This window comes from Cantharellus anzutake, assembly GCF_015039405.1.
Source record: "Cantharellus anzutake strain C23 chromosome Unknown EI90scaffold_77, whole genome shotgun sequence".
Lineage (NCBI taxonomy): Eukaryota > Fungi > Basidiomycota > Agaricomycetes > Cantharellales > Hydnaceae > Cantharellus > Cantharellus anzutake.
The window spans coordinates 112,418-180,083 of record NW_024067027.1 but is presented as its reverse complement, the minus strand read 5'-3'; the positions used below and the strand labels follow the sequence as shown (position 1 = coordinate 180,083).

Sequence of the window (67,666 nt, the reverse complement as noted above, 5' to 3'; positions counted from 1 at the left end):
AGGCACTGTTGCGTCATGTTCCTCAAACTGTGCATGGATGATCCCAGACATGCACCTACACACCACTCAGTGGCAACCTGGCAGCAGATCTCCACCAACTTTCGAAGATCTGCACAGGCTGCTAGGGCCTTCAATGACCTCTGAAGAGTTTCGAGGTTGCTTGAAAAGATATTTTTCCAAACTGGGTGCATCATTGGCATGCCTTCTTTCCAAAGGCTTGCCAACTTCCGCCCCTCCCACCTCCTGAGCTTCCCTCTCACTCTGAGAGGTCAACGATGGTCCATTCAACCGTCTTCCAACCGGTGTCACATTGGAATAAGGACATCTCAGCATCTGCTGAGTGCCTGCTGTCTGAAGTGCCCCACGCTTTGTATTTTTCTGGGCTGGTTAAATCCCCAGCCCATACCATCTCCTCTGGTTCTGAGAGGTCTAAGACAGTTTACTCAACTGTCTTCCATGCCAGAATGAGGGCAGCTCAGCTTCTGCTGAGTGCCAGCTCATTGATGTGCCCCACATGTCGATTTTCTCTGGAACTGCCAGATCTCCAGTCCCAGCCTGTTCCTCTCGTTCTGAGAGGTCAGAGACAGTTCCTGTGACCGCTCCCCCACCGGTTTCAAGTGGGGAACATCACTTACCAGTCCAAGCTGAGTGCCAGTTCATGGGGCACCCGTGTGCTTTGAGCTTTTTGGGGTCACAGCACCCAGTGGTTCCTACCACTGTGTTAGAACTAGGCGAGGGTGGATGATTCTGGAGGGGAATTGGAGACTTAGCAAGGAGGGACCTTGGCCTCAGTGACTCAAGCGGAGCGCTGTGCCATTGCTGTTTGTCCATTTGGTCCTTAATTTCACAGTAGGTGAGCAGGAAGTCTCTAGGGGGCATTTCAGGCCGATTTCGGACTGAACCAAAATGAGTATGTACAAGTGCCGATATATATAATGGAGGGGGCAAAAGCACAAGGAAACAAAGGGAAACCGAATCGGAACGAAGACGTCCGAACAGGAACAAAGGGTAGAAGAAGTGGAGCGGTACTGAAGGTCATAAGGCAGGACCTGTGATACATCCGAAAGGAGGTAGGGAGGGTGAGGCCCAGAGGGGCAGGAGGATGAGGAGAAGTGGGGATGATGACTAACTGGCTAGAATGGGAAGAAGCAGTAGTCCAAATAGGGATGAGGGGAAAACGCGAGAGATACATTACAAGTGGCGAAAGTGCCGAAGGCGATCCGCAAAGCTTGGGGGTTGTGGAGCTTACGGAGGTTACGGAGGCGGGGTTGAAAGTCCGAGGGATATTGGCAATGGTGTTTACGTAGTATGAGGTCACCAATGCAATGGACTAAGACTGAGGTGGAGTCAAAGTCCGAGGTAGGGGCTATGATGGAGGCTCGGAGCAAAGGTATGAGCGGTGTCCGAGTACAAAGTACGGGACAGTGGTGGAAGGTCGCAACTTGGTGGGAGGGTGGCGGAGGAGTACCAGAGGGAGGAGAGAGGGGAAAGGTAAGGGAGAAGGAGTGGTGGAAAGGAGAGTTGTCAGGTCCGAAGGTGAGTATCGGAGTGGACGGGGGAAGCGTAGGAGGGTGACGGGAGGGTGGAGGTGTTGTGAAGGAGGAGCGGAGTAGGAGGAGGAGGAGTAGTAGGAGGGTGGCAAGAGGGGCGGTGTTCAGTCCGAGGTGAGTATCGGAGCGGATGGAGATAGGGGAGGAGAGGGAAGGAGGAGCAGAGGTGGCATGGGGGGTAGAAGGAGGTGTGTTGCCAGGACCGGAGGTGAGTATCGGAACGGCAGCGGTAGGGTATGACTCCGGAGGTGAAGAGGGTGGAGGTCCGGAAGTCGGGTCAGGGTCGGGTATGCACGGATATGACAGAAAGCACAAGGGAACAAAGGGGATCCGAATCGGAACGAAGGTGTCTGAATGGGAACAAAGGGAAGACAGAAGCGGAGTGGTACCAAAGGTCATAAGGCAGAACCTGTGGTACATCCGAAAGGAGGTAAGGAGGGCGAGGCCCAGAGGGGCAGGAGGATGAGGGGAAGTGGGGATGATGACTAACTGGCTAGAATGGGAAGAAGCAGCAGTCCAAATAGGGATGAGGGGAAAACATGAGAGATACATTACAAGCGGCGAAAGTGCCGAAGATGATCCATGGAGCTCAGAGGTTGCGGAGGTTACAGAGGTTACGGAGGTGGGGTTGAAAGTCCGAGGAATATTGGCAATGGTGTTTGCATAGTATGAGGTCACCAATGCAATGGACTAAGGCCAAGGTGGAGTCAAAGTCCGAGGTAGGAGCTATGATGGAGGCTCGGAGCAAAGGTATGAGTGGTGTCCGAGTACGAAGTACGGGACAGCAGCGGAAGGTCGTAACTTGGTGGGGGGTCAATGGAAGAGGGCCAGAGGGAAGAGAGAGGAAGGAGGAAGGAGGAAAGGTGTGGAGGAGAGGAAAGGTGTCAGGTCCGAAGGTGAGTATCGGAGTGGACAGGAGAAGAGTAGGAGGGTGACGGAAGGGTGGAGGTGTTGTGGGGAGGAAGTTGGGGAATGGGAGGAAAGAGGGAAGAGTGGTGGAGAGGAGAGTTGTCAGGTCTGAAGGTGAGTATTGGAGCAGACGGGAGAAGAGTAGGAGGATGATGGAAGGGTGGAGGTGTTGTGAGGAGGGAACGGAGGAGTGGGAGGAGGAGTAGGAGGAGGGTGGCGAGAGGAGTGGTGTTCGGTCCGAGGTGGGTATCGGAGTGGATGGAGATAGGACAGGAGAGGGACGGAGGAGTGGGGGTGGCATGGGGGGTGAGAGGAGGTGTGGTGTCAGGACCAAAGGTGAATATCAGAATGGACAGCGGTAGGGTAGGACTCCAGAGGTGGTGGTTAAGGAGGTCCGGGAGTCAGGTCGGGATCGGATATGCATGGATATGACACACTGCTCCTGTGCAACTACCTCCATCTGTCATATCCCGGAATCCCGACCCCGCACACTCCCACCACATCACACCTTCCTAACAACTTCACCATCCCCTACACCATGCCTCCCCACTCTCCAAATCACCTTCCCTCCTGGCTGTCTCAGCTCCGGTCGGGTTGCGGCACACCGAACCTTGGCTACTCCCATCCCGGAACCTCGGTCCCGAGTCGGAACATTCGGAGACCCCGGATTTGTTCCGATATCCTGACGGACCTCCGACATCCCGTGACATGCCCTTAAACCATTCCCTCGCCCACTTCATTTATTGGAGTCACCCAACATCCTTCGGACACGCAACTCCGCTTTCGGAGCTAACCGTATCCTTCGGTGATCTCCTTCACGCTATCACTTATTAGTCATCTTCCATTCTTAGCACGACTACCTTCTTACTACCATTCAGTCGGCTAACCCCCCTTCCCCATTTGTCTTCCCCATTCATTTTCCGGCCTCCAACTCCGCCCTCCTTGGCCCGACACCTCGGTTCCCCGTTTTAGATATCGTTCGGAACCTTTCGGTACCTCTCGGTATCATTCGGTACCTTTCGGTGTTTTCCCCGTTTTGTCATTTCGGGCTTTGACTAAAGTCCTCCCCATCCACTTTTATAAATACACGTAGATTAGAACCTGTAGTTCCTCAGTTCTAATCTCGACTAAAATGCCACCCAAAGTCCCTCTGAGTGATTCCTGTCTCTGTTCTACAAGACACCTCAGACATAAGAAATACAAGGACTAACAGAGACGTAACGGAGGCACAGCGCTCCCTCCGAGTCGCTGAGGCCGCGTCCTTCTTAGAGCCTCTTGTACCATCCAGCAGAACCGGGCTCCCTGAGAAGCTTCGGTTCATCACCGGAGCCCTCGGACCCCCCTCTAGTTGAGCCCCCGCCTGCATTCGGACTCACGCATTCACCCCTTCTTCCATAACCAACGGGGTTTTTGACACCATCCATACACGTAGGAACGATACAGGAAACATGTCCTGTGTCATTTCCAGCTCAGATGGATGGCTGTCAGGGTCGCGTCCGCGGTCGAGGCGGTCCGGGCGTAGCGTCCGGTGCTGAGGACCTCACAGGGGGTGGATCGGGCGTGCGTACTGGCAGCCCCGATGTGGGATGGCGATCCCTGGCCACTTAGACTGAAGTGGGAATGTTGAGTTATTATTAAAAGGGGAACTATGCTACTTACCTGAAGTGGGAATGTTGAGAAGAAGGTTACTTCTTCGGTTCCCACCCCAGGTGTGTTTATATACATGCGGCTTGGGTCACATGAGGTCCGCCACATCACCCTGCATACAGCCGCAGTCACCCGGGTGTCCCCATGGGGGATCCCAAGGGTGTATGCTGCATGCGCGTGCACTAGGTTGCACCCTAGAGCCGTCCGGGGTCGTCCGGGGCTAGGCACGTCGTGTGTGCATCGCGGGTGGGTCAATAATACATGGATATAGGGGAAAGGTCGTCCGTGTGAAGTAGAAATAGAAATAGAAATAGAAATGGAAATAGAAGTGGAAGTGGGAGAGGGATAGAGGGGGAAGGGGTATGAAGGAGGGGTGCAGGGTGGGAGAAGGGGAACCGGGTGAGGCAGGCCCAGGTGGAGGCGGGTGAGGTGGGTGTGCCTTGACAATGGCTCATCAGCCTTTTCTGGTTGTAGGCCCTCAGTGTCAACTTGCACTGAGGCCCCAACTCGGTCTAAGGATGTAGGGGTTCTAACCCCTACTCTTTCTCACTCTGGGTGAAAAGAGATGGTGTCTATACCTGTCTCATCACTGGGTTTGGGCCAGATTGATAGCAGATCAGCTGCTGGCCATCAGCTCACTGAAGTGCTGCCTGGTTCACCCACTCCTGAGCCATCCCAGGCTCTTTGTTAGAACGGGCGGAAACGGACGACTCCGGAGTGGAATCGGAGACTTAGCGTGGAGGGACCTTGGCCTCAGCGACTCAAGCGGAGCACTGTGCCATTGCTGTTTGTCCATTTGGTCCTTAATTTCACAGTAGGTGAGCAGGAAGTCTCTTGGGGGCATTTCAGGTCGATTTCGGACTAAACCAAAACGAGTATGTACAAGCGCCGATATATATAATGGAAGGGGCAAAAGCACAAGGAAAACAAAGGGTAACCGAATCGGAGCGAAGACGTCCGAACGGGAACAAAGGGTAGAAGGAGCGGAGCGGTACCGAAGGTCATAGGGCAAGACCTGTGATACGTCCGAAAGGAGGTAGGGAGGGCGAGGCCCAGAGGGGCAGGAGGATGAGGGGAAGTGGGGATGATGACTAACTGGCTAGAATAGAAAGAAGCAGTAGTCCAAATAGGGATGAAGGGGAAACGTGAGGAATACATTACAGGCGGCGAGAGTGCCGAAGGCGGTCTGCGAAGCTCGGGGGTTGCGGAGCTTACGGAGGTTACGGAGGCGGGGTTGGAAGTCCAAGGAATATTGGCAATGGTGTTTACGTAGTATGAGGTCACCAATGCAATGGACTAAGGCCAAGGTGGAGTCAAAGTCCGAGGTAGGGACTATGACGGAGGCTCGGAGTAAGGTACGAGCGGTGTCCGAGTGCGAAGTACGGAACAGCGGTGGACGGTCGTAACTTGGCGGAAGGGTGGCGGAGGAGTAACGGAGGGAGGAGAGAGGGGACAGGTAAGGGGAGAAGGAGTGGCGGAAAGGAGAGTAGTCAGGTCCGAAGGTGAGTATTGGAGCGGACGGGGGAAGCGTAGGAGGATAACGGGAGGGTGGAGGTGTTGTGAAGGGGGAGCGGAGTAGTAGGAGGGTGGTGAGAGGTAAGGAGGAGGTGTGTTGCCAGGACCGAAGGTGAGTATCGGAATGGCAGCGGTAGGTTATGACTCCGGAGGTGAGGAAGGTGGAGGTCCGGAAGTCGGGTCGGGGTTGGGTATGCACGGATATGACACTCTTACCATCTCTCCCGGGTCTGGAACTGTCCCAGATCTGTCCGCCTACTCTGTTATGGAAATGGGAAATTCCCATTTTTAGCCTCTTATGGCCTCTGTACAGTATATTATCACGTGACATGTATATAATAACAACCTAACCAACTATTATCACCCAAAACACCCGATGTCTATGTTATTGTAAACCCCACTGTTACAACATCTGTTACATTAATTGTAACATCTTCTCAATGTCATGGCCCCCTCCTGCACCCGGACGCTATAGAAATGGGCCAATTAGGCCCCATTTTTATAACATACTCTCCCCCACCCTCTGGACTACTGTTTCCAGAGTTGGATGGGAAGAATGAGTCGCCTGAGGATGACTCTGCACTTGCCATTCCCACAAGCGCAGTACTTCTTCAGCCCAGTAGGGATACTGGGCTGCACCACCTGCAGTCAGCTGAGAAAGCCGATCGCCTCCTTTCGTTCCTGAAGACAGACAACCAGTCCAGAGAAAGGATCAAATGCTGATCCTCTCTCCCCCGGACTGAAGGAGCTGTGCAGACTGGAAACAGTCTGTGCTTCTTTCGCTGCCAATGGCAGCACACTCTCTCACTCTGAGAGGCTACCAAGGCCTCTCAGACACACACTCTCTGCCAGTTCAGTGCTGGCAGAGTGGCTCCTCAGCAAAAGCTGAGGAGCTTCAGCTATTTCTGATGCATCAAAAACATTCCAACGTGCCAGATCTTTGCACCCAATTATACTGGGTCTTACACTGTGTCAAGGCCGCAAAAGCAGTCTTGATACACTTCTAGTAACCGCTGGAAACGACAGTTTACAAATTCTTGTTGCAATGGGTCTTGTAACTGTCAGGGCACACCTGCCTGACCCGGCCCCACCCGGCCCCACTTCACCCGGTACCCCGCCACCCGGCCTTCCCCTACCTCCTCCCCCCTCTTCTTCCTTTCCTTCTTTCTCCATTCCACTCCCTCTTTACTTCTCTTTATTTTCTCTTTATTCTACACGGACGACCTTTCCTTGTATCAATGTACCATTGACCCACCCGCAGCGCGCTCACGACACGCCCAGCCCAGGTGCCTCGGGCGACCCCCGCTATCTCCAGCTTGCGCGTTCACAGCGGACGCCCTCGGGATCCCCCACGGGGACACCCGGGTGACTACAGCTGTACGCGAGGATGACGTGGCACCCGTCATGTGACCTAAGCCGCATGTATATAAACATACCTGAAGTGGGAACCGAAGAAGTAGCCTTCTTCTCATCCTTTCCCACTTCAGGTAAGCAACATAGTATTCCCTTTTAATAATAATAACATCCTTTCCCACTTCAGTCTAAGTGGCCAGGGACTGCCTCCTGAGCCGGGCCCGCCAGTACGCGCGCCCGCTCCACACCCCGCGAGACTTCCAGTGTTGGGCGTCTCACCCGGGCCCCCTCTACCCCGGACGCGTCCCTGACAGTAACCCAATCTGACATGTCCCAAGTGGAGACGTGAGACCAGATGGATAATATCCATCGCAGATTCAGGTGCAGCACTTGTTCAAGCACTGCAAACCTATCTTATTTATGTGCTGACTGGGCCAGGTGAGGCCCTAGATGTGTTATCATAACCAAGTCACGTTCTGACAGGAACATGACTGATAAGGCACCATTTTGGCAAACCCATCTGGGTTTTGGGCTGCAGTGCGCTAGCTAATCTCATTGACATGCTGACTGGGCCTGATGAGGCCCCAGCATGTCAACAGCCTGGTGTTACCCCACTCATGCTTGCGGAACCGTGAGCACTAGTGTTCTTGTACAGGGCAATGTTGAGGATTGCAAGTTGTAAAGCCGCGATCTTAGACCTCCCTGATAACTGTCAGGGAGGAGCAAGCTAGTGCTTGCCGGTACTGTGATTCCTGAGGGAAACCTCAGGTTAATTATCAAGGAATTATTCTGCTGCACGGCTACACCAAGCAGTCACCTTGGACAACCACTATGTGGGCCTTTATAGGGGGGACCTCAGGACGTTTGCATGGGGCCTAAAAGGCCTTTTTCACTATAAACATCCTAGGATATCCTGGCCATTCAGTTTCATTCATTTGTTGCAAACGTCCTCAGATGTCCTAATTCAGTTTGATTCAATGGTTGCAAATTGTCCCGGAATGCCATACTCGTCCATCCCATGGTCTGTGCACATGCTGACCACTGTCTAGAGGGATGTCAACACCGTTTCCCACGGTCTGAACACACTTTACATAGTTGAATAGCCCCTTTGAATAGCTTCCAGAATATATATTTTGAGACTGAATTGACCAATAAATCATTGAGAAAAATGCAAAATACTTTTTTGGATGCGAGTCTTTTGGGTTAGTGTGGCTGTCCACCTCATGTCTGTGCACAGTGCTGGTCATTGTCTGGAGGGGTGTCCAGACTGTTTCCCACGGTGTCAACACACTTTGCGTAGTTGGATAGCCCCTTCAAATAGCTTCCAGAATATATAATTTGAGACTAAATTGACAAGCAAGTTATTGAGAAAAATGCAAAATACTTTTTTGGACACGAGTGTTTGGGATATCAGTGACCCAGGAATTTCGATGACTTTGATGACTGTCAGTGAAATTTAGTGGCCCAAGCAAGCACTATCCCTGGGGGTCGGCAAGCCATAGGCTTGCCATGATACAGTCACGTGTGGAAATTCATAGTCTCGAAGCAAGGGTAAAATGTTAGGGGATGTAACTCCCTCTACTGCACCTTTGGGGTTTAGTGATATATAGAAAAGGTCATCGTGTAACGTTAAAGAAGAGCACAAACCAGCCAATTTTTTTCTTTCATGCTGGATATGGAGATACGGGTATGAAAATCCAGGTTTTGGCATATTCCAGGCCAAAAATAGAAAAACTACCTGGAACGCGCTCATGAGAGCCTCATTTTAAGATAATTTTCATATTGCCAGGAGAGTGTTTTTGTGTTGAAAATTTTCGTTTCGCCCCCATCATTGGCACCTCATATTTCAATTCATCGGAAGTTCCTGCACAAAACAACAAGAAAAAACACTGAAATCGGAAGCAGGAGGCTGAAAGGGCAGAGAAAGCCAGATGCAAGGAAGATCTTCTAGGTGTGGTGGTTCTATGGAATGATCTGGAGTGGGAAAAATGGGGTATGTTGCAGGAAAGAAGGTAACTGGCAAGATATTGGATGAGCGACTAGATGCTCGTAGGTGGCTTCATAAACAAATCCCCCAAAGATCCAAATGACCAGGGAAGTGGAGAAAGAGGTGGCCCTAGTTGCGGCCACCAAACATGCAATCGATATGCCTGGTCCGGTCAGAGAAAACAATGCTGATAGAGCATACGAAATCAGTGATTCCAACAGCCAGAACCGATGAGATATTGATGATTAGAGACTATCTACATGTTTTCTGATAGTGAAAAGATGATGGATCGGGAGAAAGACTTTTTGCCACTTTCTGCATGCAAATTAGATCACATGGTACTACAAAGTTAATGCGACATTGCTGGTCCCCACTATCCCAAAGACTCGCATCCAAAAAAGTATTTTGCATTTTTCTCAATAACTTGCTTGTCAATTTAGTCTCAAATTATATATTCTGGAAGGAGCTATCCAACTATGCAAAGTGTGTTGACACTGTGGGAAACAGTCTGGACACCCCTCCGGACAATGACCAGCACTGTGCACAGACATGAGGTGGACAGCCACACTAACCCAAAAGACTCACGTCCAAAAAAGTATTTTGCATTTTTCTCAATGATTTATTGGTCAATTCAGTCTCAAAATATATATTCTGGAAGCTATTCAAAGGGGCTATCCATCTGCGTAAAGTGTGTTGGGGACGTGGGAAACAGTGTTGACACCCCTTCAGACAGTGGCCAGCATTGTGCACAGACAGTTGAGCAGCCTGAGGATTGTCATGGGAAATCAGATTCAATTGCGGCATTATGTTTTGAATGTCTACCCTGAATAATACAAATTTGATTGAATCACAGAAGCATTTGATTGAATTTGATTGAATTATAGAATCATCCCAGGACATCCTAGGACATCCTGGGGATGTCCTGGTGAATGGATCAGTCTTCACCAGGATGTCCAGGACATCCACTAGTAAATACCCCCTTTTAGGCCCATTTGAAGGCCAAACAGCCCCCCCTCTATAGGCCATCATTAGATGGCTGACTAGGCTGCCCCACCCCCCCATTGAAAATACAGCCCATTATAGCATATTCAATGGTCTGGAAGTGTGAGGCAAACATAATATCACACATATAGTAAATAGCTTACACACCCATATATATACAGACAAAAATCCCCAGATAACACAAACCCCAAGGATCCCAAAACCCAACAGCATAAATCAGCAACTCCCCACTATGTACAGGTGGTCCCCTCATGTACACCAGTGTATTAGGCAGGCTAGCAGCACTGCCACATCATGACAAGGCCAAGGGGTGATAAGAATAAGATAGATCCACCACCACTCTAGTGAACACTGTCAGAGTCAGGAATACTGTCAGAAGACAGGCTGGTTTCTGTCTGAGTCAAGGTCAGAGGTTGTGGCAGAGTGTAAGGGATTAACCCCCATTATAGTGATGCTATTATTTCTTTATTTATTTGTGCTGAGATATGTAATTTACATATATAGGAGTAGTTGTAAAGGCCCGGTAGCCTTTTGCCTCTACCCCATTGAATATACAGCACATTAAAGCTTATATTTAGACAGAATATCTGAGGCCTGAGGCAAACAGGGGAACAGAACGTTACCATCCCCAAAATAGTAAGCAAACCCTTCACAGAGGTCTGTTGGAGTGCACACACACAGATGTGCAGGCAGAAATATGCGGCACATCTGGAAGCACTGTTCAAAGTTAGCAGAGTGGGATCATGGCCTCAGCAACTCAAGTGGAGTGCTGTGCCCTGAGCTTGATGTTTGGGGGAGATCCTGTATTTACAGATTGACACTTACAGTGGACTTCAAACAAGACTTGTGAGTGGAGCAGACCTGCAGGAGGAGTGTGGACTCCATGAGCATGGACTCAGAGTGTTAGACACTGGTCCGGGGTCGGCACCGAAGGTCGCCGATGCGGGCCGCTATTGGCCACGATGGCCGCGATGCCTTAGACAAGGCCTGGGGGTAGGGCATTTGGCCTCAGCAACTCTAAAGGGAGTGCTGTGCCCCCTAGCTGTCTCTTGGCCCTCATTTCGGACTCACTGGGGTTGCCTTGTTGGGGTCAGGACTTAGGGGTCATGGTCACATCGATATTAGAGCTAAGGTACTATAATGTAGTATACAGGATATATATATGGAGGTAGAATGAATAGAAGCGGACCCGGGCCGAAGGCCAAAGGGTCCGGAAGCAGATAGGAACAAAGAGTGGGGTTGGCCGCACAGCGGCCGGCAATGACCGAGGGTCAAAACAAACAATAACAGATAAATAAACGAAGGGGTGTAGGGCCACAATAGCGGCGATGGTATCGTAGTGGAGTAGGCGATGTCGCGGAGTCACGCTAGGTCGGTGCCAGAGGCGGGCTCGGGGCAGGGAGGTCGGTGTGGCTGTGGGGGAGTCGGCCAAGTGTAGGGGAGCCTAGGGGCAAGTGGGGGAGTGAGCAGGGGGCCCTCAGGGAGGATAGGGCTGAGGTCGGGGCTCGGGCAGCATCGGGACGGGCAGCTAACGGGCCGGGATGCATGGTCATGACAGCCGTGATGGCCACGATGCCTTAGACAAGGCCCGAGGGTAGGGCATTTGGCCTCAGCAACTCTAAAGGAGCGCTGTGCCCCCTAGTTGTCTCTTGGCCCTCATTTCGGACTCACTGGGGTTGCCTTGTTGGGGTCAGGACTTAGGGGTTGTGGTCACATCGATATTAGAGCTAAGGTACAATAAAGTATCATACAGGATATATAATGAATGAATGGAAGCGGACCCGGGCCGAAGGCCGAAGGGTCCGGAAGCAAACAGGAATAAGGAGCGGGGTTGGCCGCATAGCGGCCGGCAATGACCGAGGGTCAAAACAAACAATAACAGGTAAATAAAAGAAGGAGTGTAGGGCCGCAATAGCAGTGATGGTATCGTAGCGGCGCTGGACTCGGAGTTGGGCCGGAGTTGGGTGCGGGATTGGTAGCGGCCCTGTAGGGGCCAAGTGGGCAGGGTAGAGGAGTCACGCTGGGCACGGTGCCGGAGGCGGACTCAGGGTGGGAAGGTTGGTGTGGCTGTGGGGGAGTCGGCCAGGTGCAGGGGAGCCTAGGGGCAAGCGGGGGAGTGAGCAGGGAGTCCTCAGGGAGGATAGGGCTGAGGTCAGGGCTCGCGCTCACACTCACATAGCGGTAATGGGCTCAGACGGCATCGGGACGGGCAGCTAACAGGCCGGAATGCACGGCCGTGACACAGAGGGGGGAAGCCCCCTTTGCAGAAGGAGGGACTCAGACCAGAACAGGGGGGGTACTCTAGTTGATTTCAGACTGAGGTCCCCAAAAGTATTTACTGGATATAAATAGGCAGGAGGGAAACATAGAAGGGCCGGTCAGTCCGGCGTGGTCCCACATGGAAATAAGTGGGGATTGTCAAACTGAATGAAGGACAAGAGCCCAGGAAATGGGAGGCAAGAAATGAAATAAAGCAAAGCAGATCAAGTGTTAGACACTGATCCGGAGTCGGCACCAAAGGTCGCCGATGCGGGCCACTATAGGCCGCAACGGCCATGATGCCATGACAAGGCCCGAGGGTAGGGCATTCAGCCTCAGCAACTCTAAAGGGAGTGCTGTGCCCCCTAGCTGTCTCTTGGCCCTCATTTCAGACTCACTGGGGTTGCCTTGTTGGGGTCAGGACTTAGGGGTCATGGTCACATCGATATTAGAGCTAAAGTACTATAATGTAGTATACAGGATATATATAGGAGGAAGAAATGAATAGAAGCGGACCCGGGCCGAAGGCCGAAGGGTCCGGAAGCAAACAAGGGTAAGGAGTGGGGTTGGCCGCATAGCGGCCGGCAATGACCGAGGGTCAAAACAAACAATAACAGATAAATAAAGGAAAGAGCGTAGGGCCGTGATAGCGGCGATGGTATCATAGCGGCGCTGGACTCGGAGTTGGGCCAGAGTTGGGCACAGGGATGATAGCAGCCCTGTAGGGGCCAAGTGGGTGGGGTAGGGGAGTCACGCTGGGCACGGTGCCGGAGGCAGACTCAGGGTGGGAAGGTTGGCGTGGCTGTGGGGAGTCGGCCAGGTGCAGGGGAGCCTAGGGGCAAGCGGGGGAGTGAGCAGGGAGTCCTCAGGGAGGATAGGGCTGAGGTTGGGGCTCGCGCTCACGCTCGCATAGCGGGAACGGGCTCGGGCGGCATTGGGACAGGCGGCTAACAGGCCGGAATGCATGGCCGTGACATCAAGTGCCAATAGTGACAGGTTAAGTGAATGAATAAGAAGTGCATCAGCACATGGATCAAGTGCCAATATTGGCAAGTTAAGTGAATGAATAGATGAACAATATAGGCACTCAGCAAGGAATGAATGGTATGCTGCTGAGTGACAAAAATGGCCAGAGGAGAAAAGTGGAGGTCAGCACACAGCACCAATACAAGTCCACAAATAAGCGGGGTCAGTGTGGTGCTGACACAAGTCCATGAACAGAGGTTGATCTGTCAGTACTGTCACACAAGGACAGCATGAAGGCCAACAGAGGGGAGTGGGAGTGTTGACCTGACCAGAGGTGTCAAGGGCGCAGAGGGTGCAGAGATGGGCAGAGGGCACAGAAGTGGGCAGAGGGTGCGGAATGCATGGAAGCGGTGCATGGCTGTGACCACATAGTGGGAAGCAATGAGTGTGGTTCAGATGGAGACAACATCAGCAAAAAATTGTTATGCTCCTGAGTGCTCTGGAGTATCGAGAGCACTGGGAGAATCAGGAGGAGATTGGCTGGTCCAGGAACAGCCCATTTCCTCCGGAGTTGGCTAGGTACTCCAGGGCACTCCCAGGAGGGCCTGGAGCATTGCTTTGTGCACAAACATATCCAGTAAATACAATTTAAATGCTTCAAAGTGTATAGGGGTGAGAAGCTTCTGGGAGCTCCTGGAGCATTTGAAAATGAAAAGGAAAAAAAAAGAGGGAAGATCCCCCATGAATACCTCCTACCACAAGACTAACACAACAAGACACTGCTTAACATTTAGATCAAACACTATACTATATATCAAGGACACTGAGACTCACCAATACACAATCAAAATTTATGGCCTGATATATGATTAATCTGGCAACTTAATCACTTTCAGGCTGGCAGAATATGGGGGAGGGGGAAATGGGGGAGAATGAGGGGGGAAATGAGGGGGAAATGAGGGGAGAATGAGGGGAGAATGAGGGGGGGAATGAGGGGGGAATGAGGGGGGAATGAGGGAGGGATATAGAGGGAAATGAGGAAAATTTGAAAAATAGGGACTTCTAAAAAGTTGAAAAAAATAATTAGGGAAAAAATCAAAAAAAATTCAGGAACTGTAGTGCCTTTGAAGTGCTTTCAGGATATATAATTATTTGCAAAATCGAGGAAGAAATATGGAGAAAAATGGAAAATACTTTCGGAGACCCGAGAAATAATGAGAACTGAATTGATGGGAAAGTCTGAAAATTGAATAGGGAAGTGAGGGGAAGCCTTGTAGCATTGTTATTTTCTGCTGTTCTAATTTTTCCTGATTGTTCTTGGTCTCACTCCCAGCTGCTACTGGATACTCCTGGATACTCCTGGAAGCTCCTGGGAGGGTCCAGGAGCAGCTAATGGAAAATACTTTTGGAGACCCAAGAACTGAATTGATGGGAAAGTCTGAAAATTGAATAGGAAAGTGAGGGGAAGCCTTGTAGCATTGTTATTTTCTGCTGTTCTGATTTTTCCCGATTCTTCTTGGTCTCATTCCCACCTGCTCCTCAATACTCCAGGAAGCTCCTGAAAGCTCCTGGGAGGGCCAGGAGCAGCTGGGAGTGAGACCAAGAACAATCAGGAAAAATCAGAACAGCAGAAAATAACAATGCTTACAAGGCTTCCCCTCACTTTCCTATTCAATTTTCAGACTTTCCCATCAATTCAGTTCTCATTATTTCTCAGGTCTCCGAAAGTATTTTCCATTTTTCTCCATCATTTCTTCCTCGATTTTGCAAATAATTATATATCCTGAAAGCACTTTAAAGGCACTATAGTTCCTGAATTTTTTTTTTGATTTTTCCCTAAATTTTTTTTTTCAACTTTTTAGAGACCAAAATTTTCCTCCCACTGCTCCTGGCACATTACATACTCCTCACCACTCCCAGCTGCTCCTGAACCCCCTCCCAGGAGAACACTATTGGCTCCAGGAGTGCCCAATCTGCTGTTTTGTCTCCCACATGCTCCAGCCACTCTTGATGCTCCGGAGCATAACGGACTTTTGCTGATGAAGGCAGGCATAGGAACTGGAGGGACTGAATGCCAGGAGTGCCAAGTCTTAGAATAAGTATGCTAATCGCGAAATAACTCAGCTTCACATTAAAGTGAACTAAGAATGTTATAATACCTAATCGTGAAATAACTATCGTACATTAGTTATTAGTAAGAATCATAATAACTAGTCGAAGTATGAATCTCACCTCAGCTTCACGTTAAAGTGAACTGAGGGGGATGAGAATGCGAAAAGGCGGAAGTTTTATAGAAAAGAGATAGGGCACCAGTGTGTAGTGCGCCAGGCCAAAGAGTAATCGGTCCCGACTCAAAGCGGGATGTCAAAGTGAGGAAGAATAAAGGGAAAAAGAAGTTACAACCATGCCACCTTAAACCCATGATGGCCGTAGGGCCTAAGCTCCTACTGAGTGCCCATTGAATTCCAACACCAAGGGCTCGGGAACTGGAGGTAAGGTCGGAATGCCGGCAGGGTCTAGGTTCTGATTGTTGGCCAAGTCTCACACAATAAGGCAGGGACCAGACATCGGGTTGGGGGCTGGTTAGGATGGGTTTCAGGTCAGCAGATTCACCTATCGGCATTGGTTCACCACTGACAGAGCCCCGGGATTTGTCGGTCATGACAAACACCACAGCCTGGAACAAAGTGAATATCCCATTCACTTTGAAATCGACAGATTCCCTCAAAAACGCAGTGAGGGCCCCAAACAATGATTAGTCTGTGCATCATAATACAAGTAATGAAGTGTCACCGAGACAGACTGCTGTCGGCAGCACATACACACACAACTAAATCACAACACGGTCCGAACAGTGAATGGAATAATCAAAACATGCAAGTCAATGAGTCAAAGTACTACTAACACGCATCAAAGTAAATGTGCGTTAATTAGTTTCTCCGCCGTCGACCCCGCGAAGTCATCATCCGTAGGGGAGTGAGAAACGACTGCCTTTGTTCCGGTACCCCAGAGTGTAAGCTTCGTCTTCGCGGAGACCTTGTCATCAACCGCCTTCAGCCCTTTCTTTCCCTCCGTTGAATTTGGGAGCAACCGGCTACGCCACGCGAGTTTTTTACTTTTCTCCGGTGAGGATGGCCGATTCGACTCGGCTGTCCCCGGTCGTACTGACGTTTTACGCTTGTCAGAACGAGGATCCGATATGTAGATATCAGAAGACGGATCATAGTTGTCGTCCCCAAGTATCTTAAAGGCCTTTCGCGGTAAGCTGTTTTTGCTCATAGGTGGCATATTACCAAGATCGACATTTTCAAACGAATCTTCATGGGGTACCTCAACAATGCTTGTTGCAAGTGTTTGAACGGAGTCCGCTGTATTCGGCCGAGAAGGCCCAGCGTCGCTTAAGGATCGCCGTCGCGATGACTTGAGTGCCGGTCCGAGGCCGGATGAAGAATCTACGAGGGTGTTAGCGCTTTGCTTTCTGGAGATAGGACGTGATGCAGAAGCCTGGGCCAAGGGCAGGGCAGGTGCTGCTGTGATCGACATGGGGGAAATGAGTGATATAGGGATCTGGTCTTTGATCGGGGGTGTAGGAGCGGGGGAATCGCTATCAGGAGAAATTTCTTCCGACGGTGGAGCGTCCTGCAAGGCACGACGGCCGAAGCCCATCTTGGATTGATCCGCTGTTCGTTCGGGGGGAGGGGATTTGAGGCGTTGTTGTATGCTGCCAGAACCAAGAGAGTTCATGGATGTTTGTCGGGTGAACACACGACGCGGGTCCAGCAGAGCACCTTTAGCAGGTACCTGTTGGTCCTCACTCGAGGACGCAATTTGGGTTGGCGTTACCGAGCCTTCCCGAATAACGGGAACATTTGGACCCGGAGACATCGGGACAGCATTCGAGAATGAGCGTCCCCTCGTATCAGAGTCGCTCCTCCCGCGCTGCGTTGGATCCTCTTCAGGTGCCTTCAACAAGCCGGTATTGACTTGAACCACATTCAAGTTCGCCCTTGCGATACTCAAATTGGTACTTGAGTTCTGTCTAGATGCAACCCTTTCGCTCTCCAAATCTCTCGAGTGTTCATGCTCGTTTGACCCTGAGCCCCCATGCCCATTCGTGCGTAGCCCACGAGAAGTGGCGGGCACCCCGTTACGGATAACTGCATCCGACATACCTCTCGCTCGCGCAGCACGATGCTGAAGATCCTCCTGTGAGTCATCACGCGTAGGAGGTCGATCAGATCGGTCATGCCTGCTCAGCCTGCTCGACCGCCCACCGCCTTTCCTGCTTGAACTCATCACCACACGCAACGCTCTAAATATAGGGTTCAGCAACCAGCCAACCTTGGCATCAAGACGGGCGAGTTTTTCAGAGCACTTACCGTATCTGGAGATTCTGCGAGTCACATAGCGTGGCGACCTCGTAGACTCCAACGCTTGTGGCTGGTGACAGGGTTTGGTGCATGATATGTTTGACAAGTTTTGATAAATGTGGTAATTCATATATTGCACTAAGAAGTAGTAAAGCGCTCAACACCAGCGGTGCATGTTGCAACGGAGTGATCATGCTTCCGGTGTAAAAGTACTGCAGGAGAGCCTTCGTGATGGGATACGGTTCAGACAGGCGCAGCATCCTCGGCGTCAACCGAGGGTCAGGTCGGTCTCCCGGGTTTTCAAACATGTCCTCAGGCAAGGGGTCTGGGAGGGGGGTTTCAAACTCAGACGGTGTTTGCGTTGCCATGATTTTCTTGGCCGCCTCTATGTACTTAGCCCGCTGGAGCCTGAACCAAGGCCATCGCTCTTCGAGGAGCTTGCGCGAGCATTTGATCTTCCGCCCATCCTCACAGAGGATCTCGAAGTCCGCAAAAAGCTCCACCTCCAGCGCATCAAGACCCACTATTTGACCCTCGATGGGGCTTTGAAGGGATGGGTAGGTATACATCCCAAATGCTTCGAGCTCGATGTACACGACGTGATCCCAGTTGAGCAAACGACGATTATAATCTTCAACCAAATTTCCCGCACGATTCCCAAAAATAACATATATGTTGGCGTCTGTCCATAACGCGCCACGGGACCAGGATCCAGTGGTCAGTATTGTGCCAGGATCGATGCGCGACCATGTCATCTCGTCCAAATCGAGCGCCCAGAGAGAAAAAGATTGGTATGACTGGGCCAAGTATGTCCCAGCTATGATGAGATGTTTGCCAATGATCACCCCGGTGGGGAAACGAAGACCTGGCGGGAGGGCTGCACCGCTCATCATATCAGATTTATCCATAATATGAAACGTGTCTTCGGAAGGCGTGAAAACTTCAAGTTCGCGTTGCACATCGGTAAACTGACGGAGAAATGCTGGTCAGATCGTATCGACTGCAATTCATCTAAGGGAAAATATCACATTATAGTTGCTGTAAAGATGTATCTCTGCGGGATATTCCAGAGAGGGGACGTCCGAATACGGGACAAAGACAAGTTGATCAGAAATTCCTTGGGCAGGATGGGGGGGCATCATCGTGTCGCCTGGAGCAGTAGCCTTCTTCACGTTAGCGAATACTGACTCATTTCTCCGTGTTGACACCCTTTCGCGAACAGGGTCACGAATTACAGTGCTGGACGCGACAGCGACGCTCCGGTATGTCCCACAATGTCGCGGGTACTCTCTCTGTTCTACCCACCGCTTCTGTGAAAGATCAAAGACATGGATGTCATCCAACCAAGTGTTAGACATGTCTTGTCCACCAATGATGAACAATCTCGAGGCGGTGATAGAGGAGAGGTGTGCATAGCGAGGACGAGGTATTAGAGGGTCAGAGGCGTAAGGGATGACAGACGGCCAGGATGAAAGAGAGAGGGTATCAAGAGTGGTAGGGTTTGTCTCAGCGGCTGGAATCCACCGATGCTCTGCGAGTGAAAATAGTCGAACGTCGTTAAGAACACAGAGTGAGTCGCTGTTCTTTGAGGCGTAGCCCATCCCCCCGAAAATGATCAGAAAGCCGTTCCAACTGTCTGCACTGTGAAAATAACGGGAAGTTGGGGTATGCGCTCCGCCGTCATCGCCTGAGGGGGTGATGTTTTTCCACACTGAGGTTCGCAGATCGAAGAGATATAGGTCAGAAGTCATCCGTCGCACTGAGTGCAGACGACCGCCAAAGAGGTACATCTTGTCGCCCACGACGGTAGTTGAAGCTCCAACAAGAGGTGGTGGGATATCGCCTGTCGTGTTCCGTGCCGAGGTCGTCAGGTCCGAGATAGAGTGCATGGCCATGCTTGACAACACCACCAGAATGCAACAGATGACCAACTGTCCTAGCAGGGAAGAGAAGACACCAGAAAACGCCTGAGATGCTTTTCAGAAACCAATGAACTGGCGCTTTTGATGGACTTCAAACAATATATGAGAGGTGATGGATTCAATTCATGTCATCGGAAAAGGCACTTTCCGCACAATCCCGTGGCCACCGCCCTCGCACTTTTCAGCCAGCTCTCAGTGTCTTTTCCAGGGCTCATTTTACCGCCTGGACCCTGGTTCTTCCACTCCCTTCATGCGTCCTTCATGTTAACAAGCCACCTCGTGGCGCCCAAACTGCTTGGGCGCTTCTACTTGACGCTGGGCGGCCCCGTTGCTACGGCATTTTCATCTGTGCTGCTCTGACCCAAGGATGTGCTTCGTACTAAACGTCATTCACACGCGACAACTGCAATGGCATGAAAACGTTTATATCTATTCTCACCCTCTCTTGGTATCCTTTTCACGCAAATATTTCAACATTATGGTACACTCTGGCTCAAGCTCACCATACCCATTTTGTGTTGACTGCGAAGTTTTTCAATGTAAGCATATTCGTTCATGATTCATACAGCAGACACGGATGCGATCGGTATTCTCAGTCATGATCGGATCACCTCGAATTCTATGCTTTTCCGTTCTCATCTCTCTGATGCGATGGTCGACATACTATCAAATGCAGTCAGCTCTCCAATTGCCAACGATCTGGGCCTACATCTATTTCTGGGGCGTCCACTGGCATATGGGGAACACAGTTTCTGGATAGCATCAACACCTCTACCTGTGGTGGCACTTCTGGACGTACCGCAGCAAGCGGTCACTCGAGGAAAAACATTCACGAAAGGCTCGTTGTTGGTCTATTGGTCGCACTAGTGCCTGTCACAGTTTACAGTAAGCTACTAGTGTCTCGTCCTCTGTCGTCCAATATGGCCCCCTCACAATGCATTTGTGACACAACTCCAAAGTTTCTCTCCTTACCACTTGAGCGCTGGGCGTGCTTCTGCGCGCCTCTCATCACTTCAGAACAACATGGGCTCCGCACTCATCTGGTCTTCTGGAGACACGAAGTAGTGTCTGGATGATGTCACGGTTTACATCTGGAGATGACCACTAATAGTGATGCAGCATTCGTTAATAAATTGCTCCTCGCACGATCAGTTCTTCTGACATTCCTTGGACGTCCTGCTATGCGGAATCTTTTTCAATGACCACAAATACCCGTCCCCAGGACCATATCCTATTGTCCTGATACGATACCCTCAAAAAATTGTGTCACAGTCCTTCCTCGAGTCCCACATGGCCACTAGTTAGATCTTTCCCCTCCTGGAAACCTACACACCAACCAGGAGAGTCCATCGCACATCCAAGTATCATTCCTTCTAGCGCATGAACACTGTGATTGGTTTCACGCACCTCCGAAGAATACGTGGATTTTTGCCATGTCTGCGAGCAGTGCTGCACGAGTGCGGGGTAATTCGTTGGCTGTTACTCTGTCAATTCACTCCATCTCCCAATGAGCGAAGCCTTGCTACAATAGGTCAAACAACCGAAAGTGATTATATCCCTGTGAATGATTCATCTGCGGCGCACGTTGGTTCTAGAAGACTCACCACTTTAGTAGAGGCTGGGATCCTGCCTAGAAGACCTATTCCAACCCCTCAACATCAAAATCATCATATAGAAGCAGTCTCTTTCTGGTTTCTGGGTCTCGCTACACCTCTGTTCTTTTGTCTGACTAAATTGCTTCGCTACTTCTCATCTATTCTTATTACTGCTGGGAGATTCCGAATGCCGGTTCTCTCCATTTGCCGATCGAAGGTTCCCGCTTAGACCTACGATACAATTACATATCACGTGGCATTAAGGCTTTGATTCAGATGCTTGCCCGGCACCGCTTTCTCTGAGCGTCTTACATCTCCTGCCCGCCACCACCAGGAAATGGCTTTACACACCCTGGTTTCTTGTCTAGCATGGGAGGCACGCTAGCTCTGGGGTCAGAAATACACAGTCCGAGTTGTCCGTTATGTTCGCTCCCCCGCCACTTACTGCTCGTGATGTTTTCATAGCTAACGACGACGCAGAGAGGCTGTTTTCAAGCCTTAACAACTTGCGAGCTTAATAGAGGGAGGAAGTTACCTCGGATGCAGATTTTGGCGCGCATGGAAATCACTGAGCGATTAATCGTACCTCTTCGTGATCGCTGCATTGTTGCAGGACTAGGATGAGTGACAGCACCAAGCTGCATATTTGTAAGGAGTAATGATCATACTAGTATGGCAGGACTGGGGTCATTGCACACAGCCGACTCTCTCCAAATTGATGGTCGGGAAAGTTGGATCATAAAGAAGTCAGGCAGAAACGCTAGCGAGCCAGGATTGAAGGTGGTTCGATTGGATACTATGTTTGTCAGACCACTTTGGGCCAGCGAACTGTTCGCCTGTTCGTGATGATCAACAACATTACAATGATGTTCCCGCGCTCCCTTGATGGACAGACTTGACGACATCCGAACGGTACGGGTAGTGGGGCAGTTGGTGTTGATGATCAACCGGTTTTCATGTTGTTCATGAATGGATAAGTCGTGAGACAACATCACGCGACTCGATGTTCCCTTTCATGACCACTGAGCCGATAGTCCCAAGAAAACAAATACGTTGTAGACTGGAATATTCTGGTTAACAAATGCCGGCAAGGATAGACCAATATCAGAGACACATTACTTAACACTGTATTTTTGAGGTAAAATATCCGAGCTTGGATATTTCCAGAATCCCCACAGAATCTTGGAAGTATCCGATGCTGGATATTGAAGTATTCCACCCATGACCCCCCATCATATTGCTCGGTTATAAGTAACAGGGATATGAGAAAGGGTCCATGGGGATATTACTCATAAACACTCATGGATAACCCCCGGGATATCGCCTCTATATCAGTAGAGGCTGGGATCCTACCTGGATATCGCTAACATTTATTAATCGCAAAAAAGTTTTTGCAGTACATGATACAACTTTTCCAAGGCTGGGTTTGTGTACACAGTGCTAGCGCACATGTTCGACGGAGCCCTGAGTGTAAGGCATAGTTGCCGCACACAATCGAGTACGCCAGCACAGAGAAGTACTTGTCAAGTGCCACCTAGCAGCCCTGTCTGACTGCTTTTGGAGGCAAACTCCCATCGTAACCAAAAATCGATCGCATCTAAAGATTCCCGTCGCGTGCCGCCAGTCACCTCGTCAAGTCAGAATGAGCTCAGTGGGTAGTGGGTAGTAGTATATGTGTAAATAGATAGGTACAACCCCATCACGCCCTGGAAAGCTATGATACCAGTCATCGAAAACAGTTTTAGTTAAAACCACGCACATACTCTTCCAGTTAGGTAACGATTTGGGGTTAAAAAGAGAGCTGTCGAACGATTGTCAACGTGCTTCTCCGATTTGGCATCATCTTTCTCAGGGGGGGTTCGAAGGCCAGGCCGCTTCGGCCGAACCTGAGCAATTCGGAAGGGAGAAAATGGTGCTTGATGGACGGGCAAAACAGCCCGATCGAGCCAGGAGGCAAGCGCGCGTGCGCGCGCATCAGTGGCGCGAATATTACGATCTGGAAGACACTGCGTATGGTAGTAGGGAGTTGTTTAGAAATGTGATCAGACGCAGTTTTTAACTGATTGGACGGTAGAAGGTACTGGCAATGAACATTTCGGCGGTCTCGGTGCCAAGTGAATGTATAGCAAGCACATGCGCCACAGAGAGTCGAACAGCGGTACAAGGTATTACGAGTCTGACGTTCAAGCACTCGAGAATATAAGCGAAAGAAAAAAAAACCACAGAAATGTACCAAAACGGGGAAATAGTTACTTCAGACGACGATAAGATGGCAGAACTATCTGTATCTCGGCGACGTTCAGTTGGATATTCTGAAACGAAAAGGGGGACACTCACACTAGAACCATAGGGTAGGAAAAAAAGGAGTCTAAGAGATCACATTCGGGAGAAAAAAAAAAACACAGTAACTTCAAAGCGGAACAAGACGATATCCCATACCCCGAGCCAAACGAGAAAGCCAAATATAAGCATCCGAGTTCGTCGAGGAGCTCGAACGCGTTTCTGGGAACTCCAGGTGAGTTTCAGCCGGCGTACTATTCAATGGTGGGTCGCGTGCGCGAGATGGTCCAGCAGAAAGTTCATCGTTGCCAGTGCGGTGCGACGACGTTGCAGTAGTAGGGTCGAAGTTTTCGCTATTATAAGTTGGCATTCCCCAGTGAGGAGTGATGTCGAAGGAGGAAGATGCGGGGTTGGGGAAGGCAAATTCACCATGGGGAAGATGATCCGAGTAAGCGAGGGATGAGGCATCCAGGATGGGCTCTTCCCTACTCCCACCGCGCACGTGTGGAGATAATCCGAGTACAGGCGTTGGGAGGATCATCGTGGAAGTGGAAGAGGTGTTATCAACGAAAGGGAAGGTGCCCAAGTTATTCGAGACGGTAATAGGGAGTGGTTCATCCAGTGAAAGGTTCTCCGCGTTACTCTGCAATGCATGAAAGGGGTTTGGAGAAGTAATGGTGGACGATGCCAGTGCTCCTGAACCACTTGAAAGCTGAAAGATGTCACCCCCAGAGTTCGATTGCAAACCTGAGAGAAAATCGCGTGTTTTTGGAAGAGGCGCTACAGAATGACAGGGGGAACGGGTGTTAGATGAAGCGTGCAAGGGACATGAACTGTGTAGCACGCCACGCACCTGTCTCGACGCCTTCACGTCTGGTATGTCTAGTAGCAGCCAGTACTCTAACCTCCTGCAGACATTCCTGGGCTCTCACAGACGCCTGCATGTTTCCCAAACTTCATTTGTGAGGTGAACCATCGGTGCACCCGTCAAAACACTTACCCTGACTGCATTGGGGATCTTGATCGGACACGCAACGCACTCAACTCGCATCCACTTGCATGCATCACAGCCTTGGTGATTGGGAAGCCAAACGCATCTCTACAGAGTTCAAAGAAAAAAAGAAAAAACCGGTGAGGAAAAGGTCCATCCGCATGGGTCAGGACTGTAGGATGAGAAAAGGGCCGGACTACGTTGGAAGTTGGGTGGTTGAGCTGACGGAGTTGGCCGTTTGAATAACCAGATGCACAAGATCCTCGGATCTACTATGCTGCTCATGTTGACGTCCACCCTGAATGATAATATTGTGCGTCACCCCAAGGCGAGCGAGCCCTGAAAGGACGTTGGATGGGGACGGAGAAGAAACATGCAAGTGGTAAAAGTGTGTTCACAGTGTAAAGCACGCACCTTTCCTCTCAATCGGCAAACAAAGCATGAAAGTGAAGGCATGGGGCGGAGGAACTAGCTGATGAAGTACAAGGCCGAAGGAATAACGGGCCCCCTCTACTTTTAAATCATCTTTTGACAGTCCAGGACGAATAGATTTGGTGTACGGTAGCCTCGGATCGCTTGGGCGCCTCACTGACTGGCGTTGCAAATTCATGCACAGTGTTTTCCCTGAATAAATGGTTGAGGCAGTGAATGAATTTACTTCAAGCACAGTCGACCTGAAGCACACCTCTCCATTGAAACTTTATTTATACTTGTCGCTGATTGCCGCTAAAAAGTGCAAGTTTTATTCATGTCAATTGACATTATCTGGACACCGGCAGTCTGAAGCAAAAGCGACACTTCCCTGCTGGTACCTTGGTGGCGTCCAAAGAGAGCTGTTCACCTTGAAGTTGGTCAAAGTCTTCATCAAGTTTACTATCTCTGATACGGCCTGCCTCAGTACCTAGTACTAACTCTACACCCAGGAATTGGCTTGATGATCGGACGGTGCTTAGAGGCATATACACCCGGCTATTTCTCACAGATGCCAGCCCCCTTCACTAGCTAGTTGGTTACCATTCGTCTGTCATCAAATATTCCGGATCGGGGGGGGGGGGTGCAGCGCCATGACCAATAATCAGTGTCTCTCTTTCTCGAGCGAACCACGGGTCGACAACCCGAAGGCAGTCCCCACGATCGATCAAGTACCGAACCTAGTCGGCAAGTTGCTCGCAATCTGGCTCGGACGGCCTGTGCCCCCCGTTGACATGCCGAGGCGGTAAGCAATCCGAAATTTCAATTTACCTCGGTATGTATTCAATACATTACCGGATGTCAATCCGAATCTTCAATTAAAACGATCAGTATAATTCAGCTCCACATAATTTAGTTGGGCCCTGATTCATTCTCTCTTGCCATTCATGTACATTCAGCAGTGGCCTAGATTAGGCTACGCTGTGACTTAAAAACAATTTGTACACACATACTATAGAAATATATGACATTCACACACTCATTGACGTGTGGCCCCAGTTGCTCTGCTATGTTTCCTTACGGTCCGGAGCCCCGCCACACAAAAAAGGAACCCTTGGGGGAATATGAATATCATGCAACCATACAACAAGCGATGCAGTAACTCCAGAGCCGGAAAGGTGGGCCGAAGTTAGGCAATTTGACTCGTCAGTCCCGGAGCTAAATAAGGAGAAACAACGTATTCAACGAATGTAACATGCCCTAGCACTCCAAGTATATAATCAATAGGTTGCTCTGGGGGTGGGCTTGCCGATGGGGAACGACTTACCGGACTTATCGATGGACGACCTTGGGTGGCACGAAGCGAATCGCCTTGTATGGCCAAATACTAAAATGGTGATGGACTTCTCTGAATCCCCGCGCGCGCTCAGGACTCGCTCATATGCGTTTCACATCACTCGTTGTCAAGGGAAAACCACCCAATGAAAGACGCTGGGACGCGAGCACAGGTAGACCTGAATGACACAGCCGCACAATTCAACCCGATTGGCTCGACTGAATGACCTACTTCTTCGGTTGAGCATGAGCGTTTATTCGGAATTGTTGGGTTGCCGGGTTGGACAATGAGCTCGGATCAAGTAACATGAGAATCATAACACAGACTACACGTCAACGAAGGTAGCAAGGGCTGAGAATGAGGCCCCCGATTCTACGCATGATACGAGAAAGGCTTGGAACAGCATTAGCGATGGGCAAACAATCACACCACATGGAAAACTAAGTCAGAGACAATGATTCTAAACATTCAAATGGGTAGACCGAAAGGAAAGGAATCACCTTATGCGTACGCGGATTCAGGGGCACGGAGGCGGTATCCCAAGCTTCTGAACCAGGCCTCGGAGCCAGTAGACAACATCCTCATTCGACTTCGTGTCCATCATCCGCCCGTTCGAGTAGACGATCAAAAACTTACAATGCTCGTTGCTGGATCGAGCACAAAAGAGGGCGCCAAGTCTTGAAGATCCGGCAAGCTGATCAGCGATCACGGAACAGTGAAATGCGTCCAACAACATAGTGTTTGAATTCTCGAAGTGATAAATCATTTCGAAGTTACTAAGGGCCAAATTGAGATAAGGGCAGCATCATTTCAGGAAGTATAAGGCCGATTGAAGCAGTCCCTCCTCTCAAACGTTGGATAGGAGGGAATAGGGTTTGTGTTGGGAGATGCATCGAGGGTTCTTCACCAAAGTTGCCTTCATGCGCGCATGTTCTTATGGGAAATGCGGAGGGAGGCTCATCAATAGCTGACGTGGTGCTAATGTAGTTCGCTGAAAATACCGCAGCAGATGGTGACGCTTCGGGTGGGCTGGATGGGGTTTCCTTCATCAGCTGCACCTTGACCTAACGAGTCTTCAAAGATCGGCTGTGGATCCCGGATAAACCTGCGAGTCTTTGGAAGACGTGCTATAGAAAAGTGTGAGCGCGCCATCGAACAAAGCCGTAAGAGTTTATTATAGGCTACGCACCGACCCATGTACGCCTAGACTTTTAACTTCATCCAAGCCCCGGCCGATCTCTATGGATTACTTACTCAAAAAAATCTATCGCCGCAATTACGAAAAAGCATACCTTGATTGCACAAGAAACCATCATCGAGCAGGGGATAGCATTCGACTCGCACATCCTGTTACAACGAAACACAGGATCGGGAGTTCGGGGACTCGATACATCCCTAGAACCGAGGCGAGCAACGTAAGTCTCCCTTGTGCTATAAGAAAGTGGGAGTGGGACACAGGATACGAGAGAGGCAAATTAATCATGCAAGCAAGCAATCCATTGGGGCATTTAACAGCTTGGATGTCCCACGCCGCAAGTTGAACCACAGCGGAAGCAGTCAGATGGCATCCAGCTCGCAGGCGTCGCGCTGCCAGCGCAATTCCATGCTGGGCTTTTCCAATGGAAATACGAAAAGCAGGAGTGATCGTGATAAACTCGGATGGGGGGGGGGGGTTGAGTATTCATTGGAATCCTGATGGATACACACCTTTCTTCTCAGCCGACAAATCAAACGGGGTGAAGGCATCATGATGGCTAGAGGAGTGAGAGAGAGGGGGGGGCATATCTTCCCAGAGACTTGAAGCATATGTATCCCCCATGCTCGGGGGTTGACTGGCAATTACTGTCAAACGCGAGATCCGTTGGAGGGATGGATAAATGTTTCCATCTCGTCAACGACATTCGGTGTAGGTCATGAATCAATGGTTAGACTATGCTTACGAAGAGGCGTCGTTCCCGCTTGGGTACTCCGCAGACGCCCAAATAATTTCGCCAATTGAGTTCTGCTTACGTTGCAAATTAGCGCATCGATCGTTTTCACCGAGCACCATCCTCACTCAAAAAAATGGCTCGTATCTCGAACTGCACGCCTTCTATCTAGGCACTTCCTCCATCGCCCTCCTACAAGATCGGCGAGCCATTGGTATGGCCGGATCCACATCAAGAAAGACTGGCCTTTCTCCTTTTTGGGTTGCCATGCAGTGCCAGCCTCGATCGGATACCACCATAATCAATGATGGTGTATGTATTGATCCTTCTGTGGTGAATGATGATTACTACAACATATCTTGGACACCCACCTTACTGATCTAAAAGACGACTCACCTCCGTCCTCACATTCAACAGGACCGATTGTTAGAAACCCGCAATGAATGCTAGAGCACGATGTTGTCAGTTGTTAGATATATATCGTGCCCTTCAGTAGCTTCAGCCTTTGCGTTTATATACATCACAGTGCGCGTAATATCGCGCACAATAAGGAATCAGGGTAGCGATAAGAAGCAACACGAAACTTTGAAAGTTTGTGTGACTAGGGCTCGCAACGTCAGCAATAGGGTGCCTTTGGTCTGCCTAGTCCCTGGCTACTCGTGGCCGCATTAGGCTGCCACTTACAACTCCAATGTCTTTGTGAGCTGTACTATCATCCACCGTGAATTCCCGACCACTGAGTCTGTCGTGAGATGTTAGGGGCTCTTACGGCGCCCAGCCGTTATGAATTGTATAGCGTCGGAGCTGGCGACCCCGGGATGCCGTGGTTCGGTTCAACAACGAGCCCGAATGCAATCATCCTTCAACCCTTCAAACTGAGTCAACCTGTTGCGATCTAGGATCTCCGGTTCGAACCGAAAACTCTAACTGACGAATCGGGGCCCGGATGGAAGTTGCAATAACAGACATAATGGCGCGCGCGGGAGTCACTCAGGAGTGCAGGAATAGCTCTCATGGGCTCATGGGCTCGGCAAGGTGTTGGCCTAAGGGTTACGGGGACCAGGTGTGTCGCGGTAGGCAGCTTCCTGACTGAAATAGCAGCGAAGCGCTCTTAGAAGAGTATTGAGGCTTCCGAGTTGCATGCGATAGGCTGGTTTCTCGAGTGGAGATGGGGTTACGCGAGTACTTAGAACAATGAAGAACAGCCGCGATCGAGGACGTCGTGGACTGGAGCCGGGATAGATGTGATGCGGCAAAAAGCACGCTCCCGTTGCATGTCAAAATGACATCACTCGCTCACCCTTTCACCTGTTGCCGTGTTTTTTTTAGTGTGCTGATCACTGTCTGCTTTCAGTGCTTCTCAAATTGCCTCACGGCTCCAACCTTCCAACCACTGGTACTTCCTATCTAGAGAGTGCCGGCTCCTCGTCGCCCGGGTGCAGATGGAAATGACAGGTGCTGGAAGGGAAATGGCATACAACTCCGAATCAACCCACTTAGTTTGACGGGGTGGCTCCTTCAATTTGAGCGTCTGAAGGGCATGAGCGCTTACTTGCGATTGTCACATTACTGGGAGAGAACCCGTGAATCTTTCGACAGGTCAACGAAACAAGCGAGAACTGGGAAGGAGATCACTGACTCTACACGTCGCACGAGAAAGGCAAACCGAACACAGAACAGCACAAGTCGGAAGAGCGTTCGAAGTGGGTTGATCGAGAGCGAGGGATCAACTGACACGTACGGTACACGCACAATCCAGAAGAACCACTACAACCCACATCGAGTCAGAAAGCGCCAAGGCAATATCCCAGCCTCCGAGTCATCCCGAAGACCCAGGTGAGAAAGGTAAGTCTCCTTCGTGTTATGAGAAGATGTGCGGTGCTTCATGCGCACAAAATGCCCGCGGCAACAAAGGACGGAGAACTCAAAACAAGAGGTATGGGTGTTCAATTGAAATGGGCCAAGTTGCCTATTGGTGGAGTCCCAAAATCGAACAGCATTTTCCTCGGCGCAGAGCTGCACGAAAGTGCAGCCGGTGCAATGGTAGATGACAGATGCGTTGACCGCCTTGAGAACAAGTGACGGGTCGGGTGTATTAGCAAATAGTATACAAGCACAAGGGTTGAATCCAGATACATGGATCGTGTGTCTGTACTTGAAGATTCAAAGTCGCACGGAGTTTCCAAATCCCGGAGTCACTTCGCGGATAACCATCAATTTTCCATCATCGAATCACACGGAGAAGGGGAAGTCACATACAGTCAAAACCATCAAGTGGGTACTCCGATACAGGAGGACCACCATCGGGAGTGGCCGCACCCCGGGGAATGAGCCAGTATCCCATACTCCAAGCCAGACCTCCGAGCCAACTCATGGTATCCTCATTCCGACTCGTATCATTTTCCAGGGTCTCATAGCAAGGCCCATGCGAAGAGGCATCCGATTGTAAACGGGGCATGGTAGATGGTCCAACAGGTTCATAGCGAACCGCACGGTGCGACATGTCTGGCATCGCAAAATGCCAATTCTCGCTGCAGGATACCATCTCTTGGCTGGAGACCGCTTGTTGGAGAGGGGACGCGGAATTATAGGAGACAGACCCACTAGCAGAAGTGCTAGCCACATAATTGGGAACGTGAGAGGGGTAAAGGAGGGCTTCATCAGCGCTTCCGACGTGTGTAGATAATCCTGGGGTAGAAGATAGGTAGAGGACTGCAGGATGTACTTCATTGGTGACTGGCACGTTCCCGAGTTCGTTTGTTGATGGGACTACAGTAGAGGATACCTCATGGGCCGAAACATCCCCGACTTGGTTTAGCCATCCGTGGGCCGCGGTTGGCAATATCGCAAGTGGCGAAATGATAGTGGATGTTGGGAGGATTCTTGCATCAGGTATAGGGTGACCTGTTGTATCCCAGAGGTTCGATTCTAAATATGAAAGGAAGTCTCGCGTCTTGGGAAGCAGTGCTATTGAACAACGAGAAATGGAATAAGCTGCGGATAGGATGACAACACAGGAAACACAGGGACGCGTCACGTACCTATCTCAGCACACGTGGGATCGCCCGAAGCGAGGACCCTGACCTCCTCTAGACACTCCTGAGCTCTAGCCGATTTCTACAAGGTTGTTCTCAGCCCTTCAGCCATATACGGAGCTTCACTACAACGGCGAACGCGTACCCTGAGCACATTGGGGACCTTTATCGTGCAAGGCATGCATTCAACATGCGTGCGTTGACACGCATCACAGGACTGGCGATCTGAGGGCTGAACACATCCCTAGAGACGATGTTGGGTAAGAACGTCTGTCGTGACGTCATGACTGATGCACCGTGGAGTTTGCCGACAGTGTGGAATGTTTAGCCATGCGAGAATGCGCCTTTAGCGCCTTCGATGCCGAACATTCTCAGTTGTCGTGTGGGTAACTCCAAAGTAAGCAATCACTGCCGGAGCCGACCAGTGAGGAACATTGTCTGGGTGAATGAAGTATGTGCACCTTTCTTTTCAGTCGACAGACAAAACAACGCGGAGGCATAAAATCGAAGAGATTGGACAATTCAGAAGGAGAAATGTGAAGGATGAACTAAGGACCCATCCTTCAAGGCTTAAGCTTAAGTAGGCCTATATATCTCCCAAGGGGATGAAGGACTGTTTCAGAAGTGGTTGGCCGATATTCCCATACCAACCAGCGCTAAAGACATCATTTTACGCGCTCAACATTTCAATTCGGATTATCATATCGAATCAAAATCGGGGGCCGTCTCGAGAACGTCTCTCTAGCCGCCGGAGATGGGGAAGATGCTTCGATCTCCGTGTCATGATCATGTGAACAACGGGGATGGAACTCACATACGGAAGACTGCATGACATGAAAATTTTCAAGCAGCTTACTGCGTCTGAAGAGTGAAATTTCTTGAGATACTATATCTTTGTGAAATAAGCATTTTCAAGCGCGTCGTGTAAAGTGCAAAGTGCAAATTTCATGTGCATGAAATTGAGATCAAATCTGATTCTCAGCGCTCAGTTCGGTTGCGGTCACAGCTGTGAAAAACAAAGATATGTACATCTTATAGGCATTTATGACGGCAGATGGGCTACAAGTGCACACAGCGCTATGCACATGGATGGGCCCGCCTCAAGTTGCATGCAGGGATGAACTGGACCTCTGTTTGTATGGCAGTTGGGCTGTCATTCGCAAAACGAGAGGGGATCCTGCCTGTTTAACTGAATGAGAACGCGTCCCATCAGCACTGCACATAATTGTTACAATATTTATGTGCTACAGGTAGACATATGGCCATGATGGTGGAAACGGTGTCGGCAAAGTATATTGGGATCGGCGGGCGCACTGACCGTGGATTCCACGTTGATCGGGGCAATTGATGTCGAAATCATGCAGCAGCTCATCATTAGGTGATGGCAACCCGAGTACCCCACCTAATTCAGTGGCCCCAAAATATCCCCTTAATTTAGCCATTCATTGATTAGAATGTGTCATGCCTTTGATTCCGCCGCCGGAGTTTGTGCTGTGTCATAGATAGAATCATACTCGGTGTAGCCAAGACGCATCACACAACATATTCATGCGTTAATTGATGTGAGACCCCCTATCTCATGGTTGCTCCGTATCACGCATTCCACACGGCCTGACCTACCGAACTCCACCGTACAGAGAAGAAACCCTCGGGCGCACGAGGAACAATTCGGACAGTAAACGATGATGCAACCATCTGCATCCAACGCAACCGATCCCGCGGACTAGATAACTAAATTACCTCCACGACATCGACGCAACAGTGACATCTACAGTGCCTTGGAACCGGAAAGCTGGAGGGTTTCCCTCGTAAAGAACCGAATGTAGCGGCCAGAGGGACGTGGGTAAGGGATACTATTCGATGGATAACACAATAGTTTTGGAATGAAGGATCACAATTTATCGCTTTAATGGTCGGGAGAGCTGCATGATCAAGCAGCCGCACAGAATTCGAGGAAGGTGGATTGGAGGCTGTCACAATTACACACCAACTGGAGTGGCCAGTCTACTACGTTGTTTCGATGGTGAACAAAACATAATCGTACACGGGTCAGGAGGTGTGTAATAGAATGTAGGTACGGGGGCGCGTTGACTCAATCGTTTGTGCACCGCACGGCACAGGCAACCAACGGCACGCTACAGATACGCTCGATAGGGATATCTGTGGCCCCGTAAATTGGCCAGTATGCCAGCAAGATCGAGTGCGAACCTAGGAATGACTGGATTCCTTTCAAGTGCAAAAATGATAACCCTTGTCATGACGAAACGGCAGGTTTTGGCACCAAACCCGCTTAGGGACAATCGAGTCAAAGTGAATGAAATCCTGGGTATCCGCTGAGTAAGAATGCGTGTGCACCGGTAAATAATCGTGGACATCCGGTGCATCCTCTTGTAACCTACCGTATTTATCTGATCATCCAATGTCGGCATTCTTGGGCCGCATAGAGCAAATCCCCCTGTACATATATCAAAAAGTGATGGGTTTCTGGATCCCCGAATGGTTCGCTAACATGCATGTCACATTATTCGTTGTCAAGGGAAAGTACCCAATGTAAGACCCAGTAGCAGAGGGGACAAAGGCGTGCAATTCACCCAAACCGATTTGATTAATGGAGAACGTGGGCGCTTAAGTATTCGGGTTCCCTAGGGACCAAGTATATTAGAGACATACACGAGCTACACATCAACGTAATGAGGTCACCGATTCTACGCATGATACGAGAATAGTTCGGAAGACCATTACTGATAGGCAAGCAGTCACCCCACACGGCAAACTAAGTCGAAAGAACCGCCACTGCGCACGTGGATTAAGAGGCACAAGGAAATATCCTAGCCTCTGGGTCAGGCCTCGAAGCCAATAGACAACATCCTCTTCCAACTTCTCGACCATCCGCCTATCCTGTGGACAATCCGGAGGTTCGAATACAGCAATGTTGGGTACCAAATTGCATATGCAAGAAGGGTCAGGTACAGAAAGCTGGTCAGGGATCGCGGGATGATGGAATGCGTCCGACAACATAGGGATTGAATTCTCGAAGTGGGAAGTCATTTCGAAGTTAGGGGCAAATGAAGGGAAGCATGGCATCATGTCAGGTAGAATGGGGCAAATGGGGGCGAATCTTTCACTCGAAGGTTGGAAAGGAGGGAATAGGGTTTGTGCGTGGAGATCCACCAAGGGTTCTTCATCGAAGTTGCCTTCACGCGTGGATGTTCCTATTAGAAATGTATGGGGAGGCCTATTAATAGGTGACGTGGTGTCAACATAGTTCGCTGAAAACACTGTTGTAGACGGTGACGCTTCTAGCGAGTCAGTGGGCTCGGTGGGATTTTCTTCATCAGCTGCACCTTGGCCTGATGAATCTTCAAAGAGTGGCTGCAGGCTTCGAATAAACCTGCGAGCCTTTGGGAGACGTGCTATACAGAGATAGAATGTGTGAGCAAAGCATAAAACGGAGTCCCGAGAGTTTACTATCAACCACGCACCGATCCATGTGCGCCTAGGCTCGGCTAGACTTTTAGCCTCAAGCAAACACTCCCGGGCCCTAGCCGATCTCTATGGATTATCCCCTTATCAAGGAAGTCCATCAGCGGAATAGCGAAAAACATACCTTGACTGCACTGGGAATCCTGATCGAGCAGGGGATACATTCGACCCGCATCCTGCTACAGGAAACACAGGAAGGGGAATCCGGGGACTCGACACATCCCTGGAATAAGGTAAAGTGAGTCTCTCCTTCACGCTATGACTGCATTGAAGAAATCACAAAAATGTGACACGAATGTGAGAAAAGAGAATGGAACGGAATGGACAGGGCTGCACGGCGAAGTCCGATATCCGTTGCTGAGCTCTCCAAGAGTCATCCTGTGCTGCTATAAGGGAAATGGGCAGAGCAGCGGTGACACAGGGAAGGGAGTTTTGTGGTTGCGGTGGTGAAGTTTATAAACTCACCTTTCGTTTCAGTCGACAGATTAAACAGCGTGAAGACATCGTATTTAGGGCAGATTGCGTGCGGAGCATGGGGTGAAGGGACATGCTTAACTCAGAGGCTTTAAGCACTTCCATTCTCTGGTGTGTTACATTTCGTCAACTGCAACAATCGCCTGATTACACGAATGTCCGTTGGCGCAATTACTAATCTTACGTTTTGTCTGTGACGCCTAGAATGCGCCACAGCACCACAGAATGAATATTCGGAGAGGACTTGCAAATTAAGGAGAGGTTGTCGAGTCAGGAATTGGGTGGCGTGATGTCGGAAGCTGACAAATCGGGTGAAGGTTGCAGTAATGAGGACGTCTGCGGGCTGCGGTGGTACGCTCAGGTGTGCAGGAATGGCCGCTTGTGGGCTTGTGGTGTGGCAAGGGCACCGTCAGGGGGCTACCCTCGGATCGGCTTAAAATCGCGCCCGGTAAACGGTTTCCTCACTGAAAGGGCAGCGAAGGGGCTCTCGAACAAGCATCAAATTTAGGTTCGGACTTGCACGTGATGAGCTAGTTTGTCGAGTGGGGTTGGGGTTCAAGTTGCGCTGGTGGGCTGATGTAGATGGAGCGACGCAGCCAAAGAAGCCGGATGCTTTCACTTGGTTGGGGCAGGGAGAAATGCAGTGCGGCAAAAAGCACATTGACGCCTTACGCCCCTTTCAAACAATGTCGTGACAATTTTGCGTGCACCTCGCGGTTCCAGCCTGGACCCAGTACTTCTACCTTGCGGATGGTCCCTCGCAGCTTTGCTTCACCTTGGACAAAACCAATAGGATCCATACAGGATCCGCCATGCCTTCGCTCGGAATTTGACGGACTTTGTATCTGCCATCCCAAAGTGTGATCTCACAAAGGCCATATCTATAAGGGACGGGATGGAGGGTGCTGTCTTTCTGTTATTTCAAGTCATACAAAGGAATCTCCAATTAGGAGCGTTTCTCATTCACACTATTCGCAGTGCTGTGTGGGATGAACTTGGAGGTGTGCAACTCGACCCGATTCGTGGCTTTAATCGAACGTCTGAAGGATTTCGGCGCTTACTTACGATTGTCGTCTTGCTGGGTTGGAGGGAATCTTTCGGGTCCCTCGGGAAAAAGTTGTATTAGGAACGAATACGAACTATAGGTCGACGAAACAAGCGAGAAAGGTCACCGATTCTACAGAAATGGCAAAACAAACACAGAAAGCACGAATCGGAAGACCATTTGTCATACGCAGCCAATCACACACCACGGAGCCAACGAAGTTACCACAGCAATTCCGAACATTTGGGGCGCGGGGAATCAACTTAGCGTTGCGGTTCACTCTTGATCCACCACTACCCACATCGAGTTAGAAAGGGACAAGGTGATATCCCAGCCTCTGAGTCAGGCCTCGAAGCCAAAAGACGACGTCCTCATTCAAGTTCGTCTCTGTTCGCCTGTCCTGTAGGCAATCAGGAATTTTGGGTGCGGCAACGACCGATGGTGGAGCAATTACGTGAGAGGGACCAGGTCTAGAAGGCCAGGCGGGCTGATCGGGGATCGCGGCACGATGCAATGTGTCCAACAACAGAGGATTCGAATTGTCAAGGGGAAAAGCCATTTCGGAGTCGGGGACAAATTGAGGGAAGGACGGCATCATGTCAGGCAGGGTAGGGCCGATGGAAGTAGACCCTCCCCCTAGATCATGGTCAGAAAGAGGGAATAGGGTTTGTGCTCGGGGATCCAAGGATTCTTCACTGACGTTGGCTCCACGCACAGGTGACCCAATTGGAAATGTATTGAGCGGCTCGTCAACAGCTGATGCGGAGCTAATGTAGTTCGCTGGGAAGACTGTAGTAGTAGACGGGAAAGCATGGGGCAGGCCAGAGGGCTCGTGGTTCCCAAGTATATGTGGGGTTGTCATCGCCAAGGGATCGGTGGGGTTCCCTTCATCAGTCGCGCTTTGACTCGTCGAATCTCCAAGGATAGGCTGCAGGTCTAGGAGAAGCCTGCGAGTCTTTGGGAGACGTGCTACGTACAAAGGTAGGGAAATATGAGCACGGTATCGAACAATCTCTTGAGTTATTACCACGAACCAATCCGTGTACGCCCAGGCTCAGCTAGCCTTTTAACTTCAAGCAAACACTCCCGGGCCCTAGCCGATCTCTATGGATCATTCCTTTATCAAGAAGTCTATCGACGCGACAGGGACAAGCATGCCTTGACAGCACCGGGAATCGCCATTGGGCAGGCGATGCATTCAACACGCATCCTGCTACACGGGTCGCAAGGTCGGGAACCTGGGGACTCGGTACATCCCTGGGATAAGTCCAAGGAAAGATGGGTGAGAAATGTGTTTGTCACGCTGTGTCACCAAAGGTGTGACATGGACAAATTTGAGTTGCTCTAAGTAGCGACGCCGAAGTCGGACGGTCCCGGGCGGTGGCAAGATATACATAGATATTCGCAACCAGACATAGGTAGGACTCCAGCCTCTATGACTTCGTAATATTATATAGAAACCAGACATACCTTTCCCCTTAGTCGACAAACAAAACAGCGTGAAGGCATCAAGTTGAAAGTGTTTTGGTGCAGGTGACTAGTGAAGTGGGGGACAAAAGATGTTTTGACTCTACTTTAGTAGAGGCTCCTATGTTTTGACTTTGAAAGGTTTAAGCAGGGGCATAACTAAAAGGAAAATTTATTTCAATTCAAAACATTAGAGTCCAATACAGTAGAATAAACGGTGCCTATTATTCATTGTTTACTGCAAAGGCCCAAATAGTAAAGAAAATGCACAAGCGAAGAACCCTGCTTCACTTAAATTGGAAGGTCAGCCCTGATTCACGTGCTGCAGTTGCCATGCACCACCGGCTCTACACAACTAAGAGGAAAGGTGTGTCCCTAAGAATTTCAATATCTACCACAACTCCGGTCTTGCGGTGCTGCCGCACGGTCGCCTCCTTCGGAGTCCAAAATGGGCTTTGCTTGATTGGAGAGTTTGGCACGGAAGATACAAAGGGGACTTGGTGATTTTCTAACATTGTGCAGTGCGCGTCCACGATGCGGAAACGGCTGGGTTCGAGTCTGCGATATTGGGGTTATGATAACTACAACGACGGGATGCAGTGAGACCAAAGACCCCGGTGCTAAGCAAGGAAACCCCTTTCATGGGGCGTGATCCAGCTAACTTTTTTAGGAAGGAAGAACCTCCTAGATCTCTTTCGATGAAATCAAAATGGCCGATTTTCTGGGAATCGGCTTTGCTGTGCTTTATCCTATTTACATGACACTCACATGAGCCTCCATTTAGGGCACTGTTGCATCCACGGGACTCATCAAATTTCTTCGTAATACAGCGGGTCGTATCGAAGCGCTGCCATGTGTTTCGTCCATGCATCACCATCCCAAGCCATCTCATACGGTTTCTCGTGTTGTTTGTTTGCAATCGATCACCCACCCGCGCAGAAGTTAGGACACATGAAGCTCCAGGTGTAACCGACCTGCGACAGCGCCGCTCAGCACGGTGAACAAAGTCACCATGGACAGGTATAGATTGACAGCGGCCTCATTATGTCTCAGACAATTGTACTTACCTGATTGATGATCCATTATCGATAGTCTCTGCTCATTCCAATCAAGCCCTGCAGCGCAAGCGCAGACAATGCCGTTCCGTATCACAAATGATAGAATGCAACGTAAGTACGGATGAGATCCAAACTGCCAAATCAGAGTTCTTCGACTTGACTTCCGTGCCTATATCTAGGATGCTTTCGCGCATGATCAAGTGGGCTGCGCTGGGATCAAGAAAATCACCATCTGCAGCAAGGGTCATTTAGCGCAGTTGGATAAAAAACTCAGAAGGTGATGGTCAATACACAATACGCGAGGGAGAGCAGCACCACAGCATAGGAGCGATAAAACAAGGACTGCAGCTTGGAATTCAGCACCCCGTGGCATTTAAAGCTGGTGGGATATTATCGTGACCAGTCAGCGTTCGCCCGTCAACTTCGCGCGTCGATGGGTTCAGCCTTTCGAGTTTGCCAGGAAGTGAACGTTGTAACTGGTGTCATATAGTTTCTATGTATGTGTCCACATATCACGAACGTGCTCCTGTGATCATGAGCGCGGCGCTCGCGCGCAACCCTCACGCGATCACACCATTGGGAATAATTAATTGCTATTGCATGTATTTACATGCTGCCCCACAGAAAAGCAACGCGTGGCAAGAAACGCCAGGCATTCCATGGTTGGCACGCATCGTGATTGTGGGGGACTAACGGTTACAGTAGGCGCGCAGATAAGGTCGTGCCACTGATATATTGCCGCTAGATGTTTGTCTAGTGATAGGTGTCGGGGGCATGAGCTTGGAGAGGCCGATATATTCAGGAATGGCATGAACGTTTAGTATTCCCCTTGGCAGAACTACAATATCGTAGGAAAGGTGCTCTGGGCAAATGACAGGTGGCAAGCGTGTTAAGAGCAAGCAATGAGTCCGATGTATTAGCAAAATGCAAGCACAGGGGTTGAAAGCATGTACATTCATCGCGAGTTTGTAGGGGCACTCGGGGATTCGGGATAGCGCAGAATTTCTAAAGTCTTAAGTCACTGATGATGTTACAAGAAAGGGTACACAGAATCGCTACCCACATGAATAATTCATGTCATCATTGAGCCGTGCAGAGAGACAGAAGGCAATTACCCTCAAAACCTTCAAATAAATGTTCCTATACAAGAGCACCACCACCGGGAATAGCCGCTTCCGCGAGGGATATCCCATACCCCAAGCTAGACTTCTAAGGCAACTCACAGCATCCTCGCAGTGGCATTCCCTAGCGTCTCACCACAAGTTTCGTGTGAGGGGGCCTCTGATTGTGAACGAAGCATAGTAGATGGTTCCGCAAGCCCATAGTTAATAGTACTGTACGAGATGTTTGGCGTCAGAAAACCCCAATTTTCGTCCTCTCTTAAATGGGAATCACTTGCTCGAAGAGGGAAGCGGAGCTATGGGACATAGACTCACTGGCGGAAGAGCTAGCTAAAGGATTGGGAACGTGAAGAGGATAGGGGACTGAACCAAAATCCAAGAGGGGTGGCCCACCGATGTTCCCATATTCGTATGATCCCAAACTAGAAGGCTGTATGATCATTAGCAACTGGCACGTTCCCTAGTCCATTTGTCAGTGGAACTGCGATGGAGGATTCTTCGTTGGCTGAAATAGTTCCCATTTAGTTTACCCATCCGTGCGTTGTGGTCAGCAATACTGCCGTGGGCGAAACGATAGTAAACGGCCGGGGGATTCTCGTGTCACCCACAGGCTGGCCTGTTGTAACTCCGGGGCTCGATTGCAGATATGAAAGGGACTCTCATGTTTTGCGGAGCAGTGCTACTGAACAGAGAGAAATGGATAAGTTGTAGATGGGATGACAACACACAGAAACAAAGACGTACCTATCTCAACACACCTGAAGTCAAGGCCCTGACCTCCTCCAGACGCTCCCGAGCTCTGGTCGATTTCTACGAAATTGTTCTCAGTACCAGTACTTCACTCATCATCCGAACCTTCGCTACAATGGCGAACGCGTACTTTGACCACATTTGAAATCTTTATCGGGCAGGGGATGCATTCGACATGCATGCGTTGACATGCATTACAAGACTGGCGACCTAAGGGGCAGATACATCCCTTTGAGCAAGAAACTCGTTTGCAATATTCGGATGATGGAGGCCATAGGGCGTGTGTCGTATATAACGAAACCAACAACCCGTCCGAGGCACGATGCATCCTGACTGGTCTTATGACACACGGAGTTGGCCTTCCCCATGCCAGAGTTTCGCGACAGTGTGGAACATTTAGCTATGCAAGAATGCGCCTTGGGTGTCCTTGATGCTGAACGTTCTCAATCGAGTGAGGCCGTGGCTCCAGAGCGAGTAAACACTGAAACCGGAGGAAGGATAGTTGTCCAGGTGAAGATGAAATAGTATATACTATTCGAGTGATAAACATATTGAAAGAAACGTGCCTTTCCTTAGGTGTTCTGCCAGTGTTGACTGCACCCTGGAGCAATTCAAATTTTTGAATTGAAATCTCTTCGAGGTTGCTGATGCCGCACAAGCGTCAATGGACAAAGATTTTCACAAACAGGAAACCATACCTCAGCTCAGAGTACGTGAACTGACCGCTTGCATATCGAAGCTATCTGGATGCCAAATGTCGCGGACTGGAGTAGCATAGCGGATCTTCGGCTATGAACGGCTCCTCAAGTAGAGTGAACCGGTGCCCGTGCTCACTTTACGGCCGTTGCTAAAATGTTACTAGCCAGTCAAACCAAGCTGTCGGCTCATCGTTGTGGGAGAGAATGGTTCCGTACATTCGCTTAGCTTTCGCTCAATACAAACGTTGAGAACTGGGCTCCGTTCTCGCTTTTTTTTGATCTCACCTTCCCCATATTTCCCCATCGGGCTCGTCAGTCTTCAGTCCTCGCTGCATTTCCCTTTTTTAAACGGCTTGCCTGTGATTTTGGTGCCCTAGGTTCAACACATGCGAGTGACATGCTCCCTTGCTGCTTCATCTTTGGACTTGGCACTCTTACAGAGCTGTTGTGGTGAAACGTGGTCTCGCATGACCAGTTCATATCAGAAACCATAGCAGTTACACGTGCACGATCCTTCCTATCCCAGAGTGGAGGATATAGAAGATCGATATGACAGCTGTGCTACTAGGAAAAAACGGGCGCCTTCCCGCGTTTCGACATCGGCTCCTGTAACCACGTCCTCCGACCGCAGTTGATCACATGCCAGCTGGAGCTTTAGGACACTGTGTGTCCTGGCCAAGCCCCAAAGGCAAAAGGCATACTTATCTCAGAGACTTTAAGGACTTCCATTCTCTGGTGTGATACATTTCGTCAACTGCAACTTACACGAATGTCCGTTGGCGCAATTACTAATCTTACGTTTCGTCTCTGACGTCTAGAATTCGCCACAGCACCCCAGAATTAATATTCGGAGAGGATTTGCAAATTAAGGAGAGGTGTTGAGTCATGAATTGGGTGGTGTGATATCGGAAGCTGACAGATCGGAGTCAAGAGTCAAATGGGAATTGCAATAACAAATGCGATGGTACGCTCAGGTGTGCAAGAATGGTCGCTTGCGGACTTGTGGGTGTAGCTAAGGGTACCATCAGGCGGATCGGGTTAGAATCGCTCCCGGTAAGCGGTTTCCTCACTAAAAGAGCAGCGAAAAGGCTCTCAAATGAGCATTAAAGGTTCAGACTTGCGTGTGATGAGCTATTTTGTCGAGTGGAGCTGAGATTCAAGTTGCGCCGGCGGGCTGATGTAGATGGAACGAAGAATAGCCGCAGCCGAAAGGCCGGATGCTTTCACTCACTGGGGCAGGGAGAAATACAGTGCGGCAAATAGCACATTAACTCCCTTTCAAATAATGTCGTGACAATTTTGCGTGCACCTCACGGTTCCAGCCTGGACCCAGTGCTTCTTCTACCTCGCGGATGGTTCCTCGTAGCTTTGCTTGGACAAAACCAATAGGATCCGGGCAGGATCCGCAGAATTTGTGTCTGCTGTCCCAACTTGTGGTCCCACAAAGGCCATATCTATAAGGGACGGTCTAGAGGATGCTGTCCCCATGCTACTTAAAGTCACGCGATGAGCCCCCGATTCGGAGCGTTTCTCGTTCACACTGTTCGCTCGGTGAAAAGGGAAGGAACAAGTGATGGGTGGGACAAAAAACTTGAAGGTGTGCGATTCGCGGCTTTAATTGAGCGTCTGAAGGATATGGGCGGTCGCTTTACGATTGTCATATTGCTATGTTGGAGGGAATCTTTTGGGCTCCTCGAGAAAAGATGTATTAGGAACGAACACGAACTACAGGTCGACAAAACAAGCGAGAAAGGTCACTGATTCTATGTTAGGATATCAACGTTCATCGACGATTACCGGGTGACTACGGACTGGAGGGACGGTTGGGGAGTTGTGAAACTTTGATTGACTTCATGTAATTTGTGTATTTTTCATGTTACAGTCTATGCGTCTAGGTCAAAGGAACAGTTACATGGTTCTCCATATCGTCTACGTGTCTATTATTCTACACACCACACGAGAAAGGCAAAACAAAAACAGAAAGCACGGAGCCAATGAAGTTACCACAGCAATTGCGAACATTCGGGGCGAATCGAGGGCGGGGAATCAACTTAGCGTGCGGTTCACTGTTGATCTGCCACTACCCACATCGGGTTAGAAAGGGACAAGGCGATATCCCAGCCTCTGAGCCAGGCCTCGAAGCCAAAAGACAACGCCCTCATTCTCTGTCCGCCTGTCCTGTAAGCGATCAAGAATTTCGGGTGCGACAATGGGCGGTAGTGGAGCAACTATGTGAGAGGGACCAGGCCTAGAAGGCCAGGCGGTCTGATCGGGGATCGCGGTATGATGAAATGTGCCCAACAACATAGGATTCGTATCGTTGAGGGGGAAAGCCATTTCGGAGTCGGGGGAAAATTGGGGGAAGGATGGCATCATGTTGGAAAGGGTAGGAACAATGGAAGTAAACCCCTCCCCTGAACCGTGGTCAGAAAGAGGGAATAGGGTTTGTGCTCGGAGATCCAGGGATTCTTCATTGAAGTTGACATCACGCACAGATGACCCCATTGGAAATGGATAGGGAGGCTCATCAGCAGTGTTAATGTAGTCCGCTGGGAAAGCTGTAATGGTAGACGGCAGGGCATGGGGTAGACCAGAGGGCTCTTGGTTCCCAGGTACATGATGTACAGGAAGTGGGGTTGTGATCGACAAGGCGGCAGTGGGCTGGGCGGGGTCCCCTTCATCAGCGGCGCTTTGGCTCGTCGAATCTCCGAGGATAGGCTGCAGGTCTAGAAGGAGCCTGCGAGTCTTTGGGAGACGTGCTACATAAGGAAATATGAGCACGGTATTGAACGAACTCTGAGGTATTATCGCGAACCAATCCCTGTACGCCCAGGCTCAGCTAGCCTTTTAACTTCAAGCAAACACTCCCGGGCCCTAGCCGATCTCTATGGATCATTCCTTTATCAAGAAGTCTATCAACGCGACAGGGACAAGCGTACCCTGACAACACCAGGAATCGCCATTGGGCAGGCGATGCATTCAACACGCATCCTGCTACATGGGTCGCAAGGTCGGGAATCTGGGGACTCGGTACATCCCTAGGATAAGTCCAAGGAAAGACAGGTGAGAAAGGTTTTTGTCACCAAAAATGCGACATGGATGCAGAGGTCGAGAGCTCAGACATTCGCCTTAGGCAGGTGTGACGCCGTTAGTGTCTTCCATGTTGGGCTCTAAGTCATTTTTGAGCTGCTGCAAGGGAAATGAGCAGAGCAAGAGTGACAACGTCAAAGTCAGACAGGCTCGCCGGACCCGGTGGTAAGATATACATAGATGTTCGCAACCAGACATACCTTTCCTCTTACTCGACAGACAAAACAGCGTGAAGGCATCAAGTCGAACTTGAAGTATTTTGGTGCAGATGATTAGCGAAGTGGGGGACAAAAGATGTTTCGACTGTGGAAGATTTGAGGCTTGACGCCTCGAAGCTTTAAACAATCCGTTTATGTTGTGTTGGATGGGCCACCACAATCAATAAGTAGTTGGGAATCCAAGTCATGTCCGTCGAGAATGACGCCAGGGGCTCAATTCTCCGACCCTGTGTTTCCAGCCATGTGTTGGAGCATCAGCGCTGCGCACAGAGATACTTGCAGTGTAGGCCAGTTATTTTGGCATGAGCGCTATATAACGGACCCTGCCCGATGATCGCGAGGGGCCAGTCACTCAGAGCTTATACTGCATCTAGCATCGGGCCGGATCTTGATATCACAGCGGTTTGCAGAAAAATCGGCCATCTTGAATTTATCGGGTAGGTGATCCTAGTCATTCACCCTCCTAAACGGACCAGGTTCAACGAAATAGGATTTCCTTATACGGGTAAGCGGCTTAGCGCCGAGGTCCAATCGCCCATGCAAGCAACAAGAGGGTGTACAATATTGGCAATTGGTGCCAACCCAGCGCTATTGCTTCTCCTACTCACAGTCTATCATTGACCACTGTTGGCACTTGGCGTGCTTGATTGGGGGACCCAGAGAGTGTGAGGGGCGCGTGGAAATCGGCCGGGTGTGCCAGGGAATGGGTGGTGGGACGTCCGGGCACGGAGGGAGAAGCGGAAAGCGCGTCAAAATTGGCGTTTTCAGGGTGCGGCGGCGCTGGAGGGTGCTGAGGGGCTGGGAGGGGAGTTGGAGCGACCAAATGTGGTGAAACTGGCCGCTTGGGCCCGGATGACTTTGGACCAAAAATGCACCAGTTCATGAACAAGTCGCGCCTGCACAAGCGGACGCGCGATTGCATGAGGCTGACGCGAAATAGGCGGTTGATGGCGCTGAAATGGACGGTTTGGGAGGGAAATCGGCTGGGATGGGCCGGGAGCACGTCAGGATGGTGCTAGAAGGCCTCATTTCAAAAAAATATGAGGCGACGGCCTCCTTGATGCGTTTGAAATGTGAATCAAACTTAGCTAGTCGCTCAATCACAAAACCCCAAGCCAGACGTATACCCCAGTGATGCTAGGGTGACTAATTGCTGATGGCGCAAGCGGGTGAGGCGGTAAACGGCTGCTCCTATGGCCGAATCATAAGCCCTTTGCCTCTCAATCGTCTCCATTGTTAGTTGCCTCCATTCCAATAATAAAACCAGTGGTGTCGGATTACATTTACTGCATGAGCACTGAGTGTCAGGGCACACCTGCCTGACCCGGCTCCACCCGGCTGTCAGGGCAACCACACCTGACCATACAACCCCAGAACCACCTTCCCTAACCTCCCCCCACTTCCCTCATCCTCCCATCTTTCACAACTACAGCCCGCATGCGAACCCGTGGGAAAAATCACGTGGGTCAAGGCGAGCAACTCGCCTTAACCCATGTGACACCTTTTCCGCATCGCGGGAACATGCTCGGCTTCTACCCAGAGTCACGCTACGAACTGTACAGTACATTTCCTTTTATAGCAGCCAAGCGGGGAATAGGGAAACTTACCCTTCTTCTCAACTCAATCCCCGCTTAGTGAGTTTGAGGAGCTTGGGATAGGATCTGGCACCTGGCTGCCTGGGACACCGCAAGTGTCCAGCTTTGAGGTAGGGCTGCCCCCGGACGGAGGCCGGGCCCTGACACCGGCCCAACCTGACCCGGTACCCCGCCAGTCCACCCTTCCTTACCCCCTCCCCCTTTCCCTTCTTCCCCCTCATCCTCCCCTCCTCAGTTTCTCCTTATCTTACTTCCCCTTTATTCTCTCTTTATTCTACATGGACGACTTTCTCTGTATCAATGTACAACTGACCCATCTGCAGCGCGCCCACCATGTACCCGGCCCGGGCACCTCGGGCGACTTCCCGCTGTGCCCAGCACACGCGCCTGCACCGGATACCCTCGGGATCTCCCACGGAGACACCTGGGTGGTTACGGCTGTGTGCGAGGGTGACGTGGCATCCGTCATGTGATCCAAGCTGCATGTATATAAACGAACCTGAAGTGGGAACCGAAGAAGTAGCCTTCTTCTCAACTTTCCACTTCAGGTAAGTAGTACAATATTTCTCCTTTAATAATAATAACAACTTTCCACTTCAGTCTAAGTGGCCAGGGACTACTGTCCCACATTGGGCCTGTCAGTACGCACGTGTCAGGGACTCGTCCGGGGTCGAGGGGGTCCGGGTATAGCGTCCGGGACCGAGAGCCTGGCGGGGGGCGGATCGGGCGTGCATACTGACAGGCCCGATGTGGGACAGTGGTCCCTGGCCACTTAGACTGAAGTGGAAAGTTGTTATTATTATTAAAGGAGAAATATTGTACTACTTACCTGAAGTGGAAAGTTGAGAAGAAGGCTACTTCTTCGGTTCCCACTTCAGGTTCGTTTATATACATGCGGCTTGGATCACATGATGGATGCCACGTCACCCTCGCACACAGCCGTAACCACCCGGGTGTCTCCGTGGGAGATCCCGAGGGTATCCGGTGCAGGCGCGCGTGCTGGGCACAGCGGGAAGTCGCCCGAGGTGCCCGGGCTGGGTACATGGTGGGCGCGCTGCAGATGGGTCAGTTGTACATTGATACAGAGAAAGTCGTCCATGTAGAATAAAGAGAGAATAAAGGAGAAGTAAGATAAGGAGAAACTGAGGAGGGGAGGATGAGGGGGAAGAAGGGAAAGGGGGAGGAGGTAAGGAAGGGTGGACCGGCGGGGTACCGGGTCAGGTTGGGCCGGGTGGAGCCAGGTCAGGCGGGTGTGCCCTGACAGCACGCCCGATCTGCCCCCCGCCAGGCTCTCGGTCCCAGACGCTATACCCGGACCCCCTCGACCCCGGACGAGTCCCTGACACTGAGCATCTGATGCCATCGGTGGTGCTGGCAGTGAGCCCATAGAGACGATGATATCCTTTGTACCAGACTCAAGATGTTTCCCCATAATGACTGGACAAGACAATCGGATGTTGTGAACGTGTTCAGGCACTTCTATACATTTAGGGGGTATCATTGGGGTTTCCCTCGAATAAGGAAATCCTATTTCGTTGAACCTGATCCGACCAACTTTTTTAGGAAGGTGAATGACCAGGATCACTTACCCGATTCAAGATGGCCGATTTTTCTGCAAACTGCTCTTAGGGTGGGGTTTCGGAGTAATTCATGCCCGAACCCCTTATTTTTGTATGCGTTGATCGTTAACCTCCATCTTTTGCTGCGGGACTGATCTCGGAACGTCTGGTGTTTCGTTCACGCATAACCATCCCAAGCCACCTCGCACGGCTTCTTGAAATTTGAAGGCATCAAGACTTGTGTCCATGCTGTTACAATTGCCACCTTATCCACCGGTAAAACGCACGGACTCAAAGTGTAACCAACCCATCCCGAATTTGCGACAGCACCGCTCAGCATGGTGAAAAAGTCACCGGTATAGATTGATGGTGACCTAATGATGTTTCGGACAATTGTACCCAACGTCGACCTGATCGATGATCAACTATCGACAGTCTCTGCTCATCCCGATCAAGCGCAATAGCAGACAATGCTGTTTCGGATCACAAATGATAGAATACAATGTAAGTACGGATGCAATCTAGCAGAGTTCTTCGACTTGACATCCATAGGACGTGCCCGCGTTTGGTCAAGTGGGCTGGGATCAAAAAAATGTCACCATCTGCAGCAAGGGCCAATTACTTAGCGCAATTGGATAAAAAGCTCACAAGGTGATGGCCACTACACACTGCTATCAAGACATGATGGAGAGCGATGCCGCAAGATAGGAGCGATGAAATAGTTGGGACCAGGACTGCAGCTTGGAACTCAGCATATCACCCGGCGATCATGGCGCCCGCGCTCAGCCCTCACGCGATTGCTTTAATACACCATTCGGGCATAATTGTTATCCATGGTTAGCGCGCAGACAAGGCCGTGCCAGTGAGAGCGGCCGATGGATATTGCATGATATGTTCATGTCACTAGAGTGGACAGGGAGTGTTTGTCTATGCAGTGGTAGGAGCCGTCAGTGCTCGTAGATGTGACGTAGGCATTCAATTGAGATGCACCAAACTGCCTAAATTGGTAAGGTCCGGGGCGGATCAAAGTGCGGGGTGTCGGCGGCGTGGGCTTGGAGAGGCCGATATATTGGGTGTACATCCAGTTCAGTCGTCTGACGATCAAGTGCACGAGAGTATTGCATGAAAACTCTGATGGGAATACACCGGGTCTACGGTTCGAATCACTTCGACACATGCGAGGATTCGGGAATGACATGAATGTTTACCATTTCCCTCAGCAGAGCTGCATCGTAGGCGAAGTGCTCGAGGAAATGACAGGTGACAAGTGTGTTGAGAACAAGCAAATGTATTTGCTATCCTGAATCTTCGAGTGCTTTTACAGACTCGCGATGAATGGACATGCTTTCGACCGCTGTGCTTACATGATAGCGTAAAGTCCCAAGCTACTGATGACGTTACAAGAAAGGATACACAGAATCGCTACCCACGTGAATATTCATGTCATCATTGAGTCGCACAGAGAAACAGAAGGCACTTACCCTCAAAACCCTCAGATGAATGCCCCTATACAAGAGTACCACCACCGGGAATGGCCGCTCCGCGAGGGATGAGGTAATATCCCATACTCCAAGCTAGATTTCCAAGGCAACTCTCAGCATCCTCGCTCCAACTCGCAGTGGCATTTCCCAGAGTCTCACCACGAGTTTCGTGTGATGAGGCCTCTGATTGTGAACGAAGCATAGTAGATGGCCCCGCAACAGTACTGTACGAGATGTTTGGCGTCAGAAAACCCCAATTTTCGCCGCTGAATGTCCTCTCTTGGATGGGAATCATTTGCTCGAGGAGGGAAGCGGAGCTATGGGACATAGACTCACTAGCGGAAGAGCTAGCTACAGGATTGGGAACATGAGAAGGATAGGGGACTGAACCAAAATCCAAGAGGGGTGGTTCATCGATGTTCCCGACGTATTCGTACAATCCCAAGCTAGAAGGTGGGTAGAAGGCTGCAGGATCATTAATAACTGGAATATTCCCGAGTCCGTTTGTCTGTGGAACTGCGATGGAGGATCCTTCGTTGGCTGAAACAGTTCCCACCTGGTTTACCCATCTGTGCGTTGTGGTTGGCAATACCACCGCCGGCGAAACGATAGTAAATGGTTGGGGGATTCTCGCACCAGCCATAGACTGACCAGTTGTATCTCCGGGGCTCGATTGCAGATATGAAAGGAACTCTCGCGTTTTAGGGAGCAGTGCTATTGAACAGATAAGTTGTAGATGGGACAACAACACGCAGGAACAAGGACGTACCTATCTCAACACACCTGGGGTCGCCTGAAGCCAAGGCCCTGACTTCCTCCAGACACTCCCGAGCTCTGATCGATTTCTAAAAAAGTTGTTCTCAGTACTTCGGCCATCATCCGGACCTTCACTACAATCGCGAACGCGTACTTTGACCACATTTGAAATCTTTATCGGGCAGGGGATGCATTCAACATGCATGCGTTGGCATGCATCACAAAACTGGCGGCCTAGGGGCCGGACACATCCCTACAAAGTGATGAGAATGATGTTGAGCATAAAACTCATTTGCACTAGTTATGATTTTTCGGATGGTGGAAGCCATAGAGTAAGTGTCGTATATGTAACGAGGCCAACAGCCCGTCAGAGGCACGATGCATCCTGGCTGACACACGGAGTTGACCCTCCCCGTGCCAGGGATTTGCAACAGTGTGGAACATTAAGCTGCGCAAGAGTGAAGAAGGACAGTTGTCCAGGTGAAGATGAAATAGTATGTACTATTCAAGTGATAAACATATTGAAAGAGACGCACCTTTCCTTTCAGTCTACAGACAAAACAACGCGAAGGCATGGAATCGAAGCGATTGAACAATTCAGGGAAAGTGCAAGGCGGAAGGGATCCATCTTTCAAGACTGGGTCTATATATCTCCCAACGGGATGACAACCAACTCACCGGGAAATTGGGGGTTATCGCAGATAGGTCAGAATGTTCGATTCAGTTGGCAGAGGCTGAACTCGCAGCGGTCCAACAGAAGAATGCACGTCCAACTGCCGGCCGGAGATGAGGAAACCGTCTTGAAAGCATCTGACAATATGAAGCAACAGCGGAAACAGGGTCTGTCTTGAATTGGCTAAGGCCGATAAGTGAACTGCTCACTGAACTCAGTCACTGAACCAAGTAAGTTCGATTTACATGAAGAGAGGATGTGTAAATACAGAAAGACTCCTATCCTAGGTCCAAGATTAGGGTCTTACGTAAGCCGGTTGCAACCCGTCCTAGGTTTAGGGGGAACAGTACATGTCAGCCTGATCCTGTGTGTATATGGGGGCCTTTCACCATTGTATGAATAAGAAGAAGAAGCCTAGTTAACATTCTCCGACTCGGAGGAGGGTCCCGCCTCTTGCGCGGTTGGGACGTTTGTGTCGTCCGTTTGCAATGGGGTCAAATGGGGATGCCGTAGGGGCTTGCCGCGCTGGTGGCCAGTTCATCATGATATGGCCTAGGCTCCGTATCATTGATCCTACCACGTCCACGGCCGCGGCGCATATAGGGCACGCCAAGGCAGTGTCAGGGCACGGCCTAACCGGCTACCCTGACTCCCTATGCCGGAAGGGAGTTGCCGTAAGACGATCCGGAGTGATCCGAAGAACGCAGGTAATCTCGCTTAGCTTTCGCTTAGCTCCCGCTTCCTATCTTCCATCCACATGTCACCCCTTTCCCACACCTTGCTTACGATTACCCGAATGAATATCTATCTTTTCATGTCGTCATTCTATCGGTTAGCTCTTATCTCATTGTAACCGCGCTCTAGTGGGTAGCGGTACCCATGTATATAACCTCTATCTCCACTGAGGATGGCACCTCAGCATTAACAACGACTAGGATTCTCGGGAACGCCCTCTTCGTCGTGAACTGACACGCAGTCCCTGACAGGCAGGGGGTAAGTATTTACCTGCCTCGAGAAGCGGGGATCCGTTGCGGGTTCGGTGTTTCCTGATTCGATCGGCAACATACCGCCGCGTAGTCTTTAGCCTCCATATCGGTATACAAGATCAGGCGAACCTACGGCTGTGTTCAGTTGGAGCACCGTTTTCTGGACATCGGGCAAATACAGTCTAAACTTTGAATTGTGCCGTACTGTGGGCGCGTACAACGATAGGGCACGGTTTACCAATGGATCCCATTGACTTTAGTATATTACATGCGGGAGTGTACAACGTTCGGAAGAATGGCCACGGTTTACCAATGGATGGGGAGTGTGTTTAGACTCGTGGTAGCAGTGCAGAGTGAACGACATTAGCCACACTGGGCTTGTCGTCGTCAATGAGGATGGTCGCATCCTTATGCTGACGCACTCTAGACAGTGCAGTGTACAGTTGGCCATGTGCGAATACATCGTTTCTTCCATCAATGATTACTTGATCAAAAGTTAACCCTTGGCATGAATTGAATGTAGTAGCGTAGGCGAGTCGCAGGGGAAATTGTTTTCGGCGAATGGTGAATTTGAGGAAAGGAGGTCGAAAGTCAAAGATGATACGTGGTATGCAATGAGTGGAGTCGGGTCGCATACCTGGATTGAGGAGTTTAATCTCAATGTATCTTGGTCGCAGTTTGGTGATTACCACTTGCTGGTTTTTGACCAAACCTTTCTGTACACACAGATTGCACATGATGGAACAAATGGCTCCTTCTTTCAGTGGGAGGTCGTGATTGGGTGCACAGTGGGATTCCATTAGTGCGAGGAAGTCTTCGGAAGATCGGATGTTGTCTAAAGGAGAGCCTCCGTCGTTGGTCTCAACCACGGAGTCGAAAGCGTGAAACACATCTGAAGAACAGTGAGGGAGTGGTTTTAAGCCTGGGAAGTACGCTTACTTACATAAATCCGAAGGCAGGTTGTTGAGTACTACGGAATTAATGTTATTGACATCGAAGTTGAGTGGAGTGAGGAAAGTGCGTTTGACTGCACATGGAGGATCCAGTAGTACATTTGGGGTGAAGAGGGTTTCGTGTATGATGTTGATGTCTGAGGAACGTGAGAGATGGTGGTCCAGTATGACGCGGTTGCCTGAGCAATCTTCACCAATGCGGTTGATGAACTCTGCAAACACTGGATCTTCCGCATTTCTTATAGGCATTGTGAGTTCGAGAATGCAGAACTGAGGCCATATAGTGGAGGATAGAATTGAAGCCAGGAAAGTGTCAGACGCACCACCTCCTTGGACGACGGGAGCCACTTGGCGAAAGTCTCCAATTCCAATGACTATTTTTCCACCGAAAGGAATGTTGACTCCCATAATTTGACGCAATAAGGAGTCGACCGCTTCGATGAGAGCGACATGGGCCATTGGGAGTTCATCCCAAATGATGGCACTTGCATGCCGGAGGTATTCAGCACGGGAGGAATGGGGAGAAATACGGGATTCAATGTGGATGGCTGTCTCGTCATCGATTATTGGTAGACCAAATAGGGAGTGAGCTGTTCGGGCATGGTCTATGTTTGAAATCGATAGAGCTGTTGTGCCCGCTATGGCAGCAATTTGACTTTGAGAACGGAGATGAGCTATTAGACAATGGATTATGAAAGATTTTCCTCTCCCTGCTTTTCCCGTTACGAAGAAGAGGTTCGGAAGTGTGGAGCGCGAGGAGAGATTGTCAACGGCATGCAACAAAGTGTCCCAAATGATGCGTTGGTCAGCGGACATCATGTTGTATGATTGTTGAACAAAATTGAACAAAGAAGTCGCTCGGTGAGCGAAGTACTGTAGTTCTTCCTGTATTTCATTGTTGAATGAGGAGATGTGAGGAAGACCATAATCAGTCACAGTCTTTCCATGTTCGAGGAGAATGTCGTTAATCTTTTGCAAACAGCATTGATGAGCATAGGGAGGGACATTATTGATTGAATGTCCAGCGAAATCTCGAGAGAGGTCATCGCGGAACTTATCCCATAAAGGCACTGCTGTTGCACCTTCTAAAATCAAGAGGCAAAATAAGAATCGAAGTTCGGAGGGTGATTTGTAATTTGCGACAGCATCTTCCATTGCAAGAAGCCCTTCATCCTGTTCTTCAAACAGACCTGCAGCTTGGGCAGCCCGTTGGAAAGAGGGATACACAGTTCCATGAATTGTGCGCAACTCAGTGAAAGACCGCGCTGGATGATGGAATAGGAGGGTTCGGATGTAGAAGATTTCACCTTGCCCAGGACGAACACTCTGAAGTCGGGTTAACTTTTTTACATGACGTTCTTTTTTTCACAACTTGTGGAGGGACATCTGGAAGCTGAACAGATTCCTGCCAATGTCCCTCTGGAAGTGAATGTGCGAGTTGGTTGGCAGCGATATGAGTGTACTGTTCATAGAAAGTGGTGTATAGCATGTCGTTGAATGGAGAGCCCGATGGGCGAAGAAAGTAACGGACCAAAGAGGAAGCCTGTGAGGGAATTGGATGGGAACTGGGATGAGCATGAAATTGAGGTCGATTCGAGTCCGGTTCGTGAACTGTGAGTTTGGATACTGAGGGATGTTGGTATGAGATTCTGAAAGCGAATATCCTCCAGCATGCTTCACAGCATGAAACATAACGAACCCGAATGAAGTCATCAATTGCCGCATCCATGGAATCGCTGGTGTTTGCTGAGAAGCCCACACGTGCATGATCTGCTCCTTTGAACAGATATTTGAAGATGTATAGAAAGACATCCACCGTGAAGATGGCTTCCACATTAATGTGTCCATCCCAGAGGAGCAAGAGTGCGGGCGAGTAAGGAACTACCCATTCGTCACCTTCCTCACGTTGATAATCCATGCGTAATTGAGCATTTAGTTTGGTGAAGGGCACCGGGCTTTTTGGGTAATCATATATGCATTTTCTGAAGCGATTGCAGCGAGAGTAAGGAGAGGACAGATGGTTGCGGTCATGTAGCATGTGTTTTAAGACTAAGTCTCTGAGACGACCGGGTTGTTTTGGAATTCGGGCAGAGATGATGGAGTCGATGTCGGACAATTGTAAGTCATGTTGGAGCTATGTAGAGGTTTCAGAGCAGAGCAAAGCCAGAGGAAGAGAAGTAGACCTTGACAACAATGTGTGCATGTGGCAGACCACGTTTTTGGAATTCGACCACATATACATGGTATGCCACTTGAAATACTCGTTTGATCTCGTGAAGAAGTTTTTGTAGTCGTACCTGTCAATGTTCAGAATGTAAGTTGGATTGGAATCCAAGGGAGTACCTTGAAAACTTGAGTGGTGATTTGAGGGACTTCTGTTGCGGAAAGTCCTCGTGTCATTTCGCGAAGTTCAGGCCAGTTCAGATTGCAAGTGGCAGTAATGAAAAGATCTGGTTTCCCTAGTTGACGTGCCAAACATAGAGCGTCAGCGACCCGATTAGCATAGTATTTTGGAGAGCCGGTGAAGCTAGCTGGTATGCAATGCACTGCAGAACGATGTGTGTCGGAAGTGTCATTGTCATCGTTGGCATCTGAGTCGCTGTTGTCATTGTCCTGGAGTTGATAGGGTTTAGTTGCTGAACGTAAGATGAGCAAGCGTTCATCTATAGTTCGTGAATACATGTCGCATATCCATTCACAACCCAATCTACTCAGCCAGCGGAACCGTGGTTCAGTGAGCAGAAGATATTTGTAATAACTGATTTGCGACGCCTCAGTGCGAATGTCAGATCCCCATCCAGGTGTGCCATGGGGAAAGAGCAGAGGATATTGTAGTGGTTCATATAGAGGATTAAGAATGTGAATGGAGGAGGGTGTAGTGTCTGAAGATCATTGAACATAAACGGCTCGTTCAGACGATCGCGGAGTGGGACCCGATTGATACATAGCCGCGATTTCTCTGTTGGGAGCTTCATCAGCTAGAACCATGTATACATCCTGTCGTTGTGGAAGATATGAAGCAAAGTTTCAATAGAGTTTGTAGTATGGATTGTATTCATGGATATCATCACGAACAGCATTGAAGATGGACGTTGGCACGTCGGATTGTTGGCAACATTGTTCTTGTCCCTCTGGATCGTATAAAAACCAATGGGCAGCATGGCCTTCACGATACAGCGGCAATGCACGATGGTATGTTCGTCCTTGGAGAGCGAGCCAATAAGCACCACCTGTAAATCCAGGATCAGAGCATACATAACAGACTGGAATGATTGTAAACCTGTGTAGTGAGACCATTGTTCCGAAGCCCCCATTGCTGTTAAGCAGAACAAATTATTGAGATTTCATGAGTGTTGAGAGAGTAGTCGACGTGTATGTGTATTCTCGATCAGAGCCTGAATGCGTGGAGTCATTGCGGGCAGTGGATCAAAAGCTTTGAGACCATTGCGACAACACCATGAAGAGGACTCGTCTTTTAGTAGGAGAGTGTTGCAAAAAGGACATGGAAGTGAGGCCCATGGTGTCACAATCGGGTCGGGTGTCCATATTTTATAACGGCTCAAGGCACGGTGTAATGGGTCTATCAATCTAGACTCGTGGCTCAGGCCTGGGGGGGGTAGGTCTCTCTCTAGTGTCAGACAGATGTAGTGGGGTCCTTGGGTACAGTGCTGATAACCCTCCCTAACTAACTATACAGCGGGTCACGGAAGAGTCCGATACAAATAGAAAAGGAAAGTCACATGCGTGAATGAATGAAAATAGTAAAGATAATAAAGAAAATGTCATATCTCCTCAACAACCAAACCAAATCCAACGATCTTAGACTCGTCAGAACCACCTCTACAACCTCTACAACTCCTACTATTACCCCGACTCACCAATCCTAATCCCTGATGCAGTAAAGGGTGAAGTGTGCAATGAGGCTCGTTTTAACCCGCACGGACTTGTCCCCACAACAACGGGCAGTTCTTCGTCGTTGCATGTGTGTGTGATTCATGTCAAGTGTGAGTGCGGACTTGAAGGTTTAAAGAAATCCATTGAGCAAAATATCATTTTTGACATTCGATAAGAATTACAATCATGGTGAGACAAAAGCCGTAAATAGCTAACTATTTCTTCGCTCGTTTTTGGGGCCTATTGAAATCCGGATGGACATCAGAGTCAGCAACCTCAGTGTCAGTGGTAGAAGAGAAGGTAGATGAAGATAGATTGACAAAGGAATCAGTGGGGTCCGAAGTGGTCGTAGTGTGTTCAGAGTGGGCCCCCGGTGAAGCAGCGAGAGTAGAGGAAGAACTTGGTTCAGATTGCTCCGCCACAGTCTGGTCAGGATTCGTCTGTCGATTAAACAGGCTGCGTTTTTTAGTGTTGCCAGGCGAGGACAGAGGTCCAGCTGAGCGGAGATAACCTAAGTCCTCGAGATCAAATCGAAGCACATTGGTGTGAGTGTCTCGATATCGAGCCGATACTTGTAATGGTGCACCAATGTTGGGAATGCGGATGTTCTGCCAACGTGGTGTGGAGGGAATGAGAATTGAAACAGGAAATTGAATGACTCGACGGGTCTTGAGAATGGTCAGGTAAAAGTATCGGATTGTTAATAAGACTAACCGCAGAGTCAAAGGATCCAGTAGTCAATGTGAACGCGCGATCTTCGACGGCAGCAATGATTCCGGTGATGTCAAAAATGACATTGGTCTCCGAATCAGGATGCATGTTTTCCTCCGGATGACCCGTGAGAAGGACGGTGCATGTGGATAGAGAGGAGGATGCTACCAATTCATCGTTGACGACGCGGGAGATCAGATTGCCTCGAACAAATAGCAAGTCACCCAAGTGAGGACTACTGACGATGGCGTTGCCGACATATACTTCAAAGGTGACGGCAAGAGCATCAGTCAGATCCGTACCTGAGAAAAGTCAACCATGAGGAAAGATAATTAGTAAGGTGAGACGGACCTATGAGTAGCTCGCTATGCAATCGGCCATTCTTTACATCTGGAGTGGTATTCACAAAGGCATAGCCAGTAAAATTGGCACGTAAGGTCAGAGCTTGAGCCATCTTGGAGGGGGAATGGGTAGACGAAAATGTACCGAAGAAGGAACATTTAAAGCATACAGAGCTTGCAGGTTATCATAGACATCATGGAAACCTGAGTGGCCCGAGAACTGAAAACAGTACTGAAAGCGGATAGTAATTGCACATGGAAGTGAGGATGAATGGTGTGATGGAAGAGGATGAGATCTGGTGATGAACCCAGCAGCCTGGAGGAAGTTACACGGCAGAGAAGCAGAACAGAGTGCACCGATGAGACACGTTGGAACCGGTGAAGAACCAGCAATGAAGCCAGGAAGACTGAAAAGAGTGCATAGGTGTGTTGCGTATCTCTGTCATGGCAGGGAGTCGCACAAACTCTCCGCTTTCCAGAAACACGAAAGAAATGAAGGATGAGGAGGACGGTGCATGTGATGAAAACCTCAGCTGATTAGGAAACTCAAATGCAACCGGAGATGAGATAAGCTAGCTGGCTCCACACTTAGTCCTCAACGGGCGTTTACTTAAGCGACTGGATCCCAAAACGGTGATGATCTAAGCAAGCCGAACCAAAATGGGTGAGGAAGTGCCCTAAAGGGGCGATGAGCTAAGCGAGTGCATCCCAAATGGGAGCTGAAGTAAGCGTCTTCATCCAATGAGAGTGTGTGAGATCGCGCTCCAACCAATCGGCGTTCGCGATTCGTGGAGCGTGTCCGCGCTCTTTATATATAGTAGATTATCTTGTCACAGGTTTGTAATCTTGCTTACCCCTAAGATGCCTAAATAATCATCAAGCGCTTTCCATGCAATAAGCTCCACGGCTCCCAGCTCGTAGAGCCATTCGACCCCCGAAATTCCAACTCAAAACTCGCGTTCGGTGAAGCTAGCCTCTGATTATTCGCAATCGCCAAATGAATTCAACTTTCGCGATAAGACTTTCTGTTGAGTAATATACCCGACTTTGAATGGAACTTGCCTTCGATGTTTATTAGCCATCCATGTCTGATTCGTTCTTGAATCGATTAGGGCATCGTGTGCATCAACTTGTGTAATTGATGCCATCTTTCGAGTCGGTGTCTGTATCCCGATTTTTGCGACATCAATATCGGGTTCGGTTGGCGGGAGTAATCACCAATTTAAGTTCGGGCATGTGTGGGAAAGATCATCACAGGCGCAGATGAGCAATCGATCGGACAGCTGCCGATCCATATGGCTCTTGCGGCACTGGAATTAATGTTCTTTCCGCTATGCGTGATGAACGTTCATGGATTATTAAGTTTCTGTTTCTCGACAGTTGGCGCTACAGTGCGGCAACTAAGAGACTGTTGCATTAGGGTCTGTCCCTCCCAACATCGCCTCCGCATGTCAAACCATGGGAGATGGAGTCGTCAACAATTCTCTTGCAGGTCCGAGAACATTTGGCATACCCAGGATCGAATACATTTCGTCGGGGGTTTCCGGCGTCCATCCCGAATTTGGTGCCGCTGCTGTGACTGCGTCGCTACCTCCTCCCAAATCACCTTCCCAGTGCCCACCATTCGCTCTGTCCGCTCCCATTTTTAGTCATTTGGCTCATTCAAATGGACGTATCACTACCACCTGTGTACTATCTGTAAATCTAATGGGTTTCTCATGACGCACTCCCCAAGTCACTTCTCCCACCACAACTGTTGTTCCGTTTCGATCATTCAACTCCGATGCAGCTGCAACGTTATTTTTGCCCTCTGCAACGCCTCCCCCATTCACTCCGAGCCTAGGCTGGAAGAACAATGAATCTGTTGGGTTCAAGCAACACGAGATGTATTATGAACCCCGTGTCAACGGAAGAAGAGATCACCGACTCTACACATGGCACGAGAAAGCAAAACAAGCACAGAAAACACGAGCCGGAAGATCTCTAGTAGTAATGCGGGCAGCCACACACCGCGGAGCAAACTGAGTCGTAGCAGCAATTCTGAGCATTTACAAGTTGGTAAATTAAATGCGGAATCAACTTACTCGTACAAGAACCACAGCTAGCCACATCAACTCAGATAGGGACAAGGTGATACCCCAGCCTCTGAGCCAGGCCTCGAAGCCAGTAAACAACATCCTCATTCGGGTTCGTCTTCATCCATCCATCCTGTACACGATCAGGGGTTTCGAGCGCAGCTACGATCGGCACATGATCGGCGATGTGAGAGGGACCGGATCTGGAAGGCCCGGCGAGCTGCTCAGGGATCGCGGCATGGTGGAAGGTGTCCGACGACACGGAGCCCGAATTCTCGAAATGGAGAGTCATTTTGGGACTAGGATTGAATCCGGAGAAGGGCAGCATCATGTCCCGCAGGGAAGCGGGTTCTTGGATAGGGTGGGACTGGGTTTGGGTTTGGAGATCCAGTTCATTGAGCGCAGATGTCCCCGTGGGAAATACATAAGGGGGCTCAGCTGACGGAATGTCAATATAGTTCACCGGAAAGGCTGTAGTAGATAGTGAATCATCGGGGAAGCCGGTGGGCGCGTGGCTCTCTTGCATATGAGGCACTTGGAGTGGAGTCATCGGGAAGGAAGCAGTGGGCTGGGTAATTCCTTCATGAGCTGAGATTTGACCCATCGAACTTTCGAGGACTGATTGCAGTTCTAGAAGAAACCTGCGAGATTTTGGAAGATGTGCTGCATACGGAGACACATAAGTACGATCGCGGTGCCGAACGGGAGGTCTTGAGGAGGCATACACTTACCGATCCATGCACGCTCAGGCTCAGCTAGCCTTTGAGCCTCACGCAAACACTCTCGTGCCCTAGTCGATCTCTATAAATCATTCCCTTTATCGAGAGAGTCTATCAGCACGATAGGGAAAGGCGTACTTTGACCTCACTGGAAATTGTCATCGAGCATGCAATGCACTCAATTCGCATCCTGTCACATTGACCACAGGATTGGGAATTCGGGGACTCGACGCATCCCTAAAGGCAAAGTGAGTCTCTCTCCTTCGTGTCATGACTATCTTGGGAAGACAAGACTTTCTGTCACACTATGTCACGAAGATGTGACGGGGAACTGGTAACTTTGCGTATAGACATGATGTATGCAAGTTAAGAAGCCAGATATTCCCCTTGACATCGCACCGTTATCATTTCCAGCTGAGCTCTCCAATCGAGTGAAATCATTTCGTACTCCAAGGGAAATGTTCACGAAAGGAGGGCCAGGAATAATAATGCCAAGTTTGAATGGGAGTTTGCGGAGGGTGGTTGAATGCTTATTGGGCACACACCTTTCCTCTTAGTCGACAGATAAAACAGCGTGAAGGCATCAAGTCGAAATGATGAGGATGACTGGTGAAGTGTTGGGTGAGGGAACATACCTCAGAGGCTTTATTTAACCGAGCTAGAACGCAGCGGTAGCTCGAAAGCAAACCTTCCTTTCTTAGTCACAACTTTTGACCAGGAATAACGTTGGAATGGGAGCTGCGGTGGGCACTCGCCGACTGAATTGAAGGCCAAGCTCCCGCCCCCGCTTCATTCACACGACGACCAACTACCGGTCACGTGTCACAGTGGCCTCCCGGTCCGGTCGAAATCCAGGGTCTGTCACGCATCACAGGCAGTCGGCGGTTGGGTGTCCGGCTGTCATGCCAGGCAAGGTGGCTATGCAAAGTAATTCTCGCTGGGTCCTGCAAATTTTTCGCCCAGGACTGAATTTGTTTTCTGGCAAGGTCTTCCATTATTGCCAATTCACCATAACCCAGGGTCCAACCCAACCCAACCCAATATTCTCAGTTATACCTGACTGTTATCTTGCTTCCTCTGCCGACCCCCTGCTTTCTTTCTACTATCAATTGTTACCATTCCTCACAGACACAATACTTTCCATTTCTTCTCTAGCTGCAGGTTTGGTCCCAGGTGTGCTTTCTATTTTACTTCCACTCACTTCTCTTCACTGAACAATCTTAGGGCCCACCTCTACTTTGCTTTTATCCTCCACCATATTTGCATCTCCAAACCAGTTGATTTCAATTGCTGAAAATCATGGCATTGCCTTCAATGTTCGTAATGTGTTGCATATTCATGACTATTTAGTTGCCCATCTTCTCTTTGGTGATTGTTATAAACTTCCAGACCTCCAGACCCTTTCCCCTGCCTGTGTCTCCCACTCCACTGAATTTCCCTTCTATGACCAGTATGTTGTAGATGTACTTTTGTTTGGGCTCTCCTCAGTCTGTCCCATTCAATATCTGAAAACCATCTGCCATGCTTTGCGCATTTCACGCTCTCATGATTTGAATACTGATTACATGTGAGTTTCCCTCCATTCCCAACAAATTTCAAATTATTATCCAGATCAAAAGCTCATCATTCAAACTTTTGAGTCCATCTCTTCCCCACTGAGAAAAAAAAATCTATGAGAAAATCCTCCATGAAGTAGGACTAGAATCCCATTGAGAAGCAGGATTTTGTCCAAATTTGTCATGTTAGAAGAATCCCACTGTCTTACATGATTGTGACCAGAATCATGTTGAAAAATCCTGCTACAAAACAGGGAATAATCCTTTTATCTTACAATTATTGATGATGATATTGTAGGGAATCATGCTCAAAAACAGGTCAAATCCTGTCTAATGATTGATTATGTTAGAACGGACAGTTTCAGATGGTTCTGGAATGGAATCAGAGACTTAGCAAGGAGGGACCTTGGCCTCAGCGACTCAAGCAGAGCACTGTGCCATTGCTGGTTGTCCTGTTGGTCTTTAATTTCAGACATGTCAAGGGTTAAGTCTCTAGGGGGCAATCAAGTTGATTACTGACTGATGTCATATCCATCCATGGCCATCACCCTCCACTACCTCCGGTCCTTCCAGATTACCTCCATTCCTTCATCACTAACCTCGGAGCCTCCAGATTCCGCAACCACCTCCGACTCCCTTGATGGTCACCACCCCCTCAATCCAATATATTACCTATGCCTTCCTAAGTATGGAGCCCCAAAGGCCTCCAGGCAGCTCTGACGTCCGCTAGTGCACCCCCGCCTCTGCTGGGCAATTTAGTTGCTTTCCCTGCAAGTCTACCTTTGGGCTGATCCCTCCTTTCTGTTTCTGGGTTATAGCCTGTCACTCTGCTAAACCCATAACCTGACTCATTGGTAATATTCAGTTGGCTAACATGTAACTCCATTAGCTCCACTCCACTCAGTCCCACCATTCACGGGCCCACCCCCTATGTATATATACATAACTTGTAGATAGGTTACACCCTAGTGATAAAATCGACTAGAGTTTCTGTTAGAACTGGGCAAGGGCGGATGATTCTGGAGGGGAACTGGAGACTTAGCAAGGAGGGACCTTGGCCTCAGTGACTCATGCAGAGCGCTGTGCCATTGCTGTTTGTCCGTTTGGTCCTTAATTTCAGAGGAGATGAGCAGGAAGTCTCTAGGGGGCATTTCAGGTTGATTTTAGACTGAAGGTCCAAAACGAGTATGTACAAGCACCTGTATATAATAGGGAGACAAAAGCACAAGGAAATCAAAGGGGGTCCGAAATGGAACAAAGGCATCCGAATGGGAACAAAGGGATGACAGAAGTGGAGTGGCACCGAAAGGTCATAGGTTAGAACCTGTGGTACATCCGAAAGGAGATAGGGAGGGGCAGGAAGATGAGGTGAAGTGGGGATGATGACTAACTGGCTAGAATGGAGAGAAGCAGCAGTCCAAATAAGGATGAGGGGAAAGTGCGAAAGATACATTACAATCGGCGAAAGTGCCAAGTATGATCCATGGAGCTTGGAGGTTGTGGAGCTTATGGAGGTTATGGAGGCAGGGTTGAAAGTCTGAGGAATGTTGGCAATGGTGTTTACATAGTATGAGGTCACCAATGCAATGGACTTAAGCTGAGGTGGAGTCAAAGTCCGAGGTTGGAACTATGATGGAATCTTGGAGCAAAGGTACGAGTGGTGTCCAAGTACTGGGTATGGGACAGCGGTGGAAGGTCGTAACTTGCTGGAGGTTTGGCAGGAGAAGGTTGGAGGGAGGAGAGTGAAGAGAGGAGTGGGGAGAGGAGTGGAGGAGGAATGGTGTCAGTGTCATATCCATACAATCCCAACCTCCGCTCCGGGCTCCCGGAACTCCGAACTCCGACTCCCGGAGCCCTACTCCCCCTCCATCACCTTCTCCTTGCCGACTCCCAAGAGGTTATCCCACCTCTGGCTCGGACACCACCTTCGGTCCGACTCCGGAACATTCCGGGTCCGACCCCAACCTCGACACCTTCCAGACGAGTACGCAACACCTATGCTCCTGACTCCGGACCTCCGCTCCGGAATCCTGTTTGCGTCTCCGTCTCCGGAACCTCCGGTCTTAGCTCCGACCTCGGACTTTGACCCCACCTCCGCTTATACCCATTGTATTGGTTAGCTCATTCCATTTAATTACCTTTGCCAATATTCCGGAGTTTAACCTCCGAGTTCGGACTTTCCGGACTTACTCCAGACCTTGCAACTATTGCATTGTCCATTTCAATTCCGCTATTCTCCCTCATTCCTATTTGGGCTGCTGCTTCCTTTCTATTCAGTCAGCTAGCCATTCCCGACTCCCATCCTCCTTCCTTCCTCCTTGGGCCTTGGCCCTTCATTCCTCCTTTGGGAAACACCATTGAGTCAAACACTTGACCCTCGGTGTTGTACCTCTTTCCATCTCCCTTTGTCTCCTCTCGTCTTACCCTTGTTCCTTTTGATTCCGGACCCCTCCTTATATACAATGTACCTAGTAACTTGTAACCTCAGTCCGAAATCGACCTGAAATGCCCCCTAGAGACTTCCTGCTCACCTACTGTGAAATTAAGGACCAAATGGACAAACAGCAATGGCACAGCACTCCGCTTGAGTCGCTGAGGCCAAGGTCCCTCCACGCTAAGTCTCCGATTCCACTCCGGAGTCGTCTGTTTCAGCCCGGTTCTAACAGTCAGGTCTGAAGGCAAGTATTGGAGCGGATGGAAGTAGGGTAGGAGAGTGATGGAAGGGGAGGAGGTGTTGTGAGGAGTGAGGGGGAGTAAGAGGAGGAGGGTGGCGAGAGGAGTGATGTTCGGTCCAAAGGTGAGTATCAGAACGGACAGAGATAGGGTAGGACTCCAGAGGTGATGAAGATGGGGGTCCAGGAGTCGGATCAGGGTCGGGTATGTACAGATATGACAGTTTCCCTCTTCTAGATCTCTTTGCCAGTTAGTAAGTTGGGCACAGATGTGTAACTAGGCACAGCGCTCCTGGTTTAGTTGCTGAGGCCAAAGCCCTCCACCATGGGGATATCTCCTTTGTCCCATATCTGGTCTCTGACAGTAATTTATCACCTAGTACTCATGACCCAATCAATATAAGTAGGTAACCAGGGGCTATCAGCCAACCTACCATCTTAGATAGTATTTTGGCATCTGAGTAGCTGCACCCATGTCAGGGCAATAGCCCCGAACCCCAAGCTATATGTAATTACAAGGTACATATAGTCACGTGGGTAAGCAGTAACTTCCATGAACTGCTTACACACACTGTAAAATACACACCTTTGTATCACTTACGGCTCTGTGTGCTGAGCTACCCCACTGAGACCTCACACTTTTTTAAGTGTATGAGGTGTGTTTTACAACACAACCCACCAAATCTATCAAATCTTAGCAACTTGACTTGGTAGCGCTGATGGCACTGTCAGGGCACACCCGCCTGACCCGGCTCCACCCGGCCCAACCTGACCTGGTACCCCACTGCCCACCCTTCCTTGCCTCCTCCCCCTTTCCCTTCCTCCCTCCTCATCCTCCCCTCCTCACTTCCTCCTTATCCTACTTCTTCTTTATTTCTCTCTTTATTCTACATGGACGACTTTCTTTGTATCAATGTACCATTGACCCATCTGCAGCGCACCCACCATACACCCGGACTGGGCACCTCGGGCGACTTCCTGCTGTGCCCAGTACGCGCACCTGCACTGGATGCCCTCGGGATCTCCCATGGAGATACCCAGGTGGTTACGGCTGCATGCAAGGGTGACGTGGCATCCGTCATGTGATCTAAGCCGCATGTATATAAACAAACCTGAAGTGGGAACCAAAGAAGTAGCCTTCTTCTCAACTTTCCACTTCAGGTAAGCAGTACAATATTTCTCCTTTAATGATAATAACAACTTTCCACTTCAGTCTAAGTGGCCAGGGACCACTGTCCCGCATCAGGCCTGTCAGTACGCACGCCCGATCCACCCCCCGCCAGGCTCTCAGCCCCGGACGCTACACCCGGGCCCCCTCGACCCCGGACGAGTCCCTGACAGCAGAAGAAGGCTTCAACCTCATCTCCCCTGCCTCCCCTGCCTCCCCTGCCATGGTGACAGAAGAACAGTACGATGACCTCCTAGCCCAGTTCCAGGAACTGCAGGCTATTGTGGAGAACCAAGTCCTTAACCATCCCCCACCCGTTCCTGCGTCTGCACCCGCGCCCACCCCTGCACCCGCCCCTGCACCCGCTCCCAGACCCAAGCCACCTAAGGTCACCCCCCCCCACCCCCTTCTCGGGAGCCAGCGAGGATCTGGACCGTTTCAAAGCCGAATGTGGAATCTACTTCCACGTCCGCGCGTCTGAGTTCCCCACCGCCCTCTCCCAGATTCTCTTTGTGTTGTCCTACATGAAGGGAGGACCGGCAGGAGCATGGGCGACGCAACACACGATCTCGCTGCTAACGGCAGGGTCCCCAGCACTCACCATGGACGAGTTCAACACGGAACTCGACGACATGTTCCAGGACCCAAATTGGGAAGCCACCGCCCGGCAGAAGCTGGCGGCCATCCGACAGGGAAGCGACTCCGTGGACAAGGTCATCCAGGAGTTCGAAATATTAGGGCCTGCCTCAAGACTGGGTGATGTAGGGCTGGTTGACCGCTTCGAGCAAGCGATCAACGCCTGGCTCCGTGAGAGCATTTACCGTCTCCGCCCTATGCCCACCACCTGGGCTGAATGGAAATGCGAGGCTACCCTCCTCGACAACCAGTGGCGATGTTTCCAAGCCACCCAGCCACGAGCACCCCCACTTAGACTCCCACTCCCACCAACCAGGCCACCTCCAGCCACCACCCCCCCTATGCGCGGCCTACACCCACCACCTCACGACCTACACCTGCACCTGCACCCCCAACCCCTGCAACCCATCCCACGTCAGGAACAGGTCCACAACCAATGGACCTCGACCGATCGAGGACTGACCAAAGATGGAAGGGGTTGTGCTACAATTGCAACGCCCCGGGCCATGTCGCACGAGAATGCCCGCACCCCAAGGTCCACCGAGTCCAACGCCTGCACCTGGAGGACCTACGAGCTTTAATGGAAGGGCTGAAGAGGCAGTTGGGTGAGGGACCAGAGGCAGAAGAGGGAGAGATGGGGCCAGACCCCCAGGAAGAGGATTTTCAGGAAGGCGACCGGTGAGGGATGCGTCCTAGCCGCCCGTAAAAGATAACCCATGTAAATACCGCAACGTGCGCGAGTCAACGCCACTGCAGAAATTTCATCGAGTTATCACAAAGAAAAAGAGGAAAAGCGCATCCTCCACCCACAGAAGTGAGAGATGCCCAGAGCTAACACCCGAAGTAGCAGTGTCTCCATCCGCCATTTATGTCCTTTCCAAACAATCCCCCAGATCACTCAACCTCACGGTGACGTTGACCGCCCTGACCTCCCTCGCCCCCATATCAGTGTCAGCCCTCCTGGATTCAGGGGCCACCGGGAACTTCGTGAGCCCTGAGTTCGTCCGGAAGTGTCATATCCGTGCATACCCGACCCCGACCCGACTTCCGGACCTCCACCCTCTTCACCTCCGGAGTCATACCCTACCGCTGCTGTTCCAATACTCACCTTCGGTCCTGGCAACACACCTCCTTCTACCCCCCATGCCACCTCTACTCCTCCTTCCCTCTCCTCCCCTATCTCCATCCGCTCCGATACTCACCTCGGACTGAACACCGCCCCTCTCGCCACCCTCCTACTACTTCTCCTCCTCCTACTCCGCTCCTCCTTCACAACACCTCCACCCTCCTGTCACCCTCCTACGCTTCCCCCGTCCGCTCTGATACTCACCTTCGGACCTGACAACTCTCCTTTCCGCCACTCCTTCTTCCTTACCTTTCTCCCCTCTCCTCCCTCTGGTACTCCTCCGCCGGTCTCCCGCCAAGTTACGA

The 67,666-nt window shown here is 50.1% G+C and overlaps 10 protein-coding genes across 10 annotated transcripts; 2 read left to right on the top strand and 8 right to left on the bottom strand.

Annotated features, from left to right (window-relative positions):
* Nucleotides 1–6,098: 6,098 nt before the first annotated feature.
* Nucleotides 6,099–6,510, top strand: EI90DRAFT_3131496 (uncharacterized protein; the record flags this gene model as incomplete). Its single annotated transcript, XM_039064392.1, has 2 exons — nt 6,099–6,268; nt 6,321–6,510. The coding sequence occupies 2 exons, from the start codon at nt 6,099–6,101 to the stop codon at nt 6,508–6,510; spliced, it is 360 nt and encodes a 119-aa protein (XP_038910697.1).
* Nucleotides 6,511–15,854: 9,344 nt separating this feature from the next.
* Nucleotides 15,855–19,620, bottom strand: EI90DRAFT_3157869 (uncharacterized protein). The gene is made up of 3 exons (XM_039066149.1): nt 18,587–19,620; nt 17,568–18,526; nt 15,855–17,500 (listed from the first exon to the last, which is right to left on the bottom strand). The coding sequence occupies exons 1-3, from the start codon at nt 19,451–19,453 to the stop codon at nt 16,099–16,101; spliced, it is 3,228 nt and encodes a 1,075-aa protein (XP_038910696.1). The 5' UTR covers nt 19,454–19,620; the 3' UTR covers nt 15,855–16,098.
* Nucleotides 19,621–23,224: 3,604 nt separating this feature from the next.
* EI90DRAFT_3078953 (uncharacterized protein) lies at nt 23,225–25,302 on the bottom strand. Its single transcript, XM_039061803.1, has 7 exons — nt 25,248–25,302; nt 25,032–25,187; nt 24,761–24,970; nt 24,356–24,454; nt 24,209–24,293; nt 23,413–24,135; nt 23,225–23,357 (listed from the first exon to the last, which is right to left on the bottom strand). The coding sequence occupies exons 3-6, from the start codon at nt 24,800–24,802 to the stop codon at nt 23,486–23,488; spliced, it is 876 nt and encodes a 291-aa protein (XP_038910695.1). The 5' UTR covers nt 24,803–24,970; nt 25,032–25,187; nt 25,248–25,302; the 3' UTR covers nt 23,225–23,357; nt 23,413–23,485.
* A 4,994-nt stretch (nt 25,303–30,296) lies between these two features.
* Nucleotides 30,297–31,660, bottom strand: EI90DRAFT_2500477 (uncharacterized protein). Its single transcript, XM_039053137.1, has 5 exons — nt 31,518–31,660; nt 31,202–31,300; nt 31,106–31,138; nt 30,626–30,974; nt 30,297–30,573 (listed from the first exon to the last, which is right to left on the bottom strand). The coding sequence occupies exons 1-5, from the start codon at nt 31,554–31,556 to the stop codon at nt 30,392–30,394; spliced, it is 702 nt and encodes a 233-aa protein (XP_038910694.1). The 5' UTR covers nt 31,557–31,660; the 3' UTR covers nt 30,297–30,391.
* Nucleotides 31,661–33,527: 1,867 nt separating this feature from the next.
* Nucleotides 33,528–35,356, bottom strand: EI90DRAFT_2499250 (uncharacterized protein). The gene is made up of 5 exons (XM_039053136.1): nt 35,005–35,356; nt 34,664–34,762; nt 34,539–34,608; nt 33,757–34,469; nt 33,528–33,698 (listed from the first exon to the last, which is right to left on the bottom strand). Exons 1-5 carry the CDS (start codon nt 35,116–35,118, stop codon nt 33,588–33,590), a joined length of 1,107 nt encoding a protein of 368 aa, XP_038910693.1. The 5' UTR covers nt 35,119–35,356; the 3' UTR covers nt 33,528–33,587.
* Nucleotides 35,357–36,016: 660 nt separating this feature from the next.
* EI90DRAFT_3078932 (uncharacterized protein) lies at nt 36,017–37,317 on the bottom strand. The gene is made up of 3 exons (XM_039061802.1): nt 37,217–37,317; nt 37,093–37,162; nt 36,017–37,027 (listed from the first exon to the last, which is right to left on the bottom strand). Exons 1-3 carry the CDS (start codon nt 37,265–37,267, stop codon nt 36,366–36,368), a joined length of 783 nt encoding a protein of 260 aa, XP_038910692.1. The 5' UTR covers nt 37,268–37,317; the 3' UTR covers nt 36,017–36,365.
* Nucleotides 37,318–42,834: 5,517 nt separating this feature from the next.
* EI90DRAFT_3078916 (uncharacterized protein) lies at nt 42,835–44,490 on the bottom strand. Its single transcript, XM_039061801.1, has 6 exons — nt 44,443–44,490; nt 44,092–44,190; nt 43,968–44,037; nt 43,783–43,911; nt 43,137–43,686; nt 42,835–42,918 (listed from the first exon to the last, which is right to left on the bottom strand). The coding sequence occupies exons 1-5, from the start codon at nt 44,479–44,481 to the stop codon at nt 43,247–43,249; spliced, it is 777 nt and encodes a 258-aa protein (XP_038910691.1). The 5' UTR covers nt 44,482–44,490; the 3' UTR covers nt 42,835–42,918; nt 43,137–43,246.
* Nucleotides 44,491–48,936: 4,446 nt separating this feature from the next.
* EI90DRAFT_2499213 (uncharacterized protein) lies at nt 48,937–50,141 on the bottom strand. Its single transcript, XM_039053135.1, has 4 exons — nt 50,006–50,141; nt 49,865–49,940; nt 49,096–49,809; nt 48,937–49,036 (listed from the first exon to the last, which is right to left on the bottom strand). The coding sequence occupies exons 1-3, from the start codon at nt 50,054–50,056 to the stop codon at nt 49,121–49,123; spliced, it is 816 nt and encodes a 271-aa protein (XP_038910690.1). The 5' UTR covers nt 50,057–50,141; the 3' UTR covers nt 48,937–49,036; nt 49,096–49,120.
* Nucleotides 50,142–56,572: 6,431 nt separating this feature from the next.
* Nucleotides 56,573–57,686, bottom strand: EI90DRAFT_3157864 (uncharacterized protein; the record flags this gene model as incomplete). The annotated part of the gene is made up of 3 exons (XM_039066148.1): nt 57,420–57,686; nt 57,072–57,370; nt 56,573–57,025 (listed from the first exon to the last, which is right to left on the bottom strand). The coding sequence occupies exons 1-3, from the start codon at nt 57,520–57,522 to the stop codon at nt 56,573–56,575; spliced, it is 855 nt and encodes a 284-aa protein (XP_038910689.1). The 5' UTR covers nt 57,523–57,686.
* Nucleotides 57,687–59,268: 1,582 nt separating this feature from the next.
* On the top strand, nt 59,269–60,486 carry EI90DRAFT_3078905 (uncharacterized protein). The gene is given in 4 exon segments (XM_039061800.1): nt 59,269–59,495; nt 59,515–59,861; nt 60,078–60,147; nt 60,216–60,486. The coding sequence occupies 3 exon segments, from the start codon at nt 59,344–59,346 to the stop codon at nt 60,104–60,106; spliced, it is 528 nt and encodes a 175-aa protein (XP_038910688.1). The 5' UTR covers nt 59,269–59,343; the 3' UTR covers nt 60,107–60,147; nt 60,216–60,486.
* The last annotated feature ends 7,180 nt before the right edge of the window (nt 60,487–67,666 follow it).

Bases quoted from the DNA above. Each gene is read 5' to 3' on its own strand.
- EI90DRAFT_3078953 (XM_039061803.1), bottom strand. From the start codon at position 24,802: ATGCCTTCACTTTCATGCTTTGTTTGCCGATTGAGAGGAAAG. The intron at 24,294-24,355 runs GTAAGTGTTTTG...GGAAACATGCAG, and splicing joins AGATCCCCAATGCAGTCAGG to GCGTCTGTGAGAGCCCAGGA. The intron at 24,136-24,208 runs GTGCGTGGCGTG...GTCATTCTGTAG, and splicing joins ACGTGAAGGCGTCGAGACAG to CGCCTCTTCCAAAAACACGC.
- EI90DRAFT_3078916 (XM_039061801.1), bottom strand. From the start codon at position 44,481: ATGCCTTCACGCTGTTTTGTCTGTCGAGTAAGAGGAAAG. The intron at 44,191-44,442 runs GTATGTCTGGTT...GACTTATCCTAG, and splicing joins TCTGTCGAGTAAGAGGAAAG to GGATGTACCGAGTCCCCAGA. The intron at 43,912-43,967 runs GTTCGCGATAAT...TTCCTTATGTAG, and splicing joins GCCTGGGCGTACAGGGATTG to CACGTCTCCCAAAGACTCGC.
- EI90DRAFT_2499250 (XM_039053136.1), bottom strand. From the start codon at position 35,118: ATGGAAGTGCTTAAAGCCTCTGAGTTAAGCATGTCCCTTCACCCCATG. The intron at 34,609-34,663 runs GTATGTTTTTCG...GATAATCCATAG, and splicing joins GGATTCCCAGTGCAGTCAAG to AGATCGGCTAGGGCCCGGGA. The intron at 34,470-34,538 runs GTGCGTGGTTGA...ATCTCTGTATAG, and splicing joins GCCTAGGCGCACATGGATCG to CACGTCTCCCAAAGGCTCGC.
- EI90DRAFT_3078932 (XM_039061802.1), bottom strand. From the start codon at position 37,267: ATGCGTGTTGAATGCATCGCCTGCCCAATGGCGATTCCCGGTGCTGTC. The intron at 37,163-37,216 runs GCATGCTTGTCC...AATGATCCATAG, and splicing joins CGATTCCCGGTGCTGTCAAG to AGATCGGCTAGGGCCCGGGA. The intron at 37,028-37,092 runs GTTCGTGGTAAT...CTTTGTACGTAG, and splicing joins GCCTGGGCGTACACGGATTG to CACGTCTCCCAAAGACTCGC.
- EI90DRAFT_3078905 (XM_039061800.1), top strand. From the start codon at position 59,344: ATGGCACGAGAAAGCAAAACAAGCACAGAAAACACGAGCCGGAAGATC. The intron at 59,862-60,077 runs GTTTGGAGATCC...TCATGAGCTGAG, and splicing joins TAGGGTGGGACTGGGTTTGG to ATTTGACCCATCGAACTTTC.
- EI90DRAFT_2499213 (XM_039053135.1), bottom strand. From the start codon at position 50,056: ATGCATGTTGAATGCATCCCCTGCCCGATAAAGATTTCAAATGTGGTC. The intron at 49,941-50,005 runs GTACGCGTTCGC...CAACTTTTTTAG, and splicing joins AGATTTCAAATGTGGTCAAA to AAATCGATCAGAGCTCGGGA. The intron at 49,810-49,864 runs GTACGTCCTTGT...TCTGTTCAATAG, and splicing joins CCCCAGGTGTGTTGAGATAG to CACTGCTCCCTAAAACGCGA.
- EI90DRAFT_2500477 (XM_039053137.1), bottom strand. From the start codon at position 31,556: ATGCCTCCGCGTTGTTTTGTCTGTCGACTGAAAAGAAAG. The intron at 31,301-31,517 runs GTGCACATACTT...CATCGTCTCTAG, and splicing joins TCTGTCGACTGAAAAGAAAG to GGATGTGTTCAGCCCTCAGA. The intron at 30,574-30,625 runs GTGGGTCTGTCT...AGCGGTCTCCAG, and splicing joins TGTGGCTAGCACTTCTGCTA to CCAAGAGATGGTATCCTGCA.
- EI90DRAFT_3157869 (XM_039066149.1), bottom strand. From the start codon at position 19,453: ATGGCCATGCACTCTATCTCGGACCTGACGACCTCGGCACGGAACACG. The intron at 18,527-18,586 runs GTGATATTTTCC...TTTCTCCGTCAG, and splicing joins ATCTTTACAGCAACTATAAT to TTTACCGATGTGCAACGCGA. The intron at 17,501-17,567 runs GTAAGTGCTCTG...CCCTATATTTAG, and splicing joins TCGCAGAATCTCCAGATACG to AGCGTTGCGTGTGGTGATGA.